This window comes from Quercus suber, unplaced genomic scaffold, assembly GCF_002906115.3.
Source record: "Quercus suber isolate HL8 unplaced genomic scaffold, Cork oak 2.0 scaffold_236, whole genome shotgun sequence".
In the NCBI taxonomy this organism is placed as follows: Eukaryota; Viridiplantae; Streptophyta; class Magnoliopsida; order Fagales; family Fagaceae; genus Quercus; species Quercus suber.
In genome coordinates, this window is record NW_027069693.1 from 384550 (window position 1) to 456638 (window position 72089).

The 72089-nt window shown below is 33.7% G+C and overlaps 4 protein-coding genes across 7 annotated transcripts; 2 read left to right on the forward strand and 2 right to left on the reverse strand.

The window, feature by feature from the left end:
• Positions 1–987: 987 nt before the first annotated feature.
• Positions 988–23092, forward strand: LOC111986932 (uncharacterized). Of its 4 annotated transcripts, XM_024018628.2 has the most exons (14): positions 991–1480; positions 2741–2867; positions 3012–3255; positions 8289–8330; positions 9980–10051; positions 10178–10313; positions 10472–10629; positions 13795–13879; positions 14357–14559; positions 14713–14874; positions 17386–17535; positions 19738–19998; positions 20442–20714; positions 21972–23092. In XM_024018628.2, the coding sequence occupies exons 1-14, from the start codon at positions 1417–1419 to the stop codon at positions 22215–22217; spliced, it is 2223 nt and encodes a 740-aa protein (XP_023874396.2). In that variant the 5' UTR covers positions 991–1416; the 3' UTR covers positions 22218–23092. The 4 variants fall into 4 exon arrangements, with proteins under 4 accessions (XP_065636521.1, XP_065636520.1, XP_023874396.2 ...); XM_065780449.1 differs by lacking the exon at positions 14713–14874 and having other exon boundaries at positions 988–1480; XM_065780448.1 differs by lacking the exon at positions 8289–8330 and having other exon boundaries at positions 990–1480.
• A 2920-nt stretch (positions 23093–26012) lies between these two features.
• Positions 26013–26510, reverse strand: LOC112036147 (F-box protein At4g00893). The gene has a single exon (XM_065780476.1). The coding sequence runs from the start codon at positions 26508–26510 to the stop codon at positions 26013–26015; it is 498 nt and encodes a 165-aa protein (XP_065636548.1).
• Positions 26511–35658: 9148 nt separating this feature from the next.
• On the reverse strand, positions 35659–38240 carry LOC136070470 (uncharacterized). The gene is made up of 2 exons (XM_065780451.1): positions 38036–38240; positions 35659–36778 (listed from the first exon to the last, which is right to left on the reverse strand). The coding sequence occupies exons 1-2, from the start codon at positions 38216–38218 to the stop codon at positions 36533–36535; spliced, it is 429 nt and encodes a 142-aa protein (XP_065636523.1). The 5' UTR covers positions 38219–38240; the 3' UTR covers positions 35659–36532.
• A 4117-nt stretch (positions 38241–42357) lies between these two features.
• Positions 42358–50025, forward strand: LOC111986926 (probable protein phosphatase 2C 59). Its single transcript, XM_065780452.1, has 10 exons — positions 42358–42519; positions 42632–42684; positions 42798–42915; positions 45148–45275; positions 46851–46949; positions 47059–47217; positions 48572–48658; positions 48743–48834; positions 49208–49282; positions 49596–50025. The coding sequence occupies exons 3-10, from the start codon at positions 42836–42838 to the stop codon at positions 49752–49754; spliced, it is 879 nt and encodes a 292-aa protein (XP_065636524.1). The 5' UTR covers positions 42358–42519; positions 42632–42684; positions 42798–42835; the 3' UTR covers positions 49755–50025.
• Positions 50026–72089: the final 22064 nt, after the last annotated feature.

A 72089-nucleotide genomic window follows, 5' to 3' on the forward strand; every position in this document is an offset into this window, starting at 1 on the left:
GTGTTCACCAAACTGCACAGATCACAAAGACTGCACCAAAACCGTTCACAAAATGGCATAACCAAACCGCACCGCAAGTAATAGTGCACTGCATTGCATGGTGCAATGCAGTTTGCGGTTTTATAATAAGAAAACCACACAAACTGCACTACATCGCACCCTTTCTATATATTAATATATTTATTTTTTAATATTAATTATATTATTAATAGTTTAGTTTTCAATGGAAAAAAATAGTTTAATAACTCTAGCAAGTGTTGATTAGGAAAGTCAGTCACTAGCTCAATAGTTTAAAACTCGGCCCAAAACAAATGGAAAAATCAGTTTTGGGCTAGGCAAGAAAAGCCTAAAATTTGAAAAGTATATTGGATTTAAACCATTCAAACCGCATCTTATACACCAAACTGTACACGTGACAGTAAAATTGAGGTGTGCTACGGTTATGATTTGATTGAACTCTAAACCGCACCATACCGCATATGTGACCGCATAAATAAGGTGCAATGTGGTTATGATTTTGGTTAAACCATACTGTAAAGTTCGATACTAAAAATGATCAAAAATCGCAAGGCAACGCACCTCGCTGTGAGTAGCCCTTCATCTTGCCATCTTGGATTGTCCGAATGAGTTGGGCCTTTATGCAAAATTCAAATCCAACCCAAACATCTCTCCCAAAAGAAAAAAAAGGAATGATAGAATCGAAAACAGCATTGTTCCTTTCCTTCGTTCGCAAAAAGGCCGAACAGAATCCCAAATTTCCTTGCTCTACTTCAGGCAGGTCAAATAATAGTGTCTCGCTCTAGAGGTGCCAAGTAGACCATACGTGGCCGTTTCCTCACTTCTCAAGCAAACCGTCTCTCTCTCACTGTTACACACAAACACAAACACACAGAATACTGTTGTTGTTTGTATGTGAAAATCACGCACCTCGCTGTGAGTAGCCCTTCATCTTGCCATCTTGGATTGTCCGAATGAGTTGGGCCTTTATGCAAAATTCAAATCCAACCCAAACATCTCTCCCAAAAGAAAAAAAAGGAATGATAGAATCGAAAACAGCATTGTTCCTTTCCTTCGTTCGCAAAAAGGCCGAACAGAATCCCAAATTTCCTTGCTCTACTTCAGGCAGGTCAAATAATAGTGTCTCGCTCTAGAGGTGCCAAGTAGACCATACGTGGCCGTTTCCTCACTTCTCAAGCAAACCGTCTCTCTCTCACTGTTACACACAAACACAAACACACAGAATACTGTTGTTGTTTGTATGTGAAAATCAAATCAACCAGAGCGAGAGAGAGTTCTCAATTCAAAATTCTCGTTTCGCTTGCGCATTACTACAAACACCTGCGTTGCAAACTCGCTCTCGTATGGGTTCGTCAACTCTGCCCCAATCTTCGTTCAGCTAAGATCTTCCGGTAGCCAATGAGGAATGTCTTTGCTATTGCCAGTCTCAACCGTCACCGCCATGTCGCAGTGCTGTCCAGAAGTACCAATCCTCTTCTATTTACTTTGCATTGTATATAGCTTCTGCTTGATCATTGAGAAAATGTAGGAATAGAAAAAAGGAACTCAAAATCTTCAAAACACGTTCAATAAATGAAAACACAAGGTTAAAATTACCGTGAGAATTGAGTTTCAATGTAATTTTGTTTCTCGGAAATCAAACGAGAGCTTTTGTTCGGTTTATTGTTATAATAGACATTAGCTTGTTTGTTTTTTGTTTGATCAGCATGGACAAGATATTTGTATGGATTATTTAGCGAATTGATATTTTGAATATAACTTTAAATTTGTTAATGTCATTAGTGGAATTTCTAGGGGCTAGTTTATAGGTTATGGTTTGATTTATTATTGGCTTATTGCTTGAACTTTGTGTTGTTATAACTTTCTTGGAATTTTGTTTCAAACAACTAGTGTTGTAAGAGTCAGGGTTTGGAATGTGGCTTAGGTTTTCTAGGGTGCTTAATGGTTTATTCAAGTATGTGTCTCTATAGTGATAAGCATTAGAAAAGTGGTCGTTACGAAGGCTTTAATGCGAGGCGAAGTGGAAAATTTTGGACAGTGAAAGTCAGGACTAGTTTTTGCCCTTTGTTTGATTCTTTCTTTTACTTATTTCTTGTTTTTGTTGTCCTCTTTTTTTGCATGAACTAATGTTTGTTTGTTGGGTATGTTGTGAAGTTACAAAAGGCTTCATCAATTGAACCTGTTAGAGATCCAATTTGTATTTACAGTTTGCTGGTCAGATCCACCCTGCCCATGAAGCTGGAGCTGTTGTTTTCATAGAATTAAATTAATTTAGTCTAATCTGAATTATGGAATTGTTGACAGAGTTTTCTGACTGATTAATGGAATTTTTCTATATTAGTATATGGACAAGGTTTTCAGGAGGAATCTTCTCTAACCCACGACGTGGTGATATATAACTATCCATGTGTATTATTTAAATAATTCACATGACTCATTAAAAATGTCACGTGACTAAAAGTATACGAGGATGGTCTTTTTAATTGCCATATAGTGGGTTGGAGGAAGTTGCCTTCAAACTAGTTTGGAGATAAATTTTTTTCCCAATAATATTTTTATCAATTGGGTGTGTGGCCTGCAACTTTTTTTTTTTTTCATAATAAAAATACAATCCTTATTAGTTTATCTGCCATGGCCTTTGTTGTCACCTGGCTCTTACTATCTTTACTGCCAGCATGGATCATGATACTAGTCTTGCCACTTCCCTTGGTTTTCCCTACAGCTTCACGCCATGATAGTTTTGTTGTGGCTATCTTGCGGAAATGCATGTCATTGGGATGTCAAACAGATATTGAAGTTGTTAGAAGACAAGATAATTGGATTCCATCACAGCTGTTGCTTCGAAATTCGTAAGTGGATTGTTTTCTTAAATTTTGTGAAAACTTGACACTTATGTTTTGCGTACAGCAATTCCTGAATGATTCATCGTTGTTCTTTGAAGTTTTTCTATGTCTCCATGATTGTTTTACTTCAGCTTAGAGATATTGGTGCAGATTTTCGACAGGTTTCTCCAGTGTGCATGGTGGAAGCCCATCAGCAGCATATGCAAAGCTGAGGAAGGAATCGCTAGAAAGTGAATTTGGGCATATTCTTGGAACTTATGGAAAAAATGTTTCCGTTGTTCCTCGTTTTGGTCCATTTTTGGCTTTGTATAGAGCAGCAATTGTTTCATTTCATGTGTTGAGGCTAAGCTTTTCGCAATTCTTTGTGCGAGACATAACAAAACGTGCCATCAAGGTATTAGACACCTTTAATTTTAATCATGCTGTGGATAATTCTCTGTTGCTTTTTGGCTGAGTTTGGAACTTGCATGGATGGAGTTGTTGACCAAATTCTGTGAATTTGAGTTGTGATGAACAAGGCATAAATATCGATTTGTTATCATTTATCTAAATTTAGAGGCCCCTTTATTTGAAAATTCTTTATTTCAATACAGAAGTATGGAAAAAAAGGGCTATCAATACAAGACAGTTCAATAATGGCAGTGGATTGACGACACCATCCCAAATACCAATTTATGCAATAGAAAATAGACCTTCCTAGGAACATCTTCACTTTGATCATGATACTAGCATTGACACATTAACATCATACCTTTCTAGGAGCATCTTAACTTCGATCATGTGCTAGTTTTGACATATTACCATCAAGGAGCTTAAACGAAATGACAAAGATATAATAGACATCTATTTTATTATCATTTCTACTTTTATATTGGAGTTTGAGAATCAGCCTCTCCTCAATTTAGGAGAAGGTTGCCTACCAGACCACCTCTCCCAAACCCCACATAAGCATGAGTCTCATATAGTATGACTTTAAAAAAAATATCAATTTAATGTTTGTCTGTATCTGTTTAACAATTCATTTAAACTTGCAACATTGTTTATGTTTATCTGTTTAACAATTCATTTAAATTTGCAACGTTGTGTGGTGCAGTATGGTGGTTAGCTTGTGATATTTTTCTATAAATACGTTGCAACTTGCAACTAGTTTTGTTTCAGTCTATTCTTGTTACTTTTTCTTCTTCTGTTTGAAGTTTTGGCTGTTTGAGGATGAGGAACTAAGGGTTTTTTTTTTTTTTTTTTTTCTTGTATACTTCCCATACTAGGAGTCTCCCTCCTCCCCCCTTGCGGCCCTGCCCCCTCAAAACTAAGTTTTTTTAATCAAGTGATTTTTAATTTATTTATATGTTGACATGGATTCAAGAATGTTGGAGTACCACTTGTTATCATTATAATGATGCTATCAGCAACTACCAAGCTGTGACAATTGTCGCACTTTCTTTTTGTTATGTTAAGCTGCCTGGTGGTTCTTACCAACAAGGTAGCCATATCGTGGATAAATTTCTCCTGTCTGGGCAAAATTGATCTTTCATGGTTGTAGCTCTCAATCCTTTAGTCTAGACACCATAGTTACTGGGTTTGGAGTTTTGTTGTGCCATTCATCTCTTTATGTTATGACATGTCTTTATGCATTTATGTGAAATGTTGGCCTACCAATGCAATAGTTGGGTACTGCCATACTTTTACTTTTCTATTTATGCCATATTTGTTGGATTTTTTCAATTGTTTTTGCACTCTGTTCACTTGATTATGCACTTCATCTTTGGCACAAGAATCATTCTCTGGGTCTGGTGTAGTAAATTGTTCAGATAGTGGATGGTTTTGAGGTTGTTGATTCATTGAATGGGCATTCTCAATGAGAATGTTGGACTGTGTTAGTTCCTGCTTCATTTTTCTTAAGCTTTAAAATTTTTATTTGAGCTCAATATCAGCCTTAGTTGCCAACAGCCTTATAACTTAATTATTTGACACCTCTTGATGTTTTTAATGGAGACATCTAGCATTCAAATCTCCCTTCTCCTGTTGTAACTATCATTATTAAAAAAAAAAATCAGTCTCAGTTAGCAACATGACAACGACATGGATATTGCACACCTGTCAGTAGGTTCAGTATGTCCTATGTAGGATGTGTTGCATGCTATGTTGTTTCCTTTTTTTTTTTTTCTTTTTTTTTTTTATCCGTTTAATTTTTTTTTTTAATAAGGATGCCTATTGCTTTTACATATAATGAATCTGTTGGTACTGGTACAATATCTGTGCCTCTTGCCATTCCATCATTGTTGAATCTTCTGGTAAGGGGTTCTTTACTGCTTTGTAATGCTGCTTGAACTTTATAGGCGGCTTTTGAGAAGTAGCCAAAGGGTTGCTTCTCAAGCAGTTGCAGCTTCTCATATTAATAAAATTTCATGAATGTTACAACCCTACCAAAGTGGCCCTACCATTTGATGTCTTATGATAATGATGTTGTTTTCTTATTTGCAAGTTTGGGTCACAATAAAGTTCTCAACTATTTTGTCGGCTTCCATCTATTCCCATAGCTATTCCTTATGGTATGTTTGGTTGGGTGAAATGATAAAGGGGGAGAGAAAATAGGAGAGAGGAGGGTTTTTGGTTGGGGATGAGCGAATGGGGGTGTGGAAACCCTTCTCCCCAATTTGGGAAGAAAACTAGAGAGAAAAGTGGGGAGGGAGTGGGTTTATTAGTTGTGTTAGTTTGTAGTAATTAAAAAAATTAATTTTTATATACTATTAAAAAAGAGTTTATTATGTTCTAGGGGCATGAGAGTAAATTTTTTCAAACTATAGTTTCTATCCTCTCACTTTTTTACTCAACCAAATAAAAGAGTTCTCTATCTCTCCACTTTTCCACTCCCTCAACCAAACACACGGAGAGAAAACTAAATTTTTTCTATCCACCCACTTTTCCATCCTCCCAACCAAATGAACCCTTATTGTTTGCCTTGAAGTAAAATTCAAGTGTTTTGCTCCAAAGAACAAGGGAAGAACAATTCATGTTTCTTTCTCTTTGTTCGACAAATTAATTTGATTTGTAAAGAATTGCTGATATTGTAGACAACATACTTTTTTTAAGATTTTTTATGAAGTAATAATAATTATTGAAAGAGATTTTAAAGGAATTTCTTGATCTGAATGTGCTGATTGATAGTGGCTCAATTCATGATTTATCATCCAAAATAATTCCTGCATAGTTTGTGCATTGAGCTCTAGAATGGGTGATTAAGCTGTGGCGACTAGATTAGAAAGGATTTAGAGGAATTTCCATTGGGGGGGCTTCTAAGGAAACTTTTAAATATCCTTTAGTTGCTTGGGATAAGGTTTGTTTGCTAGTGGAGGTCAATGGGTTGGGGATTCAAAGGATTGGATTGTTTAACCATGCTTTGCTTGGAAATTGGCTATGGCACCTCGGGAAGGAAAGTAACAGGTTATGATGTCAGGTTCTAGCAACTAAATATGGTGTGACTGGGGGAGGCTGGTGTATTGGAGATGTGAGAGGAACTTATGGGTGTGAGATGTGGAAGAGTATTAGGGTAGGAGCAAAGAAATTCTTTGGACAGGTAGCGTATGATGTGGGTGAGGGTCATTGTATTCGATTTTGGTACTATCCTTGGAGTGGAAATCCTATTCTAAAGGACATGTTTCTAGATTTGTTTGCTTGTTCTTGGTCTAAAGAAGCTTGAATTTCTGATTTGGTGGTTTCTGCATTAGAAGGGGGAAGTAGGTGTTGGAATTTACAATTCCACCAAGCTTTTCATGATTGGGAATTAATGGGTGTATATTCTTTTTTTGAGCTTCTTTATCCCATACGCCGAGGGGAGAGGGGATGATAACCTGACTTGGAAGTTGACTCAAACTGGTGTGTTTGATGTGCGCTCCTATTATAATTTTTTGGCTGGTTCTTTTACTAATATCTTCCCTTGGAAGAGCATTTGGTGTGTGAAGGTGCCTAAAAGAGTGTCTTTATTTTTATGGATAGCAGATAGGGGTGGGATTCTCACCATTGAGATGGAAGGCCCTAGTAAATTGGTGCTCCTTATGTCATTGCGATGGAGAATCTGTGGACCATCTTTTACTTCACTGTAAGTTTGCTAATGCTTTATGGGAAGAAGTTTTTTAGGTGTCTGGGATCCAATGGGTGATGCTGAAGCGGTTAGTTCTCTTCTTTTTGCATGTAGGAATTGGTTTAGGGAGCACCATTCCACTACTTGGAATATGGTTCCAGCATGTCTGATGTGGTTGGTTTGGTAGAAACATAATATCTGTACCTTTGAAGATAAGGAAATACCTTTAGATCTCTAAGTCTCTTTTATTTGGTAATTGGGGGTTTACGCAATGTCTTTCCATTCTTGATTTTTTGAATTCTGTTTGATTTAGCTCTTGAGTTTTATTTATTTGTTTCATGTTTAGAGTGTTCACCATTGTGAACATGATGTTCATTTCATTCAATAAAAGTCCTATTACCTAGCCAAAAAAAAAAGAAAAAGAAAGGGCGATTAAGCATCTTTAGTTTAAAGTTTATTCATGCATAAATAAGTTTATGTGCATGTGTTTGGATTAGCTTCTTCTAATTCTTTTTTTAAAAAAAAAACTTATTAGCTTATTTTCTTATGAATAGCTTTTTAAAGCCTCACAAATTTCTAGATACAACTGCACTTCACTCAATTTCGACAAATCAGTATAAAGCTAATCCAAATGCACAGGCTGATTTTTTTTTTTTTTTTTTTTTTTACACCATTCCACTACTTGGAATATGGTTCCAGCATGTCTGATGTGGTTGGTTTGGTAGAAACATAATATCTGTACCTTTGAAGATAAGGAAATACCTTTAGATCTCTAAGTCTCTTTTATTTGGTAATTGGGGGTTTACGCAATGTCTTTCCATTCTTGATTTTTTGAATTCTGTTTGATTTAGCTCTTGAGTTTTATTTATTTGTTTCATGTTTAGAGTGTTCACCATTGTGAACATGATGTTCATTTCATTCAATAAAAGTCCTATTACCTAGCCAAAAAAAAAGAAAAAGAAAGGGCAATTAAGCATCTTTAGTTTAAAGTTTATTCATGCATAAATAAGTTTATGTGCATGTGTTTGGATTAGCTTCTTCTCCTTCTTTTAAAAAAAAAAAAACTTATTAGCTTATTTTCTTATGAATAGCTTTTTAAAGCCTCACAAATTTCTAGATACAACTGCACTTCACTCAATTTCGACAAATCAGTAAAAAGCTAATCCAAATGCACAGGCCGATTTTTTTTTTTTATTTTTTTTTTTTTTTTTTTTTTTATAATTTGGGGAAACATGTTACCAATATGAATATAAGTTGAAGCTATATTGTATTTATTTCTTTGGTGGAGAAACACATGAATACATGTCACTGATTTAAATTTACAGTAACTTATGTACATTTTATTGCAGTTCCGTGAAACTTTGATCCGCTTGGGCCCATTCTACATCAAGGCAAGTCATTCGTGTCGTGAAATTTTCTTGTCATTTTTTTAGTAGTCTTAAAATTTGTCATATCTTCCTTCCTTTTTTCATTTTTATTCTTTACTTAGAACTATATGCATTACATGAAGTTGAGTGTCTAATGTAGGATGTGGAATGAAGAAATTTGTTTAAAGATAGGAGTGACTCTTATTGATGAGAGGATGCGGGAGAGTTGCTTGAGATGGTTTGGTCATATGTAAAGAAGAGCAATTCATGTATCAGTGAGGAAGAGTGATTTGATTCAAGTAGAGAGAATGAAAAGAGGTAGAGCAAGAAGTAAAATAACGCTAGTGGAAGTAGTAAAAAAGGACATGTCAATTAAGAAAGCAACAAAGAGAATGAATTTGGATAGGGAAGAATGAGAATAGAGGACCCCAAAGTTTTGGGACCAAGGTTTTGATGTTATCTATGAAGGTCTAATGTAGGCTGTGTATGGACATGTTTGTTTGTTTCTGTTAAATCAATCTTTCAGCATACATTTAACATGTTAGTGTAATTGTCAGATAGAAGATTAATATCATCAACTAATACTGAGGAGGTGAAGATTCAATTCTGTCAGTGGTTGAAGGTTGTTGTTTGTTCCCATACATCAATCTTTCAGCATTCATTTCACATGTAATTATTAGACACAAGATTAATATAATCCACTAATGCTGAGGGGTGAGGATTCAATTCTGTCAGTGGTTGAATGTGGTTGTTTGCCCCCAGTATATCAATATTTCAGCATACATTTAACATGTAATTTAGATAGAAGATTTATATCATCAGCTGATGATTTTTTTTTTTTTACTTATCAAAAAAGAAAAAATCATCAACTAATGTGTAGGTTTTAATTAGCTCAATTAGTAAAATTTCTTGTCATTGAATAAGAAATATGGGGTTCAAACCCCGCCTACACAAAAAACTAGTTGGTGTGATGATAAAGAGCAATCATCAAAGAGCGGACTGTGGACACTATAAGTTGAAATTCTATCTTTTATATGTATATATCATCAACTTTTACTGAGGGGTGAAGATTCGATTCTGTTTGAAGGTGAAGGAAGAGTAGGAGAAGATGGGAGCGCTTGATGAGGTGATGTGTAAAAAAGATTATAGACATGAGATACATAGGTGTACTTTGGCTCTCTGATTTGAAGGGAAAGAAACCCACATATTCCGAAAGAAAATATGTGACATAGGTCCCTCTGTGGCAGATTGTAGTGACAGTGGCTAGCTGGTAAATCCTGTTGTTAATTATTCCATGGACTTTGGGGTCAAATCCTGCCTTTAGCCAATCACTTTGTTGTTTTGTTTTTTTTATTTTTTATTTTCCCCGGGTGTGTGTGAGGGGGGGGGGGGGGGGGGGACGGACCGAGAGTTGGAGAATGCTTTTTTATCTTACAACTCATTAAACAAAAATCTGAGATTGCAAAGGTATCTTTGCGAGAAAAGAGTATTATTTATTCTCTTGCATTCTCTACAAAATTTGCATTAATTCTTTTACAAACTTCTGTGTGATGGATGTTATACATGGAATGTGATGAGGATTAATCACTGGATTGGAATTTCAAATCATTAGATGACTCTCAAATTGCTATATGCTGAAATTTACTTATCTAAACTTTTATTTGTATTTACAGCTTGGGCAAGCTTTGAGCACAAGGCCAGATATATTGCCAACCGTATATTGTCAAGAGCTTGCTAAGTTACAGGTTTGCTAGATTTCTTTCTATCGTTTGCCTCTTCCCAATGGTCATGTGACCAAGTACGATGATTAGATCTTCTGCTGCCATGTTGGTTTATCTCTCACAGTTTAAGCTTTGCTGTATGTTGTGTAGGATCAAATACCTCCATTTCCAACTCATATTGCAATTAAATCTATTGAAACCCAGTTGGGTGCTCCTCTTTCACAAATTTTTGCTGACATCAGTCCAAAGCCTATTGCAGCGGCATCCTTAGGGCAGGTTTATAAAGGTTAGAGAATCTCTTTTGAAAAATGGGAAGATTATCTGCTCTCTAATCGGGTTGCATTGATCTGTCTCTTCACTTTTCCATATGGATGTCCTGGGAAGATCTGTATGTTGGGTGATAACTGAAGCTACATGTTTCATTTTGTTGTTCAAGTCTTGCAGCTCACCTGCATTCTGGAGAGTTGGTGGCTGTCAAGGTACAGAGACCGGGTATGTCACTTTCATTGACCCTTGATGCATTACTATTCCAGATGATTGGGGGTCAATTGAAGCGATTCGCTAATGCCCGCAAAGACCTCTTAGTAGCTGTGAATGAAGTGGTGAGTCTTCTGTATCTCAACTGTATAGATATCCAGCCTTCTTTGTTAATGATTTCTGCTGCCGCATATAGTATCTTCATTTCAAAAATATGCTTAAAATTGATATCTTCAAGATCTTGTATTGGATTCTTTACTCACAAAGACAATAAAACTCTGAATCCAGCATTGAGAAATTTTATTGTTAAAATTTACTGGGTTTCCTCTCTATGCCCGATATTTGATTTATTTCCCTCTTCAAATGCTATTTAGATGATTATACATAAAAAATAGGGCTCTACAATAATTTCTTGGTGTTTTGCTTTGGAAATGGGGATTAGTGGTTAGTGGGTTAGGCCTGATGTTGGACCATCTTGATAACTGTTCCATGGTGTAGGCCTTGATAATTGTTCCATGATGTGGGGGATGGTACTAGAGTAAAATTTTGGAAGCATGTGTGGTGTGGGGATTGTACTTTACAAGAGGCCTTTTCGGAGCTTTACTGTTTTAGTAGGTCAAAGGATTCCTCGGTGGTTGAAGTTATAGTTGGTCTGCTGGGAGGTTTCACTGGAATGTGCAATTTCGTCGTCCACCACAAGATTGGGAAGAAGAAGCCTTTGATCGGTTTATGGGGTTGGTATATTCTTCGTCAATGCAGGGGTTTGGCCCAGATAAGATTTGTTGGAAGCTTGCAAGGAATAGAGGTTTTGAGGTTAGAGGTTATTATAGCCCTTTCTACCCTCTTACTTTTTTTTTTCCTTTCCTTGGAGAATGATATGGCAATCGAAGGTTCCTCCAAGGGTGGCTTTCTTTTCTTGGTCTGCTTCCTTAGGTAAGATCTTAACAACAGATAATCTTCGTAAAAGATGAGTGATAGTGCTTGATTGGTGCTATATGTGTAAGAGGTGTGGGGAGTCAGTAGATCATCTGCTACTTCATTGCTCCATAGCTTGGGAGTTGTGGTCTTTGGTTTTCTGTTTTTTTGGTCTTCAATGGGTTATGCCTCATACTGTTCTTGAGTTGTTTGAGACTTAGCAAGGAAAGTTTGTGCGTCATCGTCACATGGATGTTTGGAAATTAGTGCCTCATTGCTTGATTTGGTGCATTTGGCGTGAAAGAAATGCTAGAAGCTTTGAGGGTTGTGAACGTTCTTTGCTAGAGCTCAAGTCTTTGTTCTTACACACTCTCTTTGAATGGAGTGTGGTCTTTTCTCATTTTTTTTGTTCTTCCTTTTCTATTTTTCTTGACCATTGTTCTTTTGTTTCTTGATTTGTGCCCCCATAGTACATCCCCAATGTACTCGTTTTGGTAATTTTTCTATTATTAATAATATTCTTACAAAAAAAAAAAAAAAAAAGAAGGTTCTTAGCTTATTTCATTTTCTATAGCTTCCTTCTTTTAGGATGTGTGTGTGTATGGTTTTTTTTTTAATAGGTAAGAAAGATGTATATTCAAAAAACTGCTAAATGCAAAGTAGCACCAGCATATCAAAAATACAAAAAATGATGGAAAAGCAAAAACATAAAAAAAAAAAACACTAATTACAAAGAAAGATGTGTGTGTGTGTATGGTTTTTTTTTTAATAGGTAAGAAAGATGTATATTCAAAAAATTGCTAAATGCAAAGTAGCACTAGCATATCAAAAGTACAAAGAAAGATGGAAAAGCAAAAACATTAAAAAAAAAAAACACTAATTACAAAGAAGAAGAGAGTTAAGGAATGAAGGAAGAGAATCAATAGGTGTGAGTCCCCAATCCCTAGCCCAATCAAAAAGGGAACCAGAAAAGAGAGCAAGCAGTTGGTCATCAGATCTATCCAAATCCTCAAACATCCACCGATTGCATTCTCCCCAAATACACCACATCAAGCAAATTGAGGAGGCCACCACATCAAGCAAATTGATGCTTACAAAGGGTTTAAGAAGAAATTCCAGCAACATAACAAGTTTACAACTAGGAGAAGAAAGTATGATTGAAGTTGGAACACTAATAGATTGATTTCTAAAATAAAATAGTTCAAAAAATATTCAAATATTAAATTTCATATAGTAGAGAAGAAAAGACTTGATACAATTACTAAAAATATCTAGTTAGTGTATATATATATGCACAAACACACAAGCTAGACAAAATGGACCAATGAGATTTCTTTACTTGAGATTAATTTCTTTTACATTAGTTCTCATGTCGAAGAAAACTTGACCTCAAGTTCGACTTCAGTTTTCCATGATCTTTTTGGAGGCCTAATTAATACTTTTGATAATTTTTATCTTCTTAAGTACATCAAGAAATAGTTCCTTATCCCTAATATGCTAATAAGAATTTGTGCGTAACAATTATAAGAACTTTTCTTCAGTTTGTAAGATGAACAAGTCATGGAATTACCATCATTTGTCACTATACATATTTATTCTAAAAATTGGCTCAACCTCATCTGTGCATCTTTTGAATCTTGTCGAATTGAGTCTTGATCCTTAAATTCTTACCAGACACGAAAATAGAAGCAAAGATTCTCATGATTTGACATTATGTAGATTGAAGAATTATTAAAAACCATATCTTTCCTAGTGAAAGTATCCACATTCACTAAAAAGGTTCTCTTTGGAATTTCATCGGAAGTTTTAGCTAATTGTTTTTTTTTTTTTTTTTTCTCTTTTTTGTTTTATTTATTTTTGGTGTTTCCTCTTTATGTATACAACCCGTGTACCTGAGTAGTGCATCTCTAAATCATTATAATCAAGTTAGACACTAACTTATCCTACAATGTCTTGTGCCACATGTTCTATGAGTCCTGCATCAAGGAGGGAGTTTTCATCTTCTATTTAATCTCATCCTTGATACTACCTAATTACCTCCAGTATGTCAAGTGATTATGGTTGCCTTCCAAACTCTCCATACAGACTCCCACTGGTTCCGTTGCTAAAGAGCTTGTACATTTCATGAAAAATCTTCTATCATACACCATGGCTTATATCAGTGTGTGTATTGTTTGTATCAACTTTTGTCATCATTTTTTTATTTTTATTTTTATTTTTTATGTCAGCTTTTGTGTATTGTCAATGCTTATCTATGAAGTGCCTCTTATTTCTTTTGTTTTTACTTATTCAATGGCATGTTTACCATTATGTTCTTAATGAGATTGTCAATGTACATGCTTATGGATGTCTTCAGATGTCTTTTGAATAAACAGGTCAGGCACATGTTTGATGAGATTGATTATGTCCAAGAGGGGAAAAATGCTGATCGTTTTGCTTCTCTCTATGGTTGCTATGCATGTAAGTTGTTCCGTACTTCTAACCCGTGCAGTATATGGTTTAGTTTTCAAGGTCGTATAACAGTGTAGATATGAATGAATATCTTTACCTGTATGCTTAGACCATCTATATTTGAAGTGCAAATTTGGTCAGCAAGTATGTTGCTTATTGAGGTTTAATTTTCCTATTTCTTTGTGGCTTTACTTTTTTGAGGGCCACTTGATCAAGATGAAAATATAGTTCTGAATGAAGTTTGTGGGAAACGGATGGGAACATCTGAGCCTTTAATTTATTCAGAACAGCTTGTACAGTGTGCTTTTTATAGAAATGCTTTCTGGATGCAGGGTATGCGATGGCATCTTTTTGTGTATAAGATGTTGTTTTAGGATATCAACACCCTTCCATAAGGCTCAGTGTGTGTGTGTGGTTGAATTTATGTTGTGTCTTTGATCAAGTTCAAGCACAATTTGTTTAAGCAGAGTTTTGATGGGTGAACAGGTGATAATCAAAATAGCCACCAAAAAACTACAGCTGGGAAAACTGTGCAATATGAACGAGCTAACGCTGTTAAAGTTCCAAAAATATACTGGGAATTCTCGCGGACTGCTGTGCTTACAATGGAGTGGATTGACGGGATAAAGCTTACAGATGAAATTGGCCTGAGAAAGGCCTGTCTAAACAGACAGAAGCTGATTGATCAGGTATCAAGCAGAAATTTCTCTGTTGTGCATTGGTGGTTCATAATAAATTATTTTCTGGCATTGAACATGATCATACAATCTTTTTGCAAATGCATTGCATGTAATTTTTCCTGAAGTTTTGTATTTATCACCCTCAATCCTTTGTATTCATAGGGCTTATACTGCTCTTTGAGGCAATTGCTTGAGGTTGGATTTTTCCATGCTGACCCACATCCGGGAAACCTTGTTGCTACGGACAATGGAACTCTTGCATATTTTGATTTTGGAATGACGGGGGAAATTCCTCGCCACTACCAAGTAGGACTTATTCAAATGGTAAGAACTAGTTGCATGGTAATTAACTGAGGGAAAAGCTCTGAATTTGAGTGTATTCATGATAGAAAATTTAAGCATTCTTTTATGGAAATACCTTAGTCTTACAAAAATGCAAATGCTCTGTGATTTTGGTGTACACAATCATCTGTTGATGAACTAAGAGAATAGGGCCAGATATTATTCCTATTGGAAAGTTGTTATTTAGTTTCTCTGTGGCTTACAGGTCATGTGCTGATGTGCATGATGTTGCATACCATTTCTTGTGTCATGGCCTTTCCAATTTTTTACCACAAGAAGATTTGAGTTTGGCATGGATTTATGTTGATATTTCAAGTGAAACTCTTGTTAATACTATATGCAGGGTTTCCTGAGAAGAATGTATCGCATGATTGTTCATTGAGTTGTAGACGTCATTGTCATCAATTTTTTTGAAGATTGTAACACTTTGTAACTAATGTGTTATTAGTCGAAAAGTATGTACTTAAGAAATAAAATTAGATATAGTTATTACATTTTTTTGTGTGAAAAAATTAGGTATACTATGTGAAGCATGGACATACCAAAATGGGCAACGTGTTGGTCTCCAACATGGGAATGGCGCACAGCTGCCTGTGTGTCCGTGGGATGTCTGGCAAAAATAAAATTCTTTTTATCATTTATTTTTTCAGACACAGCTGGGACACAACAATAATAATAACTACAAAGCCTCACTCCCAAAATCTGAAAGAAAAAGAAGGGGGGTGGGGGGAAGGGCTGTTGAAAAAGAGAGTTTTATTTATTTATTTATACAACCTAGCACAATTTGAAAGCTCAAGATCTGTAAAACTTAAATCAATCTCTTTCATTCTTACTCTGAACACCTGAGGTTTCCCATCTCTCTCGCCAATCTGCACCTATAGGCTCTGGACTCAGTTTGTTGACCCTCATTGGCATCATCATGGCACCCCAGTGCTACTCTGTCAGCGGTGCTGCTCGTCTTGGTTCATCTACTTCTGTTTTTCTGTTCACTTTTTTCCCCTTCATAAAGTAGTTGAACTGTTAAACTCTCTCCATTATTCTTTTTTTTTTTTAAAGAAAACTCTCAGTCAAGTAGTCAGTACATCTTTGTCCAATATTTTGGATTGTCTTATCTTATCTTTTCTTTTATTGGTAAGTTACACACGCACCCAATAGATCTTGAAGGGGTGTTGCTGATTGGATTTGTTGGAGACCTACGAAGACAGGGCTGTTTGAGGTGAAATCATTTTATACAGTGCTTTGTGGCAGCTTTGATTTATTGTTTCCTTGGAAGAGTATTTGGAAGGCTCATGTCCCAACTAAGATAGCATTTTTCACATTGAGGGCGGCATTGGGAAAAATCATTATGGTGGATTTAACTTACGCAATCCAAGGATTATTGTTGTTTATTGGTCTTACATGAGCATGAGCAAGAACAGACAGCGGGGAGAGTGTTGAACATTTGTTGCTTCATTGTGAAATTGTTATGGAGTTGTGGTTTCTCATATTCAGTTTTTTTGTGGTGCAATAGGTGATGCCAAATAGGGCGATTGAGATGTTGGACTGTTGGGGTGGGGGCTTTGTTAAAGGTTGTTCGGGTGTCCTTTGGCTGGCCATTCTTCCTTGCCTTGTGGGTCATTTGGAAGGAGCATATTTAATGAGCCTTTAAAGGTTTAGAACTGAGCATGACAGAGACGAAGTTAACTTTTAGTGTGTTCTGTTTTGAGTGGATAGCTGTTTAATATGCCATTCTATTTCTCTTTTTTAGATTTCTTGATTGCTGTACTGTATGTGGAGGTTGTCCTTCAGTACACAGCTTGTATATTGAAAGGAATCCCCATCTTTGATTTTTAATAAATATTTTTCTTTATCTATCCAAAAAAAGAAAAAAAGAAAAAAGAGAGCATAAAGTACCTTATCACATTATTAACTTTAAAAAAGTGAATTTGTAAACTGGAGGCCCATGAAGCCATTATCTCTGGCTTTAGTTACATGGACCAAAGAGATTTGTGTTAGAGGTAGCATTTCTAACTATATTAGCATTGAGTGCCCATACACTATTCATCTGTGTATTATTTGGTTCAATCTCCTTTTTACTTGTCATTTTCTCTCTTAAACTAAAATTAGAGTTTTTTTTAGTATCTGAAAATGTGCCTTAGGTGCCCAGTGAGCTTCATATCTTGTGCACTTGCATATTGATGTTCTAAAAAGCGAGTAGGTTCAGGTGACCTTTATTTACCTATATAAAAATATTTGAAAACAGTTCCCATATATCTTTGCATGTTTGTTTATTGTTGTCTTCCTATATCTAAAATCATTTTAATGATGTCAACCTATCTCTTTTCAAGCTGAGTCATTTAAAAGTGTTACGTATTAATGAATCTTGATTAGTTTCTAATATGCTCTCACCTTTTGATTTCTCATCCTTTGCCCTTCTTCAATAGACTATAATGCCAAAAGCTGTTGAATTCACCTTAGGGTGTGTATCTGTTAATAATTTTTTGTTTCTTTCAGCTTGTGCACTATGTTAATCGTGACTCTCTGGGTTTGGCAAATGACTTTCTTTCTTTGGGATTTATTACTGAAGGGGATGATATAAAGTCTGTTGCAGATGCACTGCAAGCAGCCTTTGCTGATGGAACTAGACAATCTCAAGACTTCCAGGTTTGTGCTTATGGTTTATAAACCATTCCATCTAAATCTTGTGGCCAGCTGTGTAATCTCCACACACACACACTCACACACTCACATATATATATGAGATTAGTATAGCCATTATCAGCAAATCAAAGTTATTAGTCTATCCACGTTAGGATATAATTAGGCATATGGCATATTTATTGTAGACTCTCTTGCTTGGTCATGATTACAAAAGGCAATGTTCAACCACATGTCATGAACACTATTTTTGGAAGTTTGGAGGGAGAGGTGAGTAGAGGGTAAGGAGGGGAAGGAGAGGAGAGTAAATGAGAGTAGAGGGGAATGGTTACAGGTTACTCCTTCACCTTGTTTGGATGTTTTAAAAATTAAGTAGGGGAAGGGGAATAGATATCCCTCCCCTTTGTTCGGATTTTTTAAAAATTAAGCAGGAAGAGGAGAGGAAGGAGAATTTAATGTAAATTGACCATCATGATCTTATTTTATTAATTTTAAAGAAATAAATATAAATTGATATATTAAGTGCAAGATTGACATTTCTATTTTTTTAATCCTTCCACTCCACTCTTCCTCCAAATCTCTTCAATTTGGGGGAATTAAAAATGAGGAGTAAGATACCTCTCCAAATCCCTTTAAAACCCTCCCCCTCCCCTGTTAAAAAAAATTCCAAGCAAGGTTCATTTAACCATACCTCTCCCATTTACTCTACTCTCCTCTGCTCCTCCAAGCAAAGCAGATGGGAGAAGCTTTAGTTATGCCCTTCCTGCCTCAGAAAAAGTGAATGAAGTTGCCAACTAAATTGGAGAAAGTTTACTGCGGGTGCCACTGCTATTTCCCATGTTCAAATAACTTGAAAACTCTCATAGCTACATATTTTCATTATGTTCTGACGTCAAATGTACACCATTATTTTAAAAACTAATGCTATGAAATATTGTTGGTAAGTAGTCTTTTTCCACCCTTAAAAAAAGTAAAATAGGATTCTCACTTTTCAGGTGTGTTTCAAATGTTTATATAAGATAAACGCTTGTATCTGGCAATAAGGCTGAAATTATCTAGAGAGGTTATTGATTTGAGCATTGATAAAGAAACAACAATTTTTACAACCTTTTTCACAACTTAATGGTGGCAAGTTGTGATTGGAGCAACATCCCTTTCGCATAGGCCTACCACGTACACTATTGTCCTACAGGCCACATCAAAAAGTTATTAATAACTCTGTGTCCCTAGACTTATTATACCATGTTATGAGTAGTATTTACATGTTAGGGTAAATTTGTAATAATGTTTTAAGCTATTCATATAAATAGTTAAATACTAAGCATGTGTGTTAGAATAATTTAAATAACCATAAGCATACTTCCTGAGAATAATATGGTATTAGAGCCAAAAAGTACTTGCTGCCACTAATGTTGATGTCCACCATCAACGCATGTTTTTATTGTCAATGACCCCAATAATTGAACCCTTTGATGCTAGCAACCAAAACCATAGACCGTAGTAATTGAACCCTGTGGGCATGGTTGGTCTTGATTGTACTATACATTTATCTGTTGGTTTAGATGTCATAAAAAGATATTGAGCTGGATTGTTCCAAAAATAAGTTTGTTTATATATATATATATGTGTGTGTGTGTGCACATGTGTCTAAATGATGTTGCACTACCAGCATGTATGCTTCGTTAAATGCTCTATATTGGGTTTCCTATGGATCTGCTAGAGAACTGCTTGTGACGACTTAGCCATTAGGATATTTGGATTGTTTTCAATTTTCTTCATCGTCTTCCCTTGTTTTTGCTTCGGGGGACCTCATACATGCTTCTCTTAAAATATTTGTCATGATATCATTTAGAAACTCAAGTTTTAGATATCTTCATGTGGATAACCACATGTTATTAATTCTTTGGTGTACTCTACATTATGTATTTGTGTTTTGAGTATTTTGACTACTGGGGCAGCATCAGGCTTGTTCTAAATATCAATCTGTTTAGAATATGTATCTACTGATGTTTAGTAACTCTATTTGAAGTCTGTGAGGTGATGCTGTTTATTTAAAAAAGAAAAAAAAAATGTGGGCATGATGGCCCACCGGGTATATGAGGATCACAGTTTCTTAATTTATTCTTCTCTTCTTTTCAGAAACTCCTTGAGCACAATTGTGGTTATAATAGGACAACTTTATTATATTGTTTCTGCATTGGATTTCAGGGAGTAATGAATCAGCTATATGATGTAATGTATGAATTTAACTTCTCTCTACCCCCGGACTATGCCCTGGTGATAAGAGCTTTGGGATCGCTAGAAGGCACAGCAAAGGTTCTGGATCCTGATTTCAAAGTTATTGAGAGTGCATATCCTTTTGTCATTGGGAGACTTCTGGAAGACCCAAATCCTGATATGAGAAAAATTTTGAGAGAATTACTCATTCGTAATAATGGATCCATAAGATGGAATCGGCTAGAGCGGTTGGTAGGTAGTCTCTACTTTTTCCTTCTTTTTTTTTTTTTTTTGTCTGTCTAATGTGCAATGTAATTTCTCTACATATAAGATGTGAATTTTTTGAAACAGTTCATGCTATTTTTAATGAGATTATACTGCATAAAGTTCAAAATTTTACCTGAATTGATTCTTTCTTGATATAAGTTTTATTGATGAAGAGAAACTACCTTAAGTATACAAGTATACAGGAGGTGGACATGAAATAGTCCAAAATATTGCAGAAAATGATACTTACAAACAAAAAGAGAGGGAAACAATTAAATTTACAATAGAATGTACCTATTCAAATAACGGTCTTATGAAAGATGACTTCAACCAAAGTCTCTTTGATTTTTTTTTTTTTTGTTTACACAGAATTTTTCAATAATTTGTTTCATGGAATTATATTAAGAGGTTTCTCTATATTGTTTCAGATAGCAGCAATATCAGAATCCAAGTCGACTGAGGAACTCCCTAATTCTGAGGAAAGTTCTTCAAGTCCTCTGGGCTGGAAATCATTTGACATGCGTGCTGTAGTCTCTGCCACTGAAGATCTTCTACAGTTCATTTTATCTGAAAAGGGTGTTAGGGTTCGTGTTTTCCTTCTTCGGGATATAATTGGAGCAGCTGATGTTTTGCTGCAGGATGAAGTCATTGGTTGCATTCCAAGCGAGAAGCTTGAAGCAATAGAGATGACTAAATTCGAGGTTTGTCTAAATTGATCTTATTGATTTATCTAATAGTTGCTTAGACAATTTTTCTTAAAAAGTATCTTCAGTTACTTGAACATGCTGAGGTAATTCTGAAGGCCACAGGTCTCTTTTGTTCCTAAGTGCTTCAGGTTTTAAAAGATTGAGTTTTACCCAACTTTTGGTGGAGTATATTGCACAACAACTTCTTAAATGGATGTAAATCTTGAGTTAATTTAAATATCTTCTCAGTGCTGTCATTTGCCTTTAAACCTTAAAAGGGAGCACCGAATAAGCTAGTTGTGATATTTATTGGCCATTACAGTTGAAGTTTCCTCTGGAAGCTGCCTTATGTGCCTTCATTACAATGCTTATTGATTTCTTGTTTGAGAAATGGGACTTCATACCTTCCTGGTCAATCTGACCAAGTGGGAATATAACAGCACAAGTGGCACTTTTTGAAACTATATTCATTTACTGAAAATCCCTTATATGTTGTAGAAATATCATGGATAATTATCAGGAAAAAAAAAAAAAAATACTAATTTGGTCCCTATATTATGGGTACTTTTGTTTTGGTCCTTGTGTTTTTAAAAGTTTCATTTGCTCCTTGAGTTTTTCAACTATGTTTCATTTTGGTCCTTGTCATCATCTCAACAACGGAACCAAAAAAAAAAAAAAATCTCCAATTTATTTTCTTTTCTTTTCTTGCACTTTCTTGGTAACCAAACAGAGCAATCTGAAAATTCCCACCAAAATCAAACCTCAAACCACCCCCCCACCCGTGCTCAAACCCAAATTCTAATAGCTGTTTTTCTTCTTTAAAAAAAAAAAAAAAAAAAAAAAAAATCTAGGCTTTGCCAATGTCCTTGCCAGAGCTAGGTCCATGTGTGAACATTCCGTCTACCACATTAGCATTTTCCATTGCTGAGATGATTGCAATGACCAAAATAAAACGTTGCTTAAAAACTCAAGGACCAAAATGAAACTTATAAAAACACAAGACCCAAATAGAAATAACCCAAAATATTGGGACCAAAATAGCATTTTGCCTAATTATTATGATGCCTTTTCATGGCAATTGTTCCAAACAACCACTGGTTTAGTCTGATATTCATGTTTGATCAGACAATTTGAAAGTAAGAAGAGGCGATAGATCATGTCTTGTTTGTCTTGTTTCGCTAGGTATTTGGTTCTGATGGTAAATTTTCTTAGTTTCTTCATTTCAAGTTTAACAATAATGGGATAGTGATGCTACATTTTTGTATTTTGCAGGAGCATGATTCTATGCTCTTAAGGATTTTTAACGGTTTTCAATATCTCCGTGAAGCAATAAAGTTGGCCCCAGAGGTCTGGACAGCAATGCTTGTACGGATGGCTGTGAAGCCAGAGGTCCATAAATTTACTTTTGACATTGTTTCAGCTTTAGCCATGCATTTTAGCCATAAACTCCCAGAAAATTCATGGGTTTGTATTTCTAGATTTCTTCACAAGTTGGTGAAAAACTGCAGCTCTGATTAATTAAGGCATTAGTAATCATTTTTTAAAAAAAAAATTTCATCGTGACCCATTTTATTTCTTTACATAAAATGTTAATATCTATGCTGCCGCTGGGATTGTATATATGAGAAACAGAAAAGTTGTTGCAGTTCTAGATTGAAATGAAGAGAAAGCTCAGAGCATTGGCTTTGGTACAGAATGAAAAGATTTACATGTGAGACACAGGAATAGGGGATAAAAAATGATTTGGAATTTTGGATGATTTCTAGTTGACCAGTTGTTGGGCTGCAAAGGAAAACACAAGCTTTCTACTCATTGTGTGAGGAAACTAAGGAAATTGCAGGAAAGGACGCCATGCATATCTTTATTTCAGCATTTTATTCAGATGATGCAGGAAAAATCTATGTGCTGAGGTAACTTGATTGTTACAGCATCTGGTTATTAACATGTGTACTTATGATTGCACGGAGGGAAGGAGCTAAAATGCATAATGATTAAGAATACCAGCACTCCTCATAATCAGGGGTGATGTTAGACATTTTGTTTTCTTGTTTTCTATTTTTCACAATGACTTGCATCACTGTTGCTGTTTTCTTATATCTAAGATTTCATTGTCTGTTTTCCTTCTTCTCCTTTTCTCTTTATACTTTGTTTGGTTTGAAGGAAGACAGAGAAAAGAAAAGGAGGAGAGGAAAAATGCAAGGTTTCTTTGGTAGGAGAGAAATGGAGTTAGGGAAAGAAAATTTGGAGGGATTGAGTTCCATTGGTTCCACATTTTTCTTTCCTTCACATTTGAAAGGAAATGAGAGAGAAGACAGATTGTATTGGAGGATTCTTTTTCATTTCCTCTCTCTTACAATTCAAACACTTTGAAGGAAAATAATTTTCTTCTCTCTTCTTTCTTTTACTCTATAAACTCTTCCATGCTTGCAAACTTTTTAGAAAATCAAAGATCAATAACTATATCATTAATTAATTGTTTAAATTACAAATTTTTGTAGTATAAAATTATGCATAAAAAATAAGTTTATGGGTTATATTCGATTGACACAAAATTTGACAGTGTGTTAAAAGTATAAAGAACATGCAATTTAATAATTAGATTTTCAAAATGTGTAACAATGTTAATTTTTTAAAAGAAATTGTAGATTTAGGCTACAACCAAGTTTGTAGCTAAACTTTTTCTTTTATTTGATGTGTATTGAACTATATCAATATGTTAACTAGTTAACATTAATCATGTTGATTTGGAAGACACTTTGAAAGCTTTAGTAGTTAGGGAAATTTCATTCAAGGATTTCAAAATTGCATTTGGTGGATAATCCTAGTGCTAGTTGCCATTTTTCATTCGTTTGTATGGTAGCCAAATTGGGTTTTGTAATTGCTTTGCTGCTTCAACCTTTGTTAAAGGCTTTGTTTAGGAGTTAGAGGTTTAATTGTTTATTGATTGGTGCTGTTGGGGCTAGGGGAATTTTCCATATTGCACCATTCTTGTTATAAAATAAAAATTGACTCTAATTGAAGGCAGGGCTGTTTAAGCACCGATTAGCATCGATATCGTTAAGTTGAATCAACCCACAACTTTCTTTCAACAAAATTGGCAGCAATTGTTGGTATCAAAATCTTTAAAACTAACAAAGTTAATGTGGTCCTAATCAACTTTCAATTTCGTCAACCATCCATGTTTGTTCCCTCCCATTTTCCCCAAAATTTTCTCCCCATCCTCTAGAGTCCCAGACCACTCCGCTCTGAGTCTCAAATCATCCCAAGTTTAATCAACAGTTTAAATTAGATTCTAATTGTATTTCATTGCTGCATTAAGTGTGCTAATTGCACTATAATCTTATGTAAAGTGTTTATAGATTTTAAATGAGCTTAAATTTTGTGTCAAGAGTAATTTCTCTCTCTAATTTCATGTCAAGTGCGTAAATGAATGAATTTTAAAAACATATATATTAACAAAAAAAAAAAAAAAACTCAATCAAAATTGATCATGCTTCTATTCTTTGTAACACTTTGAATTGTATAATACTTCTAACTTATTCAAAACTATTTTAAATTTATCTAAAATTGATTCTACCTGATTCTATTTAGATTCCATATGAATACACTTCTAGTCCATTTAAAATGAATCAAATTTATTTTTACAAAAGATTATTATTAGTTCAAATATTAATTTTCAATGAAATTTTAGCATGTTTTAAAAAATTGGTTGTTCATTTTTCAATATATTTTTGTAATATCTTATTTTCATAACTTATTAAAAAAATGTAATTAAGTAATAAATTTACTAGAACAAAAAATTAAGTTAAGAAGAAACAAACTATATATATACACACACACAATAGATAATAAAAATAAATGAATATTTTACTTTTAAGTTATATAATGAATGCATATTGTGTGAGACTAAATTGCATATATAATAATAATAATAATAATAATAATTGAATGGAAGATGGTAGAGATACCTTAAAAAAAGTATATAAAATGATTTTGAATAATACATTGAACTTTAAGGCTCAAAATCAAGTTCGTTTTTTTTTTTTTTTGGAGAATAACTTAGAGTTAAGACCCTAATAATAAGTTTGTATTGATAATTGAAAAACAATCTAAACAACAATTTGTATTATTTGATATCATCCTCTATCTTTGTATTATTGACAAAACAAAATAAGTCAGCAATATATGTGTGTGTGTGTGTGGTTTGATAATGACCACAATCATATTTATAATTTATAAATTCTATATTTGATTTTAAAAGAAAAAAAACATGTTAAGTTAATAACAAAGTTGTATCCATCATACCTTGCATTTTAGCTTAGTGGCACTTTCTGATCCCCATGTGAGGACAAAATTGCCAAATGCCCTTTTCGGACAAAAATAGCAGCTCTTTATCCCATTTTTCAAACTAATTAGGGAAATGTCCCTTTTTTGTAACTCAATTTGTGATAAATCGAGTTATATAAAAATAATAATAATAATAATAATTCTGGAGCCCTATAGCGGTATTTTTAAGGACCTATAGTGACGTTTTAAGGACTTATAGTGGCATTTTGTAACTCAACCTCCATGAAATCGAGTTATAGGCATTTTTTTAATTTTTTTTTTTACCTATAACTTCATTTCATAGAGGTCGAGTTACAAAACATCACTATAGGTCCTTAAAACGTCACTATAGGCTCCTTAAAAACGCCGCTATAAGGCCTAACTCGATTTATCACAAATCAAGTTTCAAAAGAGAGGCATTTCCCTAATTAGTTTGGGAAAGAGGGCAAAGAGCTATTAATTTTGCCTGAAAAGGGCATTTGGCAATTTTTTCCCCCCATGTGAAGCACTGGATTCAAATTCTACCCCACATATTATCTAGATTTATCTTTGATCAACTATAAAAAAATAAAAATAAAAACTACTTAGCATGAAATTTGCGGATAAAGCTTTAACTACAATCTCTCAAACCTATTGCAATCATCTTTGCATCTTTACTTATGTGCCCAAAGACATCACATATGACAAAAAAAAGAATTAATAAACTCCAATCTCCCAAACCTGTAGCAACCATCTTTGCATCTTCACTACTATGCCCCAAAGATATCATACAAAGCAATGAATGAACTACCTTTTTTTTTTTTTTTTTTTGAAAGAGGTCAACCGAGAAAAATGCTTGCATCCCAATGTATATGTCTCATTCCAAGTCTTTCTGACCAATCAAAATTGAAAACTCTGAAACACATAGAACTAGAACGATACACTAACCAGAGCTGCCATTAGACTCTACTATGAGCCCTTGTGTCAGACAATATCCCAGGAACAAATTCACATCCATGAGCATACTCCAATAACGGTGTGCAACACAAAAGGCCCCAACGCTCCTCCTGTAAAAACACAGTAAAAAGTTCCATTACTGTAAACCACATCCTCAACTGCCCTTTTAGGACCAGCAAACTTGACTGTGGTGCTCCATTTGCGGTCACCAGGTTGACATGTGCTTAGCCACATTTTGCTACTGTTTTTGGAACTTTGTATTGCAAAGCAAACGCAATCAGGAGAAGTTGGGACCGAGGAAAATGTACTTCGATTGAAGTTGATGTCAAGATCAGGTAGTTTGATTATAGTCTTCGTATAAGGATTGTAGAAGAATGACAATGTAGATTTCTGTAAAAGCAACCAATCAAACTTTGAAGCACATATGACTGCATCATTCAACTCTTTCCCCTCAATCTTGTTGTAAGTGACGTGACTTTGATTTTCAATTGGGAGGTGAAAGCTACTTAAACTGTAGACATTTCCATCAAAACCCCAACTGTGTTCCATTAGCCATGGAACTTGAAGGATCTCATAAAGTGGACCAACAGCCTGAATTTTCGCGAATTCTTACAAACTCGTTTAATAAAATCAATTTGTCTGCCAATTATATTAAAAACATCAACCGGAAGATTGGACCATGATCTAAGTTCTCTGCTGTTCCCTTACAACACTCAAGTGCTTGTGTCTATTCTCCATCATTGATGTATCTTTTGAACTATCCTTCCAAAATTCCACTCCATCAGTATTCAAAATATTAAAACATACAACCTCCCAAGAGTCCCAACCCTATCAAATTCCAAGCAAAATGACAATTAGAAAGTTCACTTTTGTCTTAGTCTAAAAATCCAATATATAAATATATAAATATATATATACACACACTCACACACAAAATCCATGGTCTAATTACTCAATTTGTGGGGTTCAAGTGATAACTCAGTGTGGTGTCTCATCCCCATTATCTACCTTACCTATCTAAAAATAAATAATTTTTTTATATAATAATACGAATTTGCGAACACAAATTCAAGAATATAAAACCAATATGTGGTGTTAAACAATAAACCCTAGTATTGAAAGTAATAACAAAATGAAAAATAAAATAAAAATAAAAGAAAGTAACAAAATTAGCAACTAGAAATGATGGGTATCTGAAAGAGTGTGATAATTACCAGAGGGTTTTGGTTTTGGGCGAAGTCACCAAGGTGGGGCAGCCGTATTCTCGCAGATGTCACTGAAAGCAACTGTTTCAGCTTGGCTCTCTGTTTTTCTTTTTAAGCTGATCAAGACCAATATATATATATATATATATATATGATAAGAAGTTGTGTTCTCAACCATCAGCTCTTTTCGCCTTTTCAAAGAGAGGAGTTTAGCACACTTCAACTTCATCAAAAAGTTAAACAAGTAACTCACACTTTCTTGATAACCAAAAAAAAAAAAAAAACTCACACTTTATTAAATTGTCATACATGGAAGGTTGTAAGTGGCGGAGAGAAAAACGATAGGCCTATGTGATAATCACAAACAACTAATTACAATCTACTGATATGTGAAAATATAAATTATTAAAATACATTTATCTGTTTTTAGATTGCGTAGGCTATCTTTCCTCTCAAAAAAAAAAAAAAAAAGATTGCGTAGGCTTGAGTGATGCTATCTTTTTTGAGGAAAGAGTGGAGTGATGCTATTTTGACCATATTTTTGGGGTAAATTAAAAAACTTTGTTCTTCACCTTTTCATTCTGTAGTACTAGCTCTCAAAATCAACGATAGGAGGAGCAAGGTTAGTCGACAGTTTGTAAGAGGAATCCCGTGAGATTAGCAAAATCCTCTTCTCTTTTTTTTTTTTTTTAATTAATAATTTTTTAAAATAGTTTTGAGGCTTTTGTTCTATCCAAAAAATATTTAAATTTAAATTATTAAGAAAAGAAGATAAAAAGGAATATGCAAAAGTCGTAATCAATTCTACTTAAAAAAGATTACCCAACATAAATGTAATTACTATCACTTTGACAATATGATAATTTCTCATTTTTCAGCAAAAAGATAACTATGAATCATTTTTCTTTTCCTTGTTGCTCTTCTCAAAATCTCAAAAAATAATGCAGAGTTGGAATCCCAATTTAACTTAGAATTTTTGTGGTTTTAGAGAATCTAGGTACAGAAGAACCATGAACGGAAAGCTTCCCCTTTCCTCCGATTCTTTGGTCTTAAGAATGAGTAATTGTCATTCTCCAACCCTTACTACCTAACTTCAGAACGAACAGCTAATGCCTTCCACTTATTGAATAGGGTTCTATGGTCAGTTCGCGACCTTGGATATTGAAGGCGTCCTTGGGGGTGATATTGTAGTTCCTTAGGAAAACATATTATATTTAAATATATATATATATATATCATATCATATCATATACTATATAATAAAGTTTAGCTTAGAAGCTGTGGTTGCGCCAAATTGCAGTACCAAATTGCAGTAAAGGCTTCAAAGTCGTGCCAAGTGGCTTGACTGAATTGATGTAATGTTTTAGATATAAACAACAATTTTTTGATCTTATCAATCACTTTGGATAAAGTAAGAGCAAGTGTTTTAACAAAATATGCTACTTATGTTTTATTCATATCAACTTATTTTCTCAAAAAAAAAAAAAAAAAACTTATTTTTCTTTTAATTCCAATGAAAACGTGAGATCTTTCAAGTTTCAAATTTTCTTATTTTCTTTTGAGAGATAAGAAAACTCCATCGCCAAACATGCTACAAGATAATGATAAAGCATAGCAATTCAATGGATAATGATAAGCCCTTTAAGTTGTGTTTATCTAAAATCTTATATTGATAAGTTTTTAGACAAACACCGTGTAACAAAGGCAATCTATGTTTGAAACAATTCTGTAACAAAGGTATGTATTTCTCCTCCTCTTCCTCTTCTTCTTCATTTTATTTATTTTTTTTTAGTTTTTTCTTTGATTTACTTATTGGCCAGAAAATAAATTTAATGTATGTGAAATGCACGGTACAATTATCTTCAATAGAAATAGATCAATTTATTTGAGCGCTCCTAACAACAAATATCTTGAATGATTCATGTTTGATTAAAAAATTATATGTTCTACTGTATAAATATATATATATCCACATATAGTTTATTAAGAGTGCAACAATTTTTTTTTAATAAGCATTAAAACTCACATGGATTTGAATGTCTCATTAACATTGGTGGGTTTGGATGCCCTAATTAATTAGTGGTTTGTAGGTTTTTTTTTTTTTTTTTTTTTTTTTTTTTTTTTTTTTCGGCAAATTTCAATGCTAACAATTTAGAATATTTGAAAAAGTTCCAAAAATATATATTATTAATAAAGTATAAAAATGACAACAATATTTATTTTTAAATGACAAAATAGTTATTTTTTTACAAAAATTATATAGAAAAAATTAATGACCAAATACTTTTTTTATTAAAATAGATATATATATATATATATATATATATTTTTGTTCTTATCATCTTCTCCTATTTTCTAAGTTTTTATTATTAAGAGTAAATTAAAATCTTATCTCCAAAATAAATAGATTGCAGCGCCAGCCATCATTTTTTTAGTTGATTTTTTTAAGCCAACCCATCATTAATATGTAATTAACTACACAAAAAATCATTTATGAATTGTATTCATCTCATTCTGAGTATTAAAAATTAGTATTTTAAGTTATATCTTTTTTGAGGAATGTAAGGAAAGTCTTTGGATTAGCTTTACTTCCTTTCCAGTAAATACAAGAGAGTTAATCCTCTAATCTATTCCGCTTACATTACTCCCTTAATATATCTTTTTATTAGTTTCATTTGGAGTGCAAGCACTTACATTTGGCTAAATAACTATGCAAGTAATGCGATGATGAGTTCATGCACCACCAACAATATTAATTATTCACCTTTAACAAAGTTGGACGAGGAATTAAAAAAAAAAAAAAGTAGTTCATTCATTGCTTTGTATGATATCTTTGGGGCATAGTAGTGAAGATGCAAAGATGGTTGCTACAGGTTTGGGAGATTGGAGTTTATTAATTCTTTTTTTTGTCGTATGTGATGTCTTTGGGCACATAAGTAAAGATGCAAAGATGATTGCAATAGGTTTGAGAGATTGTAGTTAAAGCTTTATCCGCAAATATTCATGCTAAGTAGTTTTTATTTTTATTTTTTTATAGTTGATCAAAGATAAATCTAGATAATATGTGGGGTAGAATTTGAATCCAGTGCTTCACATGGGGGAAAAACGATAGGCCTATGTGATAATCACAAACAACTAATTACAATCTACTGATACGTGAAGGTATAAATTATTGAAATACGTTTATCTGTTTTTAGATTGCGTAGGCTATCTTTTCTCTCAAAAAGAAAAAAAAAAAAAAAAAAAAAAGATTGCGTAGGCTTGAGTGATGCTATCTTTTTTGAGGAAAGAGTGGAGTGATGCTATCTTGACCATATTTTTGGGTAAATTAAAAAACTTTGATCTACACCCTTTTCATTCTGTAGTACTAGCTCTCAAAATCAACGATAGGAGGAGCAAGGTTAGTCGACAGTTTGTAAGAGGAATCCCGTGAGATTAGCAAAATCCTCTTCTTTTTTTTTTTTTTTTTATTAATAATTTTTTAAAATAGTTTTGAGGCTTTTGTTCTATCCAAAAAAATATTTAAATTTAAATTATTAAGAAAGAAGATAAAAAAGAAGATGCAAAAGTCGTAATCAATTCTACTTAAAAAAGATTACCCAACAATAAATGTAATTACTATCACTTTGACAATACGATAATTTCTCATTTTTCAGCAAAAAAGATAACTATGAATCATTTTTCTTTTCCCTTGTTGCTCTTCTCAAAATCTCAAAAAAGAATGCAGAGTTGGAATCCCAATTTAACTTAGAATTTTTGTGGTTTTAGAGAATCTAGGTACAGAAGAACCATGAACGGAAAGCTTCCCCTTTCCTCCGATTCTTTGGTCTTAAGAATGAGTAATTGCCGTTCTCCAACCCTTACTACCTAACTTCAGAACGAACAGCTAATGCCTTCCACTTATTGAATAGGGTTCTATGGTCAGTTCACGACCCTTGGATGTTGAAGGCGTCCTTGGGGTGATATTGTAGTTCCTTAGGAAAACATATTATATTTAAATATATATATATATATCATATCATATACTATATAATAAAAGTTTAGCTTAGAAGCTGTGGTTGCGCCAAATTGCAGTACCAAATTGCAGTAAAGGCTTCAAAGCCGTGCCAAGTGGCTTGACTGAATCGATGTAATGTTTTAGATAAAAACAACAATTTTTTGATCTTATCAATCACTTTGGATAAAGTAAGAGTAAGTGTTTTAACAAAATATGCAACTTATGTTTTATTCATATCAACTTCTTTTCTCAAAAAAAAAAAAAAAAACTTATTTTTCTTTTAATTCCAATGAAAACGTGAGATCTTTCAAGTTTCAAATTTTCTTATTTTCTTTTGAGAGATAAGAAAACTCCATCGCCAAACATGCTACAAGATAATGATAAAGTATAGCAATTCAATGGATAATGATAAGCCCTTTAAGTTGTGTTTATCTAAAATCTTATATTGATAAGTTTTTAGACAAACACCGTGTAACAAAGGCAATCTATGTTTGAAACAATTTTGTAACAAGGTATGTATTTCTCCTCCTCTTCCTCTTCTTCTTCATTTTATTTATTTTTTTTTAGTTTTTTCTTTGATTTACTTATTGGCCAGAAAATAAATTTAATGTATGTGAAATGCACGGTACAGTTATCTTCAATAGAAATAGATCAATTTATTTGAGCGCTCCTAACAACAAATATCTTGAATGATTCATGTTTTATTAAAAAATTATATGTTCTACTGTATAAATATATATATATATATACACATATAGTTTATTAAGAGTGCAACAATTTTTTTTTAATAAGCATTAAAACTCACATGGATTTGAATGTCTCATTAACATTGGTGGGTTTGGATGCCCTAATTAATTAGTGGTTTGTAGGTTTTTTTTTTTTTTTTTTTTTCGGCAAATTTCAATGCTAACAATTTAGAATATTTGAAAAAGTTCCAAAAAATATATTATTAATAAAGTATAAAAATGATAACAATATTTATTTTTAAATGACAAAAATAGTTATTTTTTTACAAAAAATTATATAGAAAAATTAATGACCAAATACTTTTTTATTAAAAAAAAAATATATATATATATATATATATTTTTTTGTTCTTATCATCTTCTCCTATTTTCTAAGTTTTTATTATTAAGAGTAATTAAAATCTTATCTCCAAAATAAATAGATTGCAGCGCCAGCCATCATTTTTTTAAGTTGATTTTTTGAAGCCAATCCCATTATTAATATATATTAACTACACAAAAAATCATTTATAAATTGTATTCATCTCATTCTGAGTATTAAAAATTAGTATTTTAAGTTATATCTTTTTTGAGGAAATGGTAAGGAAAGTCTTTGGATCTAGCTTTAGTAAATACAAGAGAGTTAATCCTCTAATCTATTCCGCTTACATTGCTCCCTTAATATATCTTTTTATTAGTTTCATGTGGAGTGCAAGCACTTACAATTGGCTAAATAACTATGCAAGTAATGCGATGATGAGTTCATGCACCACCAACAATATTAATTATTCACCTTTAACAAAGTTGGACGAGGAATTAAAAAAAAAAAAAAAAAAAAGNTAAAAGTTGAGCTTAGAAGTCATGATTGCGCCAAGTGGTAGCACCAAATTGTAGAAATTTTTGTACTTTTTTAATTAAAAAATAGATATATATATATATATATATATTTTTTTTTTTGTTCTTATCTTCTTCTCCTATGATTTCTAAGTTGATAAAATTTTTAATTTGATTACAATCAAAATTCTTTATCTAATACTTTTATTATTAAGAGTAAATAAAATCTTATCTCCAAAATAAATGGATTTCTAAGTTGATAAAAATCTTAATTGGATCACAATCCAAATTCTTCATCTAATCCTTTTATTAGTAAGAGTAAATAAAATCTTATCTCCAAAATAAATGGATTTCTAAGTTGATAAAAATCTTAATTGGATCACAATCCAAATTCTTCACCTAATCCTTTTATTATTAAGAGTAAATAAAATCTTATCTCCAAAATTAATGGATTGCAATGCCATCATTTTTTTAGTTGATTTTTTTTAAGCCAACCCATCATTAATATGTAATTAACTACACAAAAAATAATTTATGAATTGTATTCATCTCATTCTAGATATTAAAAAATTAGAATTTTTTTATACAAGATAAAAATTCTACTCTAGCCTAATATAAGTGTATATATATTGTGAAATTTCTTTTTAAAAACTTGAACCCGCCCTTACTCCTCACCCCCACAAGCACTTATACCAATGCACCAAGGTGTGGGGGCAAGGAGCTAGGATTCAAGTCTAATATATTCCGCTTATATTGCCCTTAATATATCTTTTATTAGTTTCCTTTGGATGCAAGACTTACATTTGGCTAAATAACTAGCAAGTATGCGAGATGAGTTCATGCACCACCAACAATATTAAATTCACCTTTAACAAAGTTGGACGAGTAATAAAAAAAAATAAAAAATTAGTAGTTCATTCATTGCTTTGTATGATATCTTAGGGGCATAGTAGTGAAGATGCAAAGATGGTTGCTACAGGTTTGGAGATTGAGAGTTATTAATTCTATTTTTTGTCGTATGTGATGTCTTTGGGCAATAAGTGAAGATGCAAAGAGATTGCAATAGGTTTGAGAGATTGTGTTAAAGCTTTATCCGCAAATTCATGCTAAGTAGTTTTTATTTTTTATATTTTTTATAGTTGATCAACAGATAAATCTAGATAATATGTGGGGTAGAATTTGAATCAGTGCTTCACACGGGTATTAGAAAGTGCCACTAAGCTAAAATGCAAGGTATGATGGATACAACTTTGTTATTAACTTAACATGTTTTTTTCTTTTAAAATCAAATATAGAATTTATAAATTATATATATGATTGTGGCCATTAAATTTTTAAATTGTCAAACCCCAACCCCCAACCCCCAACACACACACACACACATATTGCTGACTTATTTTGTTTTGTAATAATACAAAGAAAGAGGATAAGATCAAATAATACAAATTGTTGTATTATTACCAAGCTTGATTAAGCCATGCAAGCATAATGCTAGTGTGTGTGTATATATATAGTTTGTTTCTTCTTAACTTAATTTTTTGTTCTAGTAAATTTATTACTTAATTACATTTTTTAATAAGTTATGAAAATAAGATATTACAAAAATATATTGAAAAATGAACAACCAATTTTTTAAAACATGCTAAAATTTCATTGAAAATTAATATTTGAACTAATAATAATCTTTTGTAAAAATAAATTTGATTCATTTTAAATGGACTAGAAGTGTATTCATATGGAATCTAAATAGAATCAGGTAGAATCAATTTTAGATAAATTTAAAATAGTTTTGAATAAGTTAGAAGTATTATACAATTCAAAGTGTTACAAAGAATAGAAGCATGATCAATTTTGATTGAGTTTTTTTTTTTTTTTGTTAATATATATGTTTTTAAAATTCATTCATTTACGCACTTGACATGAAATTAGAGAGAGAAATTACTCTTGACACAAAATTTAAGCTCATTTAAAATCTATAAACACTTTACATAAGATTATAGTGCAATTAGCACACTTAATGCAGCAATGAAATACAATTAGAATCTAATTTAAACTGTTGATTAAACTTGGGATGATTTGAGACTCAGAGCGGAGTGGTCTGGGACTCTAGAGGATGGGAGAAAATTTTGGGGAAAATGGGAGGGAACAAACATGGATGGTTGACGAAATTGAAAGTTGATTAGGACCACATTAACTTTGTTAGTTTTAAAGATTTTGATACCAACAATTGCTGCCAATTTTGTTGAAAGAAAGTTGTGGGTTGATTCAACTTAACGATATCGATGCTAATCGGTGCTTAAACAGCCCTGCCTTCAATTAGAGTCAATTTTTATTTTATAACAAGAATGGTGCAATATGGAAAATTCCCCTAGCCCCAACAGCACCAATCAATAAACAATTAAACCTCTAACTCCTAAACAAAGCCTTTAACAAAGGTTGAAGCAGCAAAGCAATTACAAAACCCAATTTGGCTACCATACAAACGAATGAAAAATGGCAACTAGCACTAGGATTATCCACCAAATGCAATTTTGAAATCCTTGAATGAAATTTCCCTAACTACTAAAGCTTTCAAAGTGTCTCCAAATCAACATGATTAATGTTAACTAGTTAACATATTGATATAGTTCAATACACATCAAATAAAAGAAAAAGTTTAGCTACAAACTTGGTTGTAGCCTAAATCTACAATTTCTTTTAAAAAATTAACATTGTTACACATTTTGAAAATCTAATTATTAAATTGCATGTTCTTTATACTTTTAACACACTGTCAAATTTTGTGTCAATCGAATATAACCCATAAACTTATTTTTTATGCATAATTTATACTACAAAAATTTGTAATTTAAACAATTAATTAATGATATAGTTATTGATCTTTGATTTTCTAAAAAGTTTGCAAGCATGGAAGAGTTTATAGAGTAAAAGAAAGAAGAGAGAAGAAAATTATTTTCCTTCAAAGTGTTTGAATTGTAAGAGAGAGGAAATGAAAAAGAATCCTCCAATACAATCTGTCTTCTCTCTCATTTCCTTTCAAATGTGAAGGAAAGAAAAATGTGGAACCAATGGAACTCAATCCCTCCAAATTTTCTTTCCCTAACTCCATTTCTCTCCTACCAAAGAAACCTTGCATTTTTCCTCTCCTCCTTTTCTTTTCTCTGTCTTCCTTCAAACCAAACAAAGTATAAAGAGAAAAGGAGAAGAAGGAAAACAGACAATGAAATCTTAGATATAAGAAAACAGCAACAGTGATGCAAGTCATTGTGAAAAATAGAAAACAAGAAAACAAAATGTCTAACATCACCCCTGATTATGAGGAGCGCTGGTATTCTTAATCATTATGCATTTTAGCTCCTTCCCTCCGTGCAATCATAAGTACACATGTTAATAACCAGATGCTGTAACAATCAAGTTACCTCAGCACATAGATTTTTCCTGCATCATCTGAATAAAATGCTGAAATAAAGATATGCATGGCGTCCTTTCCTGCAATTTCCTTAGTTTCCTCACACAATGAGTAGAAAGCTTGTGTTTTCCTTTGCAGCCCAACAACTGGTCAACTAGAAATCATCCAAAATTCCAAATCATTTTTTATCCCTTATTCCTGTGTCTCACATATAAATCTTTTCATTCTGTACCAAAGCCAATGCTCTGAGCTTTCTCTTCATTTCAATCTAGAACTGCAACAACTTTTCTGTTTCTCATATATACAATTCCAGCGGCAGCATAGATATTAACATTTTATGTAAAGAAATAAAATGGGTCACGATGAAATTTTTTTTTTAAAAATGATTACTAATGCCTTAATTAATCAGAGCTGCAGTTTTTCACCAACTTGTGAAGAAATCTAGAAATACAAACCCATGAATTTTCTGGGAGTTTATGGCTAAAATGCATGGCTAAAGCTGAAACAATGTCAAAAGTAAATTTATGGACCTCTGGCTTCACAGCCATCCGTACAAGCATTGCTGTCCAGACCTCTGGGGCCAACTTTATTGCTTCACGGAGATATTGAAAACCGTTAAAAATCCTTAAGAGCATAGAATAATGCTCCTGCAAAATACAAAAATGTAGCATCACTATCCCATTATTGTTAAACTTGAAATGAAGAAACTAAGAAAATTTACCATCAGAACCAAATACCTAGCGAAACAAGACAAACAAGACATGATCTATCGCCTCTTCTTACTTTCAAATTGTCTGATCAAACATGAATATCAGACTAAACCAGTGGTTGTTTGGAACAATTGCCATGAAAAGGCATCATAATAATTAGGCAAAATGCTATTTTGGTCCCAATATTTTGGGTTATTTCTATTTGGGTCTTGTGTTTTTATAAGTTTCATTTTGGTCCTTGAGTTTTTAAGCAACGTTTTATTTTGGTCATTGCAATCATCTCAGCAATGGAAAATGCTAATGTGGTAGACGGAATGTTCACACATGGACCTAGCTCTGGCAAGGACATTGGCAAAGCCTAGATTTTTTTTTTTTTTTTTTTTTTTTAAAGAAGAAAAACAGCTATTAGAATTTGGGTTTGAGCACGGAGGGGGGGGGGGTGGTTTGAGGTTTGATTTTGGTGGGAATTTTCAGATTGCTGTGTTTGGTTACCAAGAAAGTGCAAGAAAAGAAAAGAAAATAAATTGGAGATTTTTTTTTTTTTTGGTTCCGTTGTTGAGATGATGACAAGGACCAAAATGAAACATAGTTGAAAAACTCAAGGAGCAAATGAAACTTTTAAAAACACAAGGACCAAAACAAAAGTACCCATAATATAGGGACCAAATTAGTATTTTTTTTTTTTTTTCCTGATAATTATCCATGATATTTCTACAACATATAAGGGATTTTCAGTAAATGAATATAGTTTCAAAAAGTGCCACTTGTGCTGTTATATTCCCACTTGGTCAGATTGACCAGGAAGGTATGAAGTCCCATTTCTCAAACAAGAAATCAATAAGCATTGTAATGAAGGCACATAAGGCAGCTTCCAGAGGAAACTTCAACTGTAATGGCCAATAAATATCACAACTAGCTTATTCGGTGCTCCCTTTTAAGGTTTAAAGGCAAATGACAGCACTGAGAAGATATTTAAATTAACTCAAGATTTACATCCATTTAAGAAGTTGTTGTGCAATATACTCCACCAAAAGTTGGGTAAAACTCAATCTTTTAAAACCTGAAGCACTTAGGAACAAAAGAGACCTGTGGCCTTCAGAATTACCTCAGCATGTTCAAGTAACTGAAGATACTTTTTAAGAAAAATTGTCTAAGCAACTATTAGATAAATCAATAAGATCAATTTAGACAAACCTCGAATTTAGTCATCTCTATTGCTTCAAGCTTCTCGCTTGGAATGCAACCAATGACTTCATCCTGCAGCAAAACATCAGCTGCTCCAATTATATCCCGAAGAAGGAAAACACGAACCCTAACACCCTTTTCAGATAAAATGAACTGTAGAAGATCTTCAGTGGCAGAGACTACAGCACGCATGTCAAATGATTTCCAGCCCAGTCAACTTTTATTATATAGTATATGATATGATTTTTTAAAATAAAACAATTAAGAATGACTAATGTGCATATTTTATCAAATAATATTATAATGAAGGATTTTTAAGGGTATAATAAATAAAAATGATTACCAATAGTATTAGAAATTTAATATGAATCTAATAATGTTTAGATTTAAATATATCCATGCTTACGAATGATATTACAAGCTAGTTATATTTCAATTTCAGTCACATGGTCTTGTATTAATTTACTAATAATTTAGGTCAGTGTAATATTCTGTTTTTATTCATTTGGACATTTCTCCGTGTGTGTATATTTATAATTTTTTTTTTGAGAATAAGCAAAAGAAGAGGTGAATCATAACATATATATATATATATTTATTATTATTAAAAGGGAATTGCATTAAAGACTAACTAGCCATGATGGCCAAAGTAGCAGTAGAAAGTCTACCATAATACAGGCCATTAGCATCCGAATTTACATAGGAAATTATATCTATGGATGGACGAGCATCAAAGACAACAAAATCCTTTGGTTGAGAGACTCCCCTTCTAGCCAAGGCATCAGCACAGAAGTTTGCTTCCCTGAATACATGCCTCACTTTGACTTGGTGAAACCTTCTTAGGAGTGATCTGCAATCATTGAGAAGGGGGGAGAAAGACCTGTTAGCTACAAAGTTAGAGTGCAGAAGATCAATTATTGTTTTGGCATCAAGTTCAACTTTAATATTTTGGATACCCAGCTGAGTTGCTAGGTTTAGCCCGTCTCTAATCATAACATAATTGAAATTTAGGAAATGAATATCGGAAGACATGCTTACAATTCTCCCATTCTCACACATAGAGAAAACCTCTACAATCACCTACTTCATTGAAAATAATTTAAAAAAAAAAAAAAAAAATTTAGGGGCACTTTGATTTTTCTTTGTTTTTTTGTTGGGATGAAGGGGCACTTTGAATTTGATCCTCAGCAGTTATGCATTATAATAGAATAAGATCATAAAATAAGATCGTAAAAGCTTACCTACTATGATTTTAAAAAAGAGGAGATTAAAGAGCCTGCCTGCAACGTGTTCAACTAACAATTAGCGGGCCTAACTGCCATATTGGAATATATTGCATTAGTCATTTGAAGACTTGGTTTTTTTTTTTTGGGTTGTCAAATTTACTTTATTTGGAGCGACGAAGGTAACAAGGTTGTAGTTTTTGCTGTAAAATTAGATTTTAACCATTGAGAATATAGGGTGTTAGAGCAATCACATCAGCATGTGTATAGTAGTCTAAAATAGAAAAAAGTACACATTTTACATATTTTGAGCCAAAAAACACCCACATTAGTGGGCGTAAAATTGTGCATTTATACACAATTGTTACAGTAACTATGCATATATGCACAATTACTGTAACTTTTCTATTTAATATTTTAGTATTTGTTTCTCTCACCTTTCTGTACCTCTGACTCACCTCAGTCTCTTTTTCTCATTTCCTTTCTCACCTCACTCTCACCAATCAATTCTCTCATTTCATATCAACTCTCTCGCCGACCCAAGCCCCATTATCGATTTGTTGGTTACTGGGTTTTTTCTTTTCTTTTTTTTTTTTTTTTTTTTTTTTTTTTTTTCCTGTTGTGGTGGGCTATTTTTGTTGGGTTGTTCTTTAGGTTGTGTGGGTTTCAATTGGTTTCTGGTGTCGATCTTATTGCACAGTGAGTTCCGATTGGTTGCTAGTGTCGATCTTGTGTGGGTTCTGATTGTTTTGAAGGTGACTGTGTGGTTGTGTGGGTTGTGTTGGGTCTGTGAGAGAGATGACAGTGTGTGGGTTGTGTTGGGTCTGTGAGAGAGATGACACTGTTAAAGAAATAAATATTTTATTAAATAAATGTGTAAAATAGATAAACTGATGTAGGTGTTTTTGTAAAAGTGGGTGTGTAAAATAGAAAAAAGTAGATTTTTTCTTGCAAAATAGATGAAAATTTTACACAAACTGATACTGTTGCTCTTAAACGTTGGCAATAATTTATACTAAAAAAAAAAATTCATATTTTTAGACGAACTTTTGTGGATTCATGGAACTGAGTCATTATACACTGTCAAAAATAGAAGAAGATTAAGAAGAAGAAAGAATAGAAGAAGAAGATGAGGTTATATGCATTACACAATTGTGTCTTATCTAAGTGGAACGACACTAGAGGAAAGGTTTTCTAATCCAGTTATTTTTTGGAAGCTGACAACGATAGTTATGAATTTGACTATGCTAAATGGTTATCTATATTAGACAAATAGTTGGATCCTGATTTTTGTGCCTAACCCTATCAAAGAAAATAGTAGAGAAAGCCAACCACCTTTATGGCTTTATCTCATTATCACTTTAGTTAGTATGACATGTGAAAATCCATTAAAAGTAGGGTAATTCCTTTCCTCTTATATGACATTAAATGAGTACTTGAAGCATTTAGTTGGTACCGGTGTAATCTTCCCTCTTTTTTATTTTTATTTTTATTTTTTATTTAATAATGATAATAATAATGAATGAATTGGCTGGTACCGGTTTAGTCTGTTATTTCATTAGTTATATGTCTTATTTATAGCTTTTAGTAGTTAATTTTTTCTTGATGACTTTACAAGTAGTTTCACATGTTTCCAAAACCAATGGGCAAAAAAAAAAAGGTCTCAAGCCAAAATAAACAAAAATACTGTATCCATGTATTTTCACAACAAATCTTAGATAATAATACATCTTCTAGCAGTTAAAATTGAGCTGGATGCCAAAGACATTATGGGGTGGATGTTTGGCCATTACCGTGGGAATACAATGCACTTTCTTCTTATATCTAACCGCACTTATATGATGAAACTCATCCCAAGAGTAGAAGTCAACCACAGCTTTAGGGTAACCAACCAATGCGCTGATAAGCTTGTCGGAAGTGGAAGAATCCAGCCATTGGAATTCAGGACTTTTGAGTGCCCCTAAGGACATTAGACTTATTTTGTGGGAGGCTCTACCGTGACTCTATTTCTTATCTCTGATTTACCAAAAAAAGAAAGAAAGAAGAAGTTATTTTAGTAAGGACAAAGTTTAGATACAAAATTAGTTGTAGGTTGTAGCCTTAGGTTACAACATGACTTAATATCTTTTTATTGGAGGTAAATTTTAACAAATTCACCATTGAATTACATCTTCTTCTTATATCTTTCATGCTTGCAGAATTTCTAAAAATTTAAAAATCAATAGCCATGTCATCAATAAATTATTTAAATTGTAATTTTTGTAGTTTAAAATTATACTTAAAATATAAGTTTATAGATTATATAGTAAATAATATCCAATTAACACAAAATTTGACATGTGTATTGAGAGTGTAAAGAAAATGCAATTCAGCGGTTAGAGTTTTAAAATATGCAATAATGTTTATTTTATTGAGTAAAATTATAGTCTTAGGTTACATCTAATTTTGTAACTAAATTTTGTCATTTTAGTGATGAATTCGGATTAAAATTAATAACAATACTACCTAAATTTTGATATGAAATTGTTGTCAACGTTTTACATCCGGTGATAAATCTAAATTTCCCTATAAGATAAAAAAGAAAAATGTCATAGAAGTCTTCAACTCAAAATTTCCCCTTTTAAAAGTCAACATGTAAAAGAGAGTTTCATCCAAATATGTCAACATAACATCCAATGCCTAGAAGTTCACAAATGTAAAAAGGAAAGAAAATGAAACAAAATTACCAAGTAGCTTCTTGCATGTACGCCAAGTGTGTGGTGGCAAATGAAAAAAAAACTCTTTTTTGTCTCAAAATCACAATCGGTGTGGTGGTTACATTACATGGCAATCTTGGCATTGACTCAAGACTTGGTAAGGCTTTTCCCAAATCCCCCTCTCCTCTCGGCGACGCGTCACTCCCCCTTTTTTTTAGCACCAATAAACAAACAACATCTTAATTAATTTATTTATTTTTAATCAATCCAACTAAAATATAATTTATCTCAATATTATTATAAAAAAAAAGAGTGGCCCTCGTGATTAGTTACAAGGTCTACAGGACATGTTAGAATACAGCCACGTATTAAAACCACCGCATATCAACGTGTAAAAAACAACTTAGAAACAGGGAAGCGAAAATAAAACAGAATCCTCTCTCTCTAAAATATTCTCTCTCCCTAAAAACTCTCTCTCGTCGTTTTCTTCCCATAACGCCCCTTACTTGACTTCTCTTCTCTCCCCCCTTCCCTCTTCCATTATGGCATTTTTCATTTCCCTTCCCTCCAGCAGGTATTTTCCTCTCTCTCTCTCTAAATTTCATGTACTATTTAAGATCCAATTTCTGAAAATGTCCAAATTTGTGTATTCTGAATTCAATTATTGCTATTTTTATGGTGTGCAGGTTAAATTTGAAAATTTCGTAAAACTCTCCGAATGATCAGACTAATTTTTTAGGTTACAAATTTAGCTTGCAAAATTAAACTCTACAACAATTTCTTCGCGTGCGCCAAAATTGACACAATTTGTTCTTGTTCATTCTTCATTTTTGCTAATTCTGGTGGTCAAAGAGACAGGAAGTGGGCAATTGGTAAATTCAAGCAATAATATGGGTTATCTCAATTCTGTATTGTCATCTTCAAGCCAGGTTCATGCCGAAGATGCGCCCGTTAGCGGCGGTGGCCTCAGGTTAATTTTTACTTTTTTTTTTTTTGGTTTGGATTATGGTTTTTTGTTGAATTTGATGTTTTCTCATTGATCTTTATGTGTATTTGATGGGTTTGCTATATTTATTTATTTGTATTATTTGTCATGAATTATGAATCCTTAGTGCATGCATGGTGATGTTGTTATAGTAAGTTGTGATGTAATGTTCTTGATTTTACAATATCAAGGATTAATTGTGAACATTGGTAATTTAATGTGTCTTATACCAAATGTGAAGCCCTCTTAATGTGGGTTTTTGTTTATAAATTCTTGACTCATTGGGGTTAATTGGGAAATGATGTGAAGGGAAAATTTATAGGTGAGTTTTTGCAACTTTTTGGAACATTAGTTGATTATGATTGGTTCATATGTGAAGATTTAAGAGGTGTGTAACAATTTTTTTTTTTTTCGGATCTAATGTTTCATTCCCTTTTTTTTGGGGGGGGGGGGGGGGGGTGTTGATTTGGAGTCGCTTTTATGAGGATACATTCTGCTGTATTTAATTCATGTACATGTCACTACTCTGTGTTTTGCACTTTCATGGTCAAAGAAGTTTTTATCACATTTTGTCGTGTTGGGCATTTATCCACGGGTCAATTTCCGCTGAGGGAACCCAGTTAGTTACCTCTCTTAACGGCTTAGTTGCTGTTTATCGTGTTACGTACAGATAGTGCGTGGGGATTCCGGTTATTATCCTTTTTGGCTAGTTGCTGGGTCTTTGAGCATTTTGCAAGCCTTGACCAACCATGCTTTTTGCATAAGTATTTTTTGTCATTATAATTGTTCTGCAAATTATTATGCTGTTTAATATTTAGATCATATATTTATAGAAATTGTTTACACATGCCTTATACACTGACTTTTTGTAATCTCATTGATACAAGTGCTCCCCCATGCTTGCCTTGTAGTCTATATTTTTTCCTGCTCATAATTTGTGCTTATAACATTTGAAAAAGTAATTTCTCAATAGATTTGATTTTTTTTCCTCACTTCTGAATAAAACAACATCTACCGTTGATCTTTCCTAGTTCAAGTTGGATATTATGTTTTTTGTAGAGGCTTCACTCAATCTCTTGCCCCAAAAGGGTAAGTTTGATTGCATATAACTGGTGTTGCTTCGTGTGTCTCTAGATTTGCACATAGGTTGTTAGCCATTTTCTTTTGTCTTTATGATTTGTTTCAACTTTGTTATCTAAGGCAGGCCAGCATCCTTGATAAAATTTTAGTTTTATGCAAACCTAAAGCCTTTCTGATCTTCATCTTTCTCCAAACATGCCTGATTTCATAAAGCCTAACCCTTTGGGTAAACCTGTCTCTACTAATTTAACAGTGCAAGTTTGATGGCTAAGAAACCCTAATTCTCTGGGATAACCCTTCTATACGGAGGCTCAATGGGAATAAAATAAATTAGATGGCTTGGAAGCACAAGTCTAAATAGATGGTAAATCATTATCATCAAATATTTCTAAACTTCTTTGGTTGCTACAGTCAAAGCTTCAATCTTGTTTCACATTAAAATTGTTTTCCATTTGAGTTTAGATGTCTATATGAGTCCATTATTCTAAATAGCTTAATTATATGTGGTTAAGTCTGCTACTAAATTACCAATATATTATATTTGAAAGCTATAGCATTTTGAGGCTTGAAATTTTTACTATAGCTTCATCTAAACAGTGCAGAAAATTTCCTTCTCTTTGTCCTTTTCTTGTTGTAGAACGGATATTAGTTTGTTGCTCATGGACATTGGTTTACTGGGTCACATGTATAATAACTATGCCCTGAACTCCTAAGAGTGCACATCATTAATGTTTGTACATTGCTTTGCAGCCTGTTGCTTAATACAGGAATTTGTTGGTAATATACAGCAGTATAGGGTTTATATATATAAATATATATTAAGGATCAGTTTGTTTGTTTGTTTGTTTGTTTTGTTTTGTTTTTTTTTTTTTTTTTTTTGAGGAATCAGTAAGAAATATATCAAGGAATGTTTGTTTTTTTTTTTTTTTTTTTTTTTTTTTTTTTTTTTTTTTTTTGAGGAATCAGTAAGAAATATATCAAGGAGTTATTGACATAGAATAGGTTAACATTTCAACATTTACTGATTAATACACCAGAAATAGTTCTTTGACCAAATTTAACATGGATCATCTCTCTCTGTCAACAATGAAATTGCATAGTATACTTTTAACACTAAATGTATATATGTTGCAACAGTCAGAATGGAAAGTTCAGCTATGGATATGCAAGCTCTCCAGGGAAAAGGTCTTCAATGGAAGATTTTTATGAGACACGAATTGATGGTGTTGAAGGGGAGATAGTTGGTCTGTTTGGAGTCTTTGATGGTATCTCTCTCTCTCTCTCTCTCTCTCTCTCTCTCCAGACACACACACACACACACATGCATGGAAAAGTGGATTTTTCAATTAACATTTTGCATAGAACATACAGATTTGTAAGTTTCTGTGAGTGTGCATGGACTTGTGTGGCATGTTGATCATATCTGTGTTCATGCTTAATGTTGGAAACTTCATGATCTGATTTTGTCTGTTGCACAGTGGTTCTGATGTATAGGTTTCTTTAAACTGCACACTGTAACGTCTATTGGCATTTATTGGTATCAATGGATTAGAACATTATCCACCTGGTGTCCCTCTAATTTTGGTGTTGTACTTAACCCCCTAATCTCCCTCAAATTTCAAAATTTGCAATTAACCCCCCGAACTTTCAAATTGCTGTCATTTTGGTCCCTCAAGTATAATTTTGTTTTCTTAGTTTTAATACTAAAACGTGTCATTTAGGGTAGTTGACGGTCAGTAGTAAACAAAATTTTATGGGAGGGCCTAATTGATAGCAATTTAAATGTATAGGAGGTTAATTGCAAGTCTTAAATTTGAGTAACCAAAATTACAATGACACTAAACTTAGAGGGAGTAAAATGTAATTTAGTCTACATAATAATTCCTTTTAGAGGGATATGGCTGAAGTGATTTTGTACAGTTTTAGATATTTGGATATCAGCTGCAATGTGGTTGCAGAACTTGGAGGCCTTTGTCAAGAGATGTTTGTAATTGGAGCTGTACCATGTGTGTTTTATTCCGAGTTATGTGACTTTGCTACAGAATTTAGATGGCACCATTCACTTATTTTGATTGGGCACCGTAGTTCTATGCTATCCTATCTGGACCAGCAACGTGTTTACCACACCATGAAGGCAGTCTCAGTGGTGATAGCTCAATAGGAGAATCTTTGAAGGCATGATTTGTGGATACTTGAACTTTCTCTTGCTTAACTTTGGTATCGTCAAAGGAAGTTGTGCTTTAAGCTGTAGAGCTATATGTAGAAAATTTGCAATAATGAGCTTTAACTGAAAATATTTTCATGTGTGGAGGTTTGCTGAATTATAGTGATAAAGTGCTATGAAGTTGTTACACCTGTTTAGTAACCATATTTGATAAAGAGCTTTTAGATGTGAGAAATTAAAAAAAGAAGTTTATTTTATCATTTTTACTATTATTTTACTGGTATTAGTCTATATTTAGTACTAGTTGTTGTTGTTAATATTGCTATTAGTCTATCTTTCTTAAACTCGGTGGGCATGGGTGTCATTTTGAAAAATAAGGGCATTTCTGTCAATTTTTATTCTATTAAAAGCTAGAACAATGTGCTAGAGAGCTTTAACACTAAAAGCTTGGAATTCCCAGTTTTAGCTTAAAGCAGATTTTCGTTATATAATCATATTATCACCATTATCTTAATCATAGAATTTATTTTCTTTATAGGCATTTTAAACTAATTAATTTTCGCACATGTAAAAACCAAGGGCTATTTATTGCTCACATATAACTTATGTTGTTGTTATTACCTTTGGAATGTCAAAGATAGATAACTCTCCAAATCTCTATTTTATGTTTGTGTAGGTCATGGAGGGGCCCGAGCTGCTGAATATGTGAAACACAACCTTTTCAGTAATTTGATCAAGCATCCAAAGTTTATTTCCGATACCAAATCAGCTATAGGTTTCTCACATCTTATCTTACCATTGTGGTTTCTCTTTTAATGTTCTACAATTTGCTATTGTTAAAAAATCATTTAGTGTTTCTCTTAACTTGTTCTCTCTCTGTGCAGCTGATGCATACAATCATACAGACTCTGAGTTTCTGAAATCGGAAAATAGTCAGAACAGAGATGCTGGATCAACTGCTTCCACTGCCATCCTAGTTGGTGACCGTTTGCTTGTTGCAAATGTTGGAGATTCCAGGGCGGTTATATGCAGGGGTGGTAATGGTAAGTCTCATAAGTATTATTTATTTATTTACGTATTTTTGTAGGGATTTGGTATCCATTTCACTAAGACTTTTAAAGGCTTGATGTTAAAGGGACTTCTTCTTCTTCTTCTTCTTCTTCTTCTTATTATTTTCCCCTTAACTTGGCAGTTATTTATTACTATAATGGCTTTTGAGAAGTTTGATACTTGTCAAATTTGCTTCTTTTTTTTACTTTTTATTATTTATTAATTTTTTATAATTCCCTTGGTTTTATCTGTCTCTTCCCTCACCCCAAATACTTAAAAATTGTTCCCCCTAAAAGTTTTAAGTGGTATGATATTGGTGCCTATAGTTGAATGCATAAGGAATTGATTGTGGATATTTTCTGTACTCTCTTTTGCTTGTCTTTTCTTTTTTCAATATTCAAAATTCCCAGCATGATTTCTTATCAATATCCAAGGTAGGTAATAGGTTTTTTTATTTTTATTTTTAATATTTATTTTTATATAATTTGTGGGTTTACTTTGCCAAAGTTTTTTTGACATTCACAATTTGTCTTTTTCTTTATAATATTATAAATCAACAAGCATTTGTAATCTTTTACCGGCCTTTTATTCTTCAATGTACTTTGTATCATATCTAATTTTGTATTGGGAAGCTTGTGTGTTGTTAATTAATGTGTTTATTTCATGAAGCACTACTAGATGTATTTAATCTATATTGTTTCTTCTTTAATTTCTTTCCTGGCTTGTCAGCATGGCACCAAATTATTAGTATATAGATATTTTCATGATATGTTTTTAAAACTTCCTTGTGGTTCATTTATTTCCTTTAGTAACTGGCAATGTCAGATTTTTTTCTTGGCTAGAATTTGCTAGTTAGGTTGTTTCTTTACAGTTCCTTTCTACTCTTGTGTTCTTGTAAGTGGGAAACGTGTCTTTGGGTACTTTATGAAAGGTTTAAATATCAGTAAAATGCCATTTTTATCCATCCAAATGGAAAGAAAACAGAAAAAGGATACAGCAAAATATACCTTCAGTTTGTTCATTTTTAATTCTTTCAAGGCATTCACTACCAACTCCTTTGGAGTTAGTACCACTACCAAGGATCTGGCTTGTTATGGGAAAATACTTGGAAGCAAATTTTATCATGCATTATGCCTTACTGGAGGCTTAGTTTTTTTTCATTTCTAGGAGTTCCACTGAAAAGTGCTGCAGATGATCTATTGGCTGTTTAATTATGGAGAGCAGATAATCACAATACATATAAAATTGTATCTTTTTCATGTGAGAGGATTCTGTTGACAATGTTCCCTCCTTCCTATTCTGTTAACATGTTATATCATTTGTTTATCATCTTGTGATTTCCTGCAGCTATTGCTGTTTCCCGAGATCACAAGCCAGACCAAACTGATGAGCGACAACGGATTGAGGAAGCTGGCGGATTTGTTATGTGGGCTGGTAAGTTCATCACACATTAATTTTCAAGCTTTCTGGTAATCCGGTAAATTGCTTGTGTCTTGGTGATTAAAAATTATGTCACAGGAACTTGGAGGGTTGGAGGAGTTCTTGCTGTTTCTCGTGCATTTGGTGATAGGCTTTTGAAGCAATACGTTGTTGCTGATCCAGAAATTCAGGTGGGATTCTTAACAGTTAGTGTGTGTGCATGTGCGATTAAGTAGAGTAAAAATTAAAGCTGCCAATGTTACTATGCCTGTACGTCTTATCTTTGTGTGTTCAATAGAAATTCTAGGTACCAATAATTTATGTTAATTTGAAAATGTAAAATTTTTATTTTGGCATTTCTCAACTGACCTACATACGTGTATTATTCATTCTGCTAGAGGAATGTTGTTCACCGACGGCAGTCCTATATTAGTTCAAGTCTCTATTTTAAGAGAGGTGTCTTCTGATTGATACATTTGGTTGGGTTAGAGTGCCTCTTTCCATTCCTCTCATTTTTAGTTTTGTGTGGATAATTAGCCACTGACATTCTTATGGAACTTTCAGGAGGAAAAGATTGACAGCTCCCTTGAGTTTCTTATCCTTGCTAGTGATGGATTGTGGGATGTTGTCACAAATGAGGTTTGTCATTCTTCTTCTTCTTCCTCTTCTTCTTTTTTTTTTTTTGTTTTTTGTTCTTTGTTTTTTTGTTTTGTCTTGATGGCACCTGTTGCAAAAGGCTGAAAGTGGATATTGTGTCTTAATCAAAAAGTTCTACCTCATTACTAACCTAATGGATATTAATCTAGCATTTTTATCATTGACAGAAAGACGAGGGTTTTATTTCTTGTGATGAATTTTTGATTATTTGTCATGTGTTTGTCTGACTTCTGAATTAACCAAACGTGCTGGTACTCCCAACCTTTCAGCTCTCTGATTCTTTCTTCTTTCTCAGGAGGCTGTTGCTATGGTTCAACCAATTGACGAGCCGGAACAGGCTGCAAAGAGGTTGATGCATGAAGCATATCAAAGAGGTAGTGCAGATAATATTACTATCGTTGTTGTCCGTTTCTTGGCCAATCAGGGAGGTTCCTCTCACAGCAGCTCTGTCTAAGCACCCTTAGCTTGGTGCAATAAAATCAAGTGGTTTTTAGTGATAGGAGATCTTAGTGTTGTACCGTCTAAGGTTAGAGATATAAACAAACTCGTTAGGTTGTTAATCTGTATCACATACTATCAGCTTCTAGCATAGAGCTGTATCTGAGAGCTTAGTTACTGCATTGGGTATTGATTTTAGCTAGAAAATCGTTGTTTGAATATGTCAAAAACCTCCAAATTTCTTTATCATATTCTGTAAATGTGATTGATCAAAAACTTTATTGCTATTTTCATTTGCATGGTAGGTAGTAATTTTTTTAAGGGTAAATTACCATTTTGGATTCTAACGTTTACACTATATCAATTTGGTCCATAACGTTTAGTGCCTAATCTTTACTATGTCAAAATTGTCATTGCCGTCAAATGATTGATAGAAAATGCCAGCATGGCTAATGGTCATATCTAAAAATATATATAAAAAAATTATGCCACCTAGATTGCCAAGTGGACTACCATGTGGCCTTAAATTTTTTTTTTTTTTTTATTTTTGTTTAAAAAAATTTAACTTATATTTTGGGTAAAATATTAGACCAAGTGTTAGCCCTCTATTTGGTTACTAAGAAATTACAGAAAAAGCAGTAATAATTTTAAAATACAGTAGATTTTTTTTTTAAGATATAAAAAAATAAAGAATAAAACCAATTGATATCATCTCAAACTTATGTAGTTTCTACAGCTTTTAATTACCTTAATTTTTAAAAACAAGAAGTCAAAATTTTCTTTGAGGTTCTATTTTCTCAGCAATGAAACAAAAACCATACACCCTTCTCACCCGACAAATTCTTTTGGCTCCCCTCTCCAAATGGCCACTTCAACTCGAATTGAGCTTATCTTGTAGCTCTCAACCTTGATCCCAACCACCCCATCCCTTCCAAATGAAAATGGCTTTGGAAACTGCCCACCCTTCCCAAAATCACTACCTTCTTATTGTTAGCTTGTCATAATTGTCTTCCCACAAAAGATCTCCTCAAAAGGAAAATTCTCTCTAAAGCCACATGTCCTCAGAGACTGTCCTATAGTATACCCCATTTGGGCAAACCTTGGAAACCTCCCAAGACAACAAGATTTTCACTCTCCTCAAATCCTAGATTGGATAAAAAAGATGGCATCCTATTTCGGCACTACCCTTTTCCTTCCCAACATCCCTTGGAACGTAGCCTTCCCTATAGCAATTTGGACTATTTGGACAGCTAGAAATAAGTTTGTCATGGAAAATAAAGCCTTTGTAACAAGTGAAATCTTGAAGAAGATCCAAGCTCTCTCCATCGATATATTCTTCTTTCTACCAATCAAGGAGGGAAAACCTCATTGTGGAAGTGTCCATATCAGCTGGAACCTCCTTCCCTGGGGTTTCTTTAAACTCAACACTGACGGCTTGGTGAATGGCAACCAGGGCAAAGCAAATACTAGCAGGATTATTAGAAACTCTATGGGTAGGGCTGTCCACGAAAAACTGAGACTCGACCCACCCGCAAGAACTGTTTGATCTGGCTAACCCGATGTTGGTGACGGGTCGGCGGTGGGTCTTTGCCTCTTGAACCCGAAAATGGCGGGTTTGAGGCTGAGAAACCGATTTTCAACCGACTTGACAGTATCTGATTGGAAAGTCATCGATTTTCTGTTCGATTTGTCGAGATTAGGCCTGATTTCTGTGAAATATGCCGAGATCTCATCAAGATCTGGCCAGATCTCACCAAGATCAGCCTGATCTTTTCAAGATCTGCCGAGATCTTGTCAAGATCTAGTCAGATCTCGCCAGATCCGACAGCTTTTGGCAAAATCCGGCAGATTTTCTCACAACTCGAAAGCGATTGAGAATTGATTTGTACTTGATGAAAATCCGACCACCTAAACCGACTTCGTTCATCAGTCAGTGGCGAGTCTAGGCATGAGAAACCCGAAGTGAATCGGGTTGGTTCCGGGTTAGGTACAAACCCGACCTAGACCGACCCGTGGACAGCCCTATCTATGAGAGATTGGGTTGGAGGCCTCTCTAAACACATAGGGATCGCTCATTCCATGGCTCCAGAACTTTGGGGTCTCCATGATGGGCTGATTTTAACAAAGAATCTAAGTTTAAGGAAGCTCATCATTGAATTAGACACAATTCTTACATCACATGATGCCTTATATGATTCATCTCACCCTTGTAGTGCTTTGATCTTTGATTGTAGGTCCCTTCTCCAGTCTTTTGAGGAAACTTGCATTCACCACACCTTTAGCAAAGGAAATAAATGCGTGGATCTTTTGGCAAAGGAAGGACCTCCTGGTAGTGACAGCTTTATTTTGTATTCGCACCCCTTTTTCTTTATTTTGTATCTTTTATTTTTAGATACTATGAGTAATTCATACCCGAGACTTTGTATTTTGTAGTTTTGTTTAATTATATTACCTTTTACTCACCCAAAAAAAAAAAAAAAAAAAAAAAAAATAATGAAAAAAGAATATATATATATATATATATATCTGTGTGTGTGGATGTGTGTGTGTGTGTGGGGACAAGGCATGAAGGTTGCCATTACACACTATATGAGCAAACCAAATAAAGTATGCTTCAAACTATAATCAAACCATTACTTCTGCCCATAAGAGCAAACCACAGTATTATATTTATATCTTCGTCAAAAGTAACGAAACCTTAGAGGAAAATTGCTGGCCGCCTCTAACAGACGAGAAGGTCAAATATTAGAGCTTTACTTGCTGGAAAGTGTCCTCTTTTTTTTTCTATATTTTATATACTTTCTGCCTTGCCTACCAAGCCATAAATATTAAATGATAATGAAGACAAACAGAGAAATCATGCCTTGGCAAGCAAGGCTGAAAAAGTATGCCCAAAGCCACAAATTATATTATTGGTAACCTTTGTTATTTCCAACTACAACCAATATAAAAACATTAATTAAACAGAAAAAGAAGAAGTTAAGGGACCCTTTCCACTATAAATTAAGCTCAAGGCCCTTATGGAAACCATCACCAAATTAATGTATATCTGACCCTTCCCATCAATGGCTTCCGTAAACTCTCTCTCCCATTCCCAATGTGTGGGTTTTAACTGGTTTTTCTCTTCCCCTATTTCAGTATTTCCACTTACTTTCTTTAATTTGTTGTATAGTATTATTTAATATTTATAGAGGATGATGAGGATATAATATTGGTTTGCTCGTCGTGCGTAATGGCAAATTAATGCTTGCCTTGCCGAAATACCTTGATTGATCTGAGTCCTCTCTTTTTTTCTCTTCCTACATATGCATGCGCAAGTCTTTTTGAAAGTCACTTTTTAATAAAGGTATAGGCTTATTTTTACTCAATTTATTTTTTTAAGTAAGATTATATTATACTGATCCTTAAAATTTGACTCTTTTTATTTTTATTTTTTTATTTTGATATTTTGAGTTTAGAATTTCCNAACTGGATTGGGTGGGTAAGGGTAAAAGTTTGTTTGGGGTTTGTTTGGGGCGGAAGTAAATGCTGTGTGGTGGAGGGCATGGATCAAAAGGAAGAGGAGAAGTATTTCTCAATCGGACTTTGGTGGCCATCGATCCGCTTAAATCCTCTGCTTCATTGCTGATCGGTCATCCTTAGTGTCAAACCCAGATTGGTGTCATTCATTTTGGTTGCTGGAGAGTTCTACAGCTCTCTCGCATTTATCTATTGAGTGATGGGCATGAACTTAAATTTTGGTGAAAAGCAAACAACAGTATGGACCTGCTTTTTTACAAAAACTGGATTGGGTGAATTGTTTTATTTAAGGTGATTGTTTTTGTTTCTAATCTTTAACAAAAATAAAGGGTGAAATCTGAAATCACTTTCCCCAAGACACAGGCAAGAACAACAATAAAAAGTGTGCGTGGAGAGATACAACTAATATCGAAAAATAATAAATTTGAAATAGAAATAACAAAATATAAAGCTAGAAAATAATAAAATTTAAACTAGATAATAACAACAATAGAGCTGTAAAACGTGTAAAACCAATAAATGCTTAAATATAGAATAGAACACGATAATGAATTTGAAATTGTAAATATTATTATTGAAATTTGGAAAACTTACCATAAAAGTTTGATGTAAGTGGGATGAGGATATAATATTGGTTTGCTCGTCGTGCGTAATGGCAAATTAATGCTTGCCTTGCCGAAATACCTTGATTGATCTGAGTCCTCTCTTTTTTTCTCTTCCTACATATGCATGCGCAAGTCTTTTTGAAAGTCACTTTTTAATAAAGGTATAGGCTTATTTTTACTCAATTTATTTTTTTAAGTAAGATTATATTATACTGATCCTTAAAATTTGACTCTTTTTATTTTTATTTTTTTATTTTGATATTTTGAGTTTAGAATTTCCTATTTTAGTTCACAATTTTCTTATTATAGTCTTTTCATCTGTCTCCTTTACTAAATTGGCCGTCAGAAGAGAGTAAACTCAAAATAAACTCAAAAAAAAGGAAGCCGTTTTATTAGCACTTAATTCCTTATGAGTTTAAGATCTAATGTATTTTTTAAGTTAACTATATAAATTAACAAAAAAATTAAGGATGTGTGTGTGGAGGAGGGCAAGAAATCTCGTTGAGTTATACGTTTTACACATAGAGGAGCTCAAGATTTCAATTAGGGGGGATGAAAATCCATATTACCATTCATTTAGTATTAACAATATATCAACAAATGAAAAGACTCAAAAGTAATTTTTGTCTTAATACAAAATCACTAATTATAAATTTATAAGTTCTCATTATGATATTAATTAATTAACTGTAATATGTACATTAGTCATTGAACAATATGTAGTATGTGTGTCGCATTTAACTTTATTATGTAATAATTGCTATGTAGCCACTAACTAAGTCTACCTAAGATAGTGCGTGTATTCTAAAGTATATATCATAAAATATTTACTATATTTAGAGATGGAAGAGTGACTCCATCTCTAATTTCACCCATGCCCTACCTCATCCCTTTTTTACATTTTTTCATATTTACAACTCAATGATAGGTGGAGAGTTTAAGTCTGGAAATCAATCATTCCAAAAAAAACATTTGATATAAGATTACTTACCATAACCCCTCTTAAATCTGGAAATCAATCCTTCCCAAAAAAAAAAAACATAAAAACATTTGATATAAGATTACCTAGCATAACCTCTCTCCGACTTTGCAAAAGTGTGAGTTTTGCCTATAGAGTATTATCTTTCTCTCTCTCTCTCTTTTTATTTATTTATTTATTATTTAAATTATTTATTTACAGGCTTACAGCTATATAAGCCTTTCTGCCGCTCCACAAAGTCATCATATATTAGGAGAAAAGATAATTAAATTGTGTAAATATAGGGCTTTACTTTATAAAATTTACATCCTGTGTAACTGCATTCGAATTCTTAACATTGTGAAGGGGCCCATGGGCCCCCACTCCCCCTTGCTTTTAAAGATTTCCCTCCTCCCTCTTATAATTTCATAAAAAAAATATTGCTAATGGCCCTCCTTAAAACATCGAATTACAAAGGAGGAGATCATAAAAACATCCTTCTATCTTAGGCCACATTATAGACCAATAATGTTTAGGGTTTTATTTTATTTTATTTTTCATAATTCGATTGTTGAGGGAAGGAAATTTGTGGCATGCTTGTCTCTATTAAAAAAATCATGAGGTGTTAATTAAATTACAAAGCTTTTAGTGGAAGAACATGTTTAATGTATCATGGTATATTACTTTGATATTTAAAAATAAAAATAAAAATAAATTCACATTTTCCCTACTTTAATAATAAACAAATGCACTGCCTACCACCTGCGAATATTGCTTCTGCCTTCGTAATCATTATACCTATTACACGAGCGATCTCATTCAATTTATATAAATATATGATTCTTACAAGAAGTTTCAGAAAATTAAAACCTAACAAGCATAAGATCGATCTGGTAATTGTACACCACATCAAGAAAGAACTATCATCCACTTGAAAATTGAAATAGCAATGAAGGTTTTGTTCAAACTCATTTTATTACAACATATAATAATAGAATTTGGGGTTCTTTTCTTATTCAAAAGTGCAAATTTCCAAGCTACATTCAGGAACCAATGTTGGGAAAAAATAATTAGATAACAAAGGATCACTTTGTTATCCTTATGCAATATTTGCCTCCATACAAATTGTATATTATATTGAAGAAAGGAACAAAGTTAGCCACAAATAAAATTAATATAGCTTATTATAAACCAAAAAGATTAGACCCTAAGCACGCTGTGGAAATATAATATGGAAAGCAATTTTCGTGACTGCAACCCATCTTTGACGGATATATATAAAAATAAAGGTCAGTAGATCTCTCTATAGATCATGTTTATATAATGTTGCTTTGAAATAAGACATTATTGTACTCCTTCCGGCCCAGTTTATTTGTCTTTTATTTCATTTTATGATATCCTAAAATATTGTCATGTTTCTAAAAATTAAAGTCATTAATTTACTAATGTTCTTATTATACCCATACTTTATTTTCAAAACTATTTGAAAAGAAAACTAACAAATATTTAAAAAATCAATCTAACTAGGACACTTTTTTAGTTGCCTCATTAAGAATAACTCTTAAAAAAAAAAGCTAATAAATTTTTTTAAGGGTAGTTTTGTAAACTTATACATTTTTATAAGGCAGACAAAACAATAAATAATGTTCTCTTAAAAAGTTTGACTTTTCAAATAGGACAAACAAATTGAATCTACAAGACAATAAATGATGTTCCCTTAAAAAGTTTGACTTTTCAAACAGGACAAACAAATTGGAACAGATTTAATTTTTTTTGTCTTGTTTAAAAAGTCAAACTTTTTAAGGGAACATCATTTCTTGTCTTGTCTGCCTTATAAAAATGTATAAGTTTACAAAACTACCCTTAAATAAATTTATCAGTTTTATTTATTTATTTATTTTAAAAGAGTTGTTCTTAATGAGGCAATTAAAAATGTGCCCCAATTAGATTGATTTTTTAAATATTTGTTAGTTTTCTTTTTAAATAGTTTTGAAAATAAAATAGGGGTGTATAATAGGAACATTAATAAATTAATGACTTTTATTTTTAGAAACATAACAATATTTTGGGACATCCCAAAATAAATAAAGGACAAACAAACTGGGACGAAGGAAATAATTATTTTGGTATGCTTAGTATTGGTCACTAGGATTATAAACTCTATAGAAATGCAACCTTTTTTTTCTTCTTCTTCATTTAAGAGTTGCCATTAGATGTCTTCTTCTTCTTCTGGGGTATTTAGACCCTGGCTTGGCTATGTGACCCCAGATAATTTGAGCACAAAGACTGATGTGTCTAGTTTTGGGATTTTGTTGTTGAATTTGAAGAGGATGTATCTTTGTGCAGGCATGCAGCCATCTCAGTTGGATTAATGGAGACATTATTAATTTTAATACGTACTGGTAATAAGGTTGTAGAATGAGGGGAACCTTTTTAACTTCAAAAAGAAGTACCCAAATATTTTGTTTGAGATACTGGTCTAATATGGGGATTCCCATCCAAACTCAAGGCAAGGGAGATAAGAGAATGTATGTCTAAAGTCTTATTGGCCCGATCTCTGTAACTTCTGTCTACCACTTCGATGAAACTGCAGTGTTTGTTCAGTTCAGCAAGGCAGAATTTATCTGACTTTCTGGTTCTAAAGGAACTTTAGAGAAAAGTGATGGTTCAAACTCAGGATTAGGCATGTAACAAATAGGAACGACAATTCAATTGCATTAATGAATTTGCATCAGAATGACCTTTTCATTTCTTTTAATTATTTTTTGAGCCAATTGATATTAATTTGTGAGGTGATTTCACAATTTCCTCATCAATTATTAATAGCTAATGCTTCTAAATTGGCGTGAAAGCCTGAATGCAAGCACATTAACCACAGTTGATTATAGTCATAACTACACTGCAATTGTGGGCACATATCAAGGTCCAATTTATATTTAAGAACAGAATACATTGAATTTGGACCCAAAAAAGAAAAAGAAAAAAGGCACCCAATATTAGAAGTTATAACTTGCATGAAACAAGGGCCTTCCTATAATTGAGTCTGGCACACCACAATAACAATGATACACATCAATAAAATATAATCAATTCAATATAGGCCTTACAAACCATGTTCGAAGTTAAATACACTGTAAAATTCTAAGAAAAAAAGGTCTGACAACAAAACAAAGTAATGTTCTTGTAGCAATCATTGAAAAAATGTTCTTCTCCTCGCATATGCTACAGAACATATTAGCCTGCCAAAAAATAAATCTCATAATTTATTTATTACAGCTACAGATAATCTATATCATAATTCTTGTAATTGTCAATGATACTAAAAAAAATAGATATTTAAAACACATTGTTAATGGTAAAGCTATAGTTACCACCATCACACTAATGACTAGCATGGAATCTAACTACTAGCATTGGTTGTGAACAGTAATTCCATCACCTGCATAATATTTGGACGCCATGCTTGATGTCTATCCAAGTAAAATTGAAATAGAATAAGTACAAAGTTAAAAAGCACCCAATAAAAATAAAAAGACTGGTTTCACTGGGTGAAAGCTTGATGCTATTTTATTTTTCCTTCTAATGGATCAGCCAAAAATTGTATTAGTATTAAACTTAAAGAAACCAAATTTTAGACAATCAATCTGTAATAGACATCCTCAATCATAAAACAAAAGTAGAGTTAGCAAAACTTTTAAGTTACTAAACTATGTTTTCTTGAAATTTTACCAATCATCCTTCGTTTTTTCCTTTCCAATCTGTCAACAGGGTCACGGAATTGACAAAAACATTGTCAATCCAATATAAAACTTTACCAATATTTAGTTTTGGTACCTTTTGTTTGAAGGACAAAAATGAATCGAATAGCGAATAAACAACCGTCGAGAAACCTGCACCAAAAATACAAAAAAATGAAAGTGAAAGATTGTACTGAATTTTGTGGTAAAAACCGGGTCGTGGACATATATGAAGTGAAAGCAAAGTATTAAAGTGAAGAAAGAAGAAAAGAAAAGGTGTAGCTACATGATAATTGATAAGTAATCCATGATGTAATGCACGAATGGAAGAATTTCCTTACCAAAGTTAGATGGTTTTGTTTAGCAATTTATACTCAATTCCGTTTTTTAACTGAAATTGTCTCTTCAAGACACTTTCAAAAACTGAATTGTATGTATTTTGTGTGTTAGTGTATTAGACATTGTGTGTGTATATATATATATTTTAACTTTTATGCTTTTAAATTTAATGGCAATTTTGTTGAGTTGGTTAGAAATTCATTAATATGGAAAAGTTAAGGTGGGGATAGCTTCAACAAAACCAAAGGATCACTTTCTAAGAAGAGGCAATTTTGCAGAAACAGGTTGGAGTGCTTCGAAAATCAGTGTTGGACCACGTTGTATTTCCTATGTCATTTAAATAGAGTAATGTAATTATTTCGTTAGACACCTACAGGTCCTGCACAAAGAAACAGACTCTTGCTAAAGGAGTTATTAGGGTGAGCTTGGGTATAATTTCTTGCATTAGCTAAAATGCAATTTGCAACCTTTAAATTTGATTGGATTCATTTCAGTCTTCTAACTTTATTTTCGTTTAATTGAGTTTTAAGTTTCAAAATTATTCGATTCAAATCTTCCATTCAAATTTTGGAAGGGAATGGGGCAGGATAGGGCCAAAGGATGAGGTCTTTACCTTCACCCTACATGGTTTTATCTTACTTCATTTTGCAAAACTTTACTTCTTGTTAATTTGTCACATGACTAACACCCCACCTCACACCTATTGCAATTTTTTTTTAATTTTATTTTATAAAACTTGTTTTATTATTATTAATATATTTGAAATTACAATTAAATTTATTACATCAAATCAAACTAAGTTTTAGCAGTGACTTAATAATATTATCCAAAGTGTTTAACAAGATAATATCACAATAAAACAAAGTCTTAATATTCATACATTTAAATACATAGCTATACAAACTAAGTTTTTAACACTAATTAAGTGAGGTGGGGCTAAAAAGCCTACATCCAATTTTATTATAAAAAAAAAAAAAAAAAACAACAAAAACATGAACCAATTTGACAAAAATATAAGAACCAAATCAACAAGTTAAAATCTTCTCCAAAAAAAAAAAAACTCAACAAGTTAAAATAACGTACATGATTAAATTGACAGTGACCAAACATATATAAACTATAATGGTATTTTTGCCTGAGGTCATTCACAACATACTAGAAGCAAAGACCACTAAGGAAGTTTGGGAATAATTAGAAGGTCCTTTATATGAGAGAATCTAACGAACAAGTTGTATGTGAAGAAGCAACTTTATAATTTGCATATAATGAAGATTCAAATTTGTTGGAGCATCTCAACAAGTTCAACATGTTAAGCACTCAATTGTTAAGTTTTGGGGTGAATTATGAGAAGGAAAGAGCGAGATGGTTGTTTTTGTTGTTTCCGCGAAGTAAATGGTAAATTGCAAATTACACCCCTAAAGTTTGGGGGTATTTGGATTTTACAGTTTGAAGTTTCAGAATTTGAATTTTACCCCCCAAAAGTTTGGAGGTGTTTGCAAAACTTTAGGAAGTAAAATCCAAATTCTGACACTAAAGGGTGTTGTGAGAGATTGCGGGGGTGCTCTCAAAAAAGAAATTTGGGTGCTTAGGGCACCTCTCTTTTGGGGTAATTGTGTAAAGTCGCCACTTATTTATTTATTTTTTTTATAAAAAAAATAAGAAAAAAAAATAAGAAAAAATAAAATACAATTACATGTCCAAAAATTCTTTGAATGTTATTAATTGATTATAGAAATACAATCACATCATGGTAGAATAACTTTACAAGGCTTTGGACCTAATACAATCTATGTAAAAATTACAAAACTTTGGTTCTAGTTACAATCTACCAAAAATGAAAGACAAAACACTAGTCTACTTATCCAAAAAACCTAACTTCAGGGGCTAGGTTACTGAATGGGAAGGTGTTAGACACCCATTCCGCCTAGATAGAGTCTGGTCTTCTAGACTTTAATGACCATTATATACTCTTTTGTATGACATTGAATGATTTGTTGTAATATATGTAACAAACAATTTCTTGACAAAATTAATTTAAACAAATTCGTCTTATGAATATGCCATCTTCTCAAAGAAAAATCTGAGCTGTTTTGTAAGGTTGAGAAAAAAAATGAAATTTGATGAACAAAAATCAGATCTATTTTGTAAAGGATAAAAAAATGGGATTTGGTTAATAAAAATTTGTAAGGTTGAGAAAAATGAAATTTGATGAATGAAAATCAGATTGGTTTTGGTAAGGGATAAAAAATGGGATTTTTGGTTAAAAGAGGATTCATATTCATAATTCAAATCTATTATGCATGCATCATATATTTATGGAATAACATAAGAAAAATAACTTTTTCCTCTATTTATAGAGGTTGGGATGCTTAAAAATAAGTTGAATGAGATCAGATACGAATTGGAATGCGTCCTTATCTCTAAAAATTCAAAAAAATATAGGTTTTATCTTAATTAGGAGGTTCCTAGGTTGGGCCACGTATTTGGGCCAATCGGCACTTCAAGAGTACCGACAGGCCCTCTTGGGTACCGAGCCCCCTTTTCAATTTTGGTTCAATTTGGACTCTTTTTTGAGGATTTTTGAGAGGAAATGCACCTAGATGCGTTTTTAATTCATATACTAAAAATTAATCCATTTTTCAGAATATTTAGGTCTTTAAAGTAATAATTATCTAATAGATAAATATTCTAAAAAGACTTAATTATCTACAATTTCTTTGTCATCTAATTATCCACTTTATTCCCATGCAAGCAGGCTTATTTTTGACACTAACCAATAACCAATCACAAAATTATTTAATTAATTTTAATTGTTTAACCAATCAAAATTAATTTAAATTAATCCTACGTGATTGGTTCCGCCCAAACAAAATGTTTGCATATTGTGAAACCTTGATCATGTAATATCTTTCAATCTGATAGTCTGATTTAAGAATCGGGCATATCGTCGTGACCATTTGAATCTCAAGATCAATTTTTTGATATGCAATAAATTAATTAATGCATGTAATGCAACAATGATTTTTTCGGGTGTACAAATGGTCATTCTAGCCATCTTCGAAGATTAAATTATGGGTGCAAAATCGAGTGTCTACATGTGTAAAATTCGAACACCTCCAAACTTTAGAAATGTAATTTGCAATTTACCCAAAATAATAAAACAAACAAATACTGGGTTGCATCTTCGGACGCTATCCCCTTTTTGTGGAATTTGAATTTAGAAACAAGTTGTATGGACTAGAAGCTATGAATCATAGAAAAATTAGAGACTTGGCATATGTTAATGTCATCTCAATTTTTGAAGATTTTTTTAAAGCATGAACGCATAGAAAGTCCACAACCAAAACTCAAGATGCTTTTGGCTCATCCAGATCCTACCACCAATCATGAACTAACTATTTAACTATGAGAAATGATATGTCCACGACATTTTCACAATATTTTTATAACAAATCTTAAGTAGCAGGTTGTTATTGTTGGGGCAAAAAAGTAATCTTTGTGTTAGGTTCAAATTTGAACCATAAAAACTAATCACCTATGATTTGTTGTGAAAATGTTGTAAAAATATTGTGGATGTAGTACCTCTCTTTAACTATTATATTAATCCTCTCACATAAACTAATAGCAATTCACATTTTGATACACTATAATAAGAAAACGCTCTTTTCTATGAGAGAGTGATGATAGTTTTTTATTATCAAACTAAAATACCAATCGGTTTTTTGTGTTGGCAGGAATTGAACCCCAAATCTCTTATTCAACTATTAGAGACTAATTAGAACCTATATACAAAAACCAATAGCAATTCAGATTTTGATACACTAACAAGAAAACACTTAAAACAGTATTGAACTCTGAAATCAAAAAGTAGATAGAGCTTTGCAATTCGCAGCTCCTTGATTGCAAAACAAAAATTCATTACATTACAAAGTTAAAAAGTTCTAAAGAAAATCAACGCTTAGGATTCCGCTAGTTAAACATCATCATCATCATCATCAACTACACATATATAAACAAGACATAAATACAAAACGGCCCCTCTGTCACAGGCTCACTGCAGTGAGACAGGGCCAAATAGCACATACATCGTTCAAAACGACGGAATGATGACGTATCCATAGATATGATCAACATCGACCTTGACACCGTATGCTTCGTGAACCTTCCTTCGATTCGTGGGAATGTGGGATGTAGAACTGTTCTACCTTCATCATTCATAGGAAGGGCTCAACGCTTTCAAGGGGCTATGTCTTTGGGTCAAAAGTTTGGCAAGCATGATTTATCCATAACAATGACAAGCAATCCTAGGTGCAATGAAATTAGAAATGGGCTTCTACCTAGACAAGTTCCATAAGATCTGCCAGATCTACTAGCCAAAATCTTCTAATCTAATTTTGAATAGTTTAAGGAGGATGCCATTAGCAAGGGATTTGTCACGTCCATGTACTTTTAATTGTCGATGAAAACGATAAGTTACGTAACCTTTGAGGATTATGATTGGATTGTACAAGCAAAAATTCCAACTATGGGATACAAAATAACAGAAAAGCATGCATGAAAAATGAAAAATTTACTAGAAACTTACCAAGGCAATGATTCATAAGTCATATCTTCTCTAAAGGAGGAGATTCTTAACTGCGTGTACCTTTAGAGAAATTTGCCCTAACAAGCAATTTCCTAAACCCCAACATAAACATGTTGTTAACCATAAACTTTATTTAGCAATCAAATGATTTTTTTATGTTCATCCCATTTTTTTTCATTTTTTTTTATTATGTGCTACACATAAAAGAGAAAATATCGATATAATAATAGTCATAACCAAAATTTGAGCTACAAATTATTTTTGAAATCTAACATGTAAAGTTAAAAGTTTTAAGAAGAGGAAAAACATAATCAAAAGGGATAAGAGTATACATATTTTTCTGATTTCAACATGTACACAAAAATTTAAAGTTTCAAAGTTTATACTTTATTTACACTAATGAAATACGAATTGGTGTATATGTAGTGAAGTGTTATTGTTTTTTTTTTAGTCTACTTAATGTTTTTTTTTTTTTCATTATATCACGTCTTAAATATATAATTAATTTTATATTTGAATGTAAGTACATTATTTTATGTTAAATATTGAAATTATATGCAAGTTTACACAATAATGTTTAATACTTTAAGTATTAATGCTGTGACTTAAATAATTCTCCCAATGGATTTTGCTTCCTCACATTAAATAATGATATAAAATAGTTATTATTAATTAAAAAGGACAATATATTCATTACTATGATCTTTAAAATATAGTAAGTTTGAATGATAATATAGACTAATTGTGATGTAAATATGTTAAAACTTTAAATGTTCAACATTAACAATACTTTAGAAAAAAAAAAAAAAATTATACTTAGCATGACAAACATTACCATTTTTGTTACCTTTAAGTCGTGGTAATTCCTTTTCTCTAATAAATTTTATTAAAAAAAAAAAAAAAATTCAGTTGGATACTTTATGTTTGCTTGAATTTTTGTGAACAAAATTAATTATACACTTACAAGTAACACTAACATATAAAAGTATATGTAAGGACTAGATTTTGAACTTCAGCCCACTAAGTATAGAATATAGTGGATGATAGCCCAATGAGCCCAAAATAATATAATTGTTAGGGAATGGGTCTAAAAAAGAAACGTCTCAACAAGTTAAGTATGGGCTAGAATTGATGGGATAGATATTAATGAGATTGAAAGCACAAATTGATAGTGTAGAAGTATTGGGTCCAGGAGCTCATTATCTATGTTTTTATTGGGCCTAGAGCCCAATCTAAGGACGTAAACTCGTTCGAGGAGGAGTAAACATTGTCAGGGGAGTTTGTGTTAGTAAATGAAGAAGTTAGTTTTGGTCATAAAGGCTCAAGAGGGTGGGCCGAGGATGAATGCCTCCTCGGCTAACCAAAGTCGAGGTCCGAAGAGGAGGTCTGCCATCCAGGGGAACGTTCTAGGAAATTCTGTTGGTGTGGATAAGCATTACAGAAATATAAGACAAGGAGGAGTCCTAAAATATTTAAGGAGAAAGCTGCTACCACCGCATTGAATGCTTTGCTGCTAACCTTCTGGTCGCATTAATGTGGAGGTGATATATGAACAGTAATTTTCAGCCCTACAGCTACTACACAAAAATTTCAAGAAGGTGCTGATGGGACAAGTATCAACACCAACCATCTGGCTTGCACATGGAGGGTAAAGATGAAAGGGGAAGAGAGTATAAAAGAAGAAGGAGGGAATGAGGGAAGGGGATCGATAAACTTCAGGAAGGTGCTGATGGGACAAGTATCAACACCTACCATCTGGCCTGTACGTGGAGGGTAAAGATGAAAGTGGAAGAGAATATATAAAAAAAAAGGAGGCAATAAGAGAAGGGGATCGAGAAACTAAGAGAAAAACATTGTAGCCATCAGGAACTGACTTTGTAATCAAACGTGAAAGAAATATATAAGAATTGATCTCCTTGGACTGTGCCGAGTACAATTTTCTTTGGATTAAGCCAGTTTATCTTCCCTTTTTTGTCACCTGAATCCATTATACTTGTTGTCCAACTCGTTAAACCCTAATTTTCCAACCCACTCTCTACAAATTCATTGTATTGGGATTTTTGGGCCTAAGTTCATTCATCACTTAAGCTAGGGACCCAAATTGCATCTTTACAATTGGTGCCATTTGTGGGAAATTCTGATGTTGTAGTGAGTTTAACGTCCAACTATGGTAGGTTTAGGTCCCTACTAGGTAGAATTTATGGGGTCTTAGCATCAAGATCACTTTCATGATCTTGAACAAAGAAGAAACCGAAAGGGGAGTGTGCATACTACCTATACTACTAGGAGCCAGTCTCGGGGCGAGAACCACGTTTCTTATGAGAAAAATGCTAAGGACATGCAGCTAGAGATTGATCATTTAAAGAGGAAGTTGCACCACAAATGAAGAAGGCAAACTCCCCCAATTTCTGATTTCTCTTCTGATGGTGAAGAGGATGGTAGTTATAGACGCAAATTAAGGACTTTTCCTAGTGAGTCTTTCTCGTATGATGAGAACTACCATCATGAGCGCAAAATAGAAATTCATCTTCCAAAGGCTTGGGGAATGATGCTATGAGTAGAGCACTCAGCCAAATTTCCAGGTCACCCTTCACGCATAGAATCGAGAGAGGGAGACGTCCTTGGCAGTTCACTCAGCCCACGTTCACCATGTACAATGGTTGAACAAATCCTATGGAGCACGTGAGCCATTTCAACCAGAGAATGGTTGTGCACTCCAGGAATGAAGATTTGATGTGCAAGGTTTTCCCCTCCAGTTTGGGGCTTGTGGCCATGGGGTGGTTTGATGGCCTAGGAGCAAGTTCCATTGGTTCCTTCAAGGACCTCACTCAGATGTTTGGATCTCGTTTTATCACGTGCAGTAGAGTTCCTCAGCCCTTAGATTCTTTATTATCCATGTCCCTGCGAGAGAGTGAGACCCTGAAAACATACTCGGATAGATACTGGGAGATGTTTAATGAAATTGATGGGGATTTTGATGACGTGGCTATAAGGACCTTCAAGGTCGGCCCGCCTACATAGCATGATTTGAGAAAATCCTTGACCAAGAAGCCGGTAAGGAGTGTGCATTAGCTCATGGACTGCATTGATGAATACAAGAAGGTTGAGGAAGACTAATAGCAAAGTAAGGGGAAGGGTAAGGTTATCCCTCAAGAGAGGAGGGATTTTAGGTCAGACTGCTACAATGGTAACAGACCCAGAAGGGATTTTGTTGGATAGTCTGGGTCTATGGCTCCTCAGGTGGTTAACACTGTGTTTTGAGAACTAGTGCATCAAGTCTTGGAGAAGATCAAGAACGAGCCATACTTCAAATGGCTAAACAAGATGGGAGGAGATCCCATGAGGCGTAACCAAAGTCTTCATTGCTAATACCACTAGGAGCGGGGGCATACCACCGAGGACTGTAGAACTCTGTGGAACCATCTAGAGCAACTAGTTATAGAGGGAAGGTTATAATAGTTATTGTATCGGCCCAATGGGCAAGAAGACCAATCAAGGTCAAGGGCTTAGGGGAATCCTTCTTTAAGGCCCCGTTAGGCACAATTAATGTCATCTTTGTTGCACTTAGGAGGACTGGTTCTCATCCTTCCAGGGTGATGTTTATAACTCGGCTACCATCTGAGGACTCTAATTCTGAGCTGAAGAGAGCTAGAGTCGAGATTTGACCGGTGCCGAGTTTTTTGGACGAGGACAAGATGGGAACCATCTAGCCACATGATGATGTTTTGGTGGTCACCCTTAGAATAAGAGGGTATGATGTGAAGAGGGTGATGGTAGACCAGGGCAGTGGTGTAGAGATTATGTACCCTGACTTATATTATGTACCCTGACTTATACAGAGGGCTGAACTTAAAGCCTAAGGATCTGATAGCTTATGATTCACCTTTGGTGAGTTTTGATTGGAAAATTGTCATCCCAAGGGGTCAGATTAGGTTGCTCATGCAGGCAGGTTCAGAGGTGGTTGAAGTGGACTTCATTATGGTGGATGCATACTCTCCCTACACGACTATTGTGGCCAAACTTTAGCTTCATGCCTTATGGGCTGTTTCTTCAACTTTGCATTTAAAGGTGAAGTATCCATCAGGGGACCGGATTGAGAAGCTTGTGGGGAGTCAATCCATGGCTAGGCAATGCCTTGTGGCTGCAATTATGCATCAGCTTGCAGCTGAGTCCTCGGCCTTTGCTGAGGGGGGGCTCATAGCAATCAAGGATTCCGGTCCTATATACGGATGCGATGTCAGGAGAGGCAAAGTGTGAGAGGTTGGAGGAAATTGCTATAGATGGTGAACCGAAGAAGTTTTTTTTAGGTCGAAGCTCAATTGTCTCCTTGTGAGAAGGAAGAACTATTAGTGTTTCTTAGGAGAAATATTGAGGTGTTCGCCTGGAATGCCTATGAGGCTCCTAAGGCAGATTTAGAATTCATTTGCCATTATTTGAATATCAACCCAGCTATCCTCCCTAGAAAGCAACCACCTCAGCACTCATTTAAGGAACATTTTGATGTTGTCAAGGAAGAGGTGAACAAGCTTAAGCAGGCTGGAGCTATTAAAGAGGTGTTCTACCCTGAATGGTTGGCTAATACAGTGCTATTAAAGAAGAAGAATGAGGAATGGTGGGTATGTGTATACTTCACAGACTTGAACAAAGCCTATCCAAAGGACCCCTTCCCCATGCCTCAGATTGATCAGCTAATGGACGCAACTGTGGGCCATTCTCAGATGAGCTTTTTGGATGCCTTTCAAGGGTACCATCAGATACCTTTAGCCTTGGATGATTACGAGAAAACAATTTTTTTTCACTCCTATTGGGAATTACCATTACAAGGTAAAGCTCTTCGGTCTGAAGAATGTGGGGTCCACCTATTAGAGGATGATGACCAAGATGTTTGAGCCACGACTAAGGAAAAACATTGAGATTTATGTAGGCGACATGGTGGTCAAGAGTAAGTTGGAATTTGAGCACGTTAATGACTTTAGGAATATCTATGAGATCTTGAGGAGACACAAGTTGCAACTTAATGCATCTAAGTGTTCTTTTGGTGTTGGATCAAGGAAATTTTTGGGGTACATAGTTACACATCGCGGACTTAAAATCAACTCTGACTAGATTAAGGCAATCAACAATTTACAGCTACCTTAGAATCCCAAAGAGGTCTAGAAGCTAACAGGGATGGCCGCTGCTCTAAACCGATTCATCTCTCGGTCAGCAGACAGGTGTAAGCCTTTCTTTTAGTTGTTGAACAAGTTGAAGGGATTTGAATGGACCGAAGAGTGTGTCCTGGCTTTCCAACAATTGAAAGAGTATCTTTCTCGGCCACCCATTATGTTTAGACCCGAGGTGGATGAGGTTTTGTTTGCTTACATTGTAGTAGCCTCCCACATGGTGAGGTTAGTGTTGGTATGAGTTGATAGTGGTGTACAAATGCTAGTTTATTATGTGAGTAAGTCATTACATGAGGCCGAGGTTTGTTACCTACCATTGGAAAAGGCCATTCTGGCAGTGGTGCATGCTACACGTAAGCTCCCCCACTATTTCCAATCGCACACAGTTGTTATCTTAACCCAGCTCTCGCTTAGATCTCTACTTCAGAGTGCTGATTATACAGGGAGGATTGCCAAGTGGGGTATGATCCTAGGGGCCTTTGATATCAAGTACTTGCCTTTACACCTCTATCAAGGGTCAGGTCCTCACCAATTTGGTGGCCGAGTTTACTGAAACCCCACTAGAGGAGAGAGCAGAGAAGCAAAACATGGATGGAAAATTGGTTGGTGCAATCTTCTTACAAGAAACTTTGTCCTGGAAGGTATACGTTGATGGTGCAGTGAACCACAGAGGATTTGGAGTGGGGCTAATTTTGATATCTCCAGAGGGGATCACAATTGAGAAATCCTTGAGATTGGGCTTCTCGGCCCCAAACAATGAGGCTAAGTATGAAGCTCTATTGGTAGGAATGACTATGGTTTAGAAAATGGGGGGAAAAGTAGTGGAAATCTTCTCTGATTCAAGGCTGGTTATAGGCCAAGTTTAAGGAGATTTGGAAGCCAGAGATCTCAAAATGCAAGAATATTGGGGCTAATTCTGATATCTCCAGAGAGGATCACAATTGAGAAATCCTTGAGATTGGGCTTCTCGGCCCCAAACAATGAGGCTAAGTATGAAGCTCTGTTGGTAGGGATGACTATGGTTTAGAAAGTAGGGGAAAAAGTAGTGGAAATCTTCTCTGATTCAAGGCTGGTTGTAGGCCAAGTTTAAGGAGATTTGGAAGCCAGAGATCTCAAAATGCAAGAATATTTGAACCAAGTTAGACACTTATAGTATAGATTTGAATCTTTTAATTTGTCACAAATCCCTAGAAGTAGAAATACATATGCCAACTCTTTTGCTATGTTGTCAACCTCCTCGGCACAAAGTTTACCTCGGATGATCCTTGTGGAAGACTTGCGTAAACCTATTAAAGTAGGGGGAGATGGGTTTCATATTCATTAAATAAGGCAGGGTCCTAGCTGGATGGACTCTATTGTGTTATTCCTTAAGGAAGATGTTTTGCCTGAGAGTAAGTCTGAGGCCACAAGGTACGGAGGAGGCTCCTCGGTTTTGGCTGTCCGAGGACCAAAATTTGTATAAAAGCTATTTTTCTGGACCATATTTGCTGTGTATATACCCTGAAGCAATTGAGTTACTCCTAAAAGAATTACATGAAGGGATTTATGGAAGCCACACAGGGGGCTGATTTTTGTCTTACAGGGCCTTCACTTAGGGATATTGGTGGCCAAATATGCAAAGGGAAGTACAAGAGTACGTGAAGAAGTACGATCAATGCCAAAGATTTGGCCCAAACATTCACCAATCTTAAGGGGTCCTTAATCCTTTGTCCAGCCCTTGACCTTTTGCTTAATGGGGCTTGGATATTGTAAGGCCTTTCCCTAAGGCAGCAGGGAATAAGAGATACTTACTAGTCAGCACAGATTACTTCACCAAATGGGTTAAAGCTGAACCATTGACAAATATCAGGGACGTGGATGCCAAGAGATTTGTTTGGAAAAATATTGTCACTCGGTTTGGGATCTCTCACACCCTTATCTCAAAAAATGGACTTCAATTTGACAGTAAAGCCTTCAGGAGGTACTGCTGTGATCTGGGGGTTACAAATAGATATTCCACCCCAGCTTACCATCAAGGGAATGGATAGATTGAGGCTATCAATAAGGTTATAGTGAGTGGGCTTAAAAAGAGGCTAGACGATGCAAAGGAAAAATGGGTAGAAGGGTTGCCACACGTCCTTTAGATATACCAGACTACACCTCGTAAGTCCATTGGGGAGACCCCCTTTTCAATGACTTATGGGGCCAAGACGGTTATTCCTTTAAAGAGTGGATTCCCCATGCTGAGAACGAGTTCTTTCATTCTGAGCAGCAATGATGGGTTATTGGAGAAGAGCTTAGACTTAATTGAAGAACGAAGAGAAAATGCCATGGTCCAATTGGCCTACTATCAACACAAGCTTAAGCAAAGGTATGATGCTAATGTGAAGCTAAGGCCACTGGCACCTGGAGATTTGGTCTTAAGAAAGGTTTTAGGAACTGCAAAGAACCCAGCATAGGAAAAATTGGGACCCAACTAGGAAGGGCCATATCGTATCACATCAGTGGCTGGAATATGTGCATATTATCTTGAAGATCTAGAGGAAAAGGTTGTACGACACCCCTGGAATGTAAATAACCCAAAAAGGTATTATTATTATTAATGAAAACTTTCTTTACCATATTTGGGTTTATTATATTGCGTGTCATGCGTTCTACTATTTGTTTAAGTGTCAAACAAAACCTTGGTCATGCCTGATTCTCCGAACCACATACCTTGGGTAAATTAATGCTTTAAGTTACTTTTCTAAGTGTTAAACAAAACCTTAGCTATGCCTAGCTCCTCGAATCACATGTTTTGGGTAAATTAATGTTAAACAGAACCTTAGCTATATCTGGTCCCTCTAATCACATGCTTTGGGTAAATTAATACATCATGTCATTTTTCTAAGTATCAAACAGAACCTTAGCTATGCCTGGCTCCTCGGACCACAGGCTTTGGGTAAATTAATACTTCCTACTGGCTCTTCGAACGATATACCTTGGGTAAATTGATATGTTAGATCATTTTTCTAAGTATCAAATAGAACCTTAGTCATGCCTGGCTCCTCGGACCACATACCTTGGGTAAGTTGATATGTTAGATCATTTTTCTAAGTATCAAACAGAACCTTGTTCATGTTTGGCTCCTTAGACCACATGCTTTGGGTAAATTAATACTTCCCATTATTTTCCTAAGTATCAAACAAAACCTTGTTCATGTTTGGCTCTTCGGACCACATGCTTTGGGTAAATTAATACTTTACACCACTTTTCTAAAGGTTAAACAGAACCCTAGTTATACTTGGTTCCTTGGACAACATACATTGGGCAAGTTCATACTTTCTGTCATTTATCTAAGTATCAAGTAGAACCAGCCATGATAAGTGGCAAAAATCTTTACTATAATAACATAATCAAATGAACACTCACGAGCATCACTTAAAGCATTTGAAAGTATATCCATGATTCAATTTGAAAATTGATTA

What these genes read in the sequence shown, in the direction of transcription:
- LOC112036147 (XM_065780476.1), bottom strand. Translation starts at nt 26,510, where the DNA reads ATGGAACACAGTTGGGGTTTTGATGGAAATGTCTACAGTTTAAGTAGC.
- LOC111986926 (XM_065780452.1), top strand. Translation starts at nt 42,836, where the DNA reads ATGGGTTATCTCAATTCTGTATTGTCATCTTCAAGCCAGGTTCATGCC. An exon ending in TTGCTGATCCAGAAATTCAG is followed by an intron (nt 48,835 to 49,207) that starts GTGGGATTCTTA and finishes TGGAACTTTCAG; the next exon opens with GAGGAAAAGATTGACAGCTC. An exon ending in GGGATGTTGTCACAAATGAG is followed by an intron (nt 49,283 to 49,595) that starts GTTTGTCATTCT and finishes CTTCTTTCTCAG; the next exon opens with GAGGCTGTTGCTATGGTTCA.
- LOC111986932 (XM_024018628.2), top strand. Translation starts at nt 1,417, where the DNA reads ATGAGGAATGTCTTTGCTATTGCCAGTCTCAACCGTCACCGCCATGTC. An exon ending in TAACAAAACGTGCCATCAAG is followed by an intron (nt 3,256 to 8,288) that starts GTATTAGACACC and finishes ATTTTATTGCAG; the next exon opens with TTCCGTGAAACTTTGATCCG. An exon ending in TGGGCCCATTCTACATCAAG is followed by an intron (nt 8,331 to 9,979) that starts GCAAGTCATTCG and finishes TTGTATTTACAG; the next exon opens with CTTGGGCAAGCTTTGAGCAC.
- LOC136070470 (XM_065780451.1), bottom strand. Translation starts at nt 38,218, where the DNA reads ATGCGTGCTGTAGTCTCTGCCACTGAAGATCTTCTACAGTTCATTTTA. An exon ending in TAGAGATGACTAAATTCGAG is followed by an intron (nt 36,779 to 38,035) that starts GTTTGTCTAAAT and finishes TGTATTTTGCAG; the next exon opens with GAGCATTATTCTATGCTCTT.